Consider the following 72,089-nt stretch of genomic DNA (forward strand, 5'->3'; position numbering starts at 1 on the left):
GATGGCTCTCATCTTGCATTTAGGAGCATTAGGAGCATCCATTTTTTGTCCAATCAAATGCTCTCTACAGTGACAATGTTGGTAGTGATTGTAATTAGCAAGTGACGGTTCCTGGCTGTGATGGAGACAATGGTTGATGAGCTTTTTGATCTCACTCAAACTTCCTGTTTTAATAGGATACGCACCATTTCATTGGGTCTTTAAGCTCTTGGTGAAACTGAAGTAGCAATAGAGCTTTTCTTCTGTATTGCAACAAAAGGTAACAGATAATTGTAAAAGGAAAATTAATGTTGGACATGGTTTTGTCCATCATTTGTTGACTGGATTTTAAGATGTGGTCGTGCACTAAAAACTGAATGCCAACTTGCACCGAATTGTGGAGGAAAGGGGTTTGAATTACTGGAAGGCCAGCATATGTCAGATTTCAAGGTCAGATTTAAAAAAAAAAAGAATATGCATTGATGAATCATTAACAATAACATTTCATCCCACGGCAAAATTCAAAAGAAACGTTCCAATGATGTTTGCCACACTATCAAATTGAATGATAAAAACATTGCGAGCCACCCGACATAAAAGAGCTTGAGCATTTAAAGCGGCAGGTGACAAAACTTTTAGCTCTGAAACTCACAATACAGGAAATGCTTATTTCAGTTCAGAAAGAAATAGATGTATCATGGTATGACCTCCATCAGTAGATATAAACATGTTGCAAAAAGAGAAGCAGCAAACAGCTTGGTCCCCTGCAGGCTCACCCTAAAGTCTATCCCCACTGTGGCAATGAAGTTGCCTCCCAGAAAGGCACCATCTTTAAAGCGCACCAGGATGCAGGTCTTCCCCACTGCCGAGTCTCCCAGCAACATCACCTAAAGGCATCAGGGTCAGAGACAGCTGTTAGGCCTACAACCACTTTATAACACACATCCTGGCTACGTTTAATGAGCTCTAACTGTTCACCAACTCTGTGTTAAAGTCAACATGGAATGACATTCCCAACACTCCTTACTTCATTAATTTGACCTTTTCGAGTGGAACAAGACAAAACTGTGAAACTAAAAATCAGTTCAATCCGTCGAAAACGTGTGTGAAAAGTAAGAAGAGAGAAAGGGTTGGAAAATAAGAGCGAATTAAATGATTGCGAATAACATACAGCAGTAAAATCGTGCACAATAAACCAGGAACATATATTAGAACGTAAGTTTCGCTTCCATGTTGACTTTAACACCAAGACGCAGTTGTTTTTAACTGAAAAAAAAATGCATTGTAATGGAGAGGAAAGTTACATTGTGAAATGCGTGTTTACACAATTGCATTTAACTGGTATTGCATAATATCATTTGCAGGAACAACTGTTGCGCAATTACCACATTGCACATTGTTTAGCACTTTAAATCTATGCATCTTCCACACTACAAATAAGACGGAGGCAAAAATTGCTCCTTGGATTGGACCAAAAAAAAATTAAAAATCACAATTTCTCAAGGGATCATTCTGGAATCCCAGAGACTTGATGTTTTATCTCAACTGTGATTCTCTTTAGAGTATATAGATAAGTATTTAGATGCATAAATATTTATCCACCATTGAGGAAGTGTCAAACTACTATCACTTTACTTAAATATTAGAGGAAATGCATCAAATAAAATAAAAATATATATGTGTGGTATAATGCAGCCTATAAAGCAGTAGATCTGAACTGGTGGCTTGTGACACAAAACAGCTTGTGGGCGGCAGGGGGGTAAACAATGTTAGATAAGATCCATGCAAAAAATAAAATACAACTGACATACACTGTAGAATAAAGGTTTAACTTGAATATACAAAATACTATGTTATTTTAATAATTTTGCTAAGTTGACTGCAAATTTGATCACCAGTTTTGAAGAACCAATGCTATATTGTACTATTAAGATATTAAATTTGCATGTAAAAGGACATGTTTGCAGCCATGTAAAGTGAATTCTGACATTTGCATGACTGTGAGCATGCATTTGCATTCTTAAAAAGTGATTTCCTAGTAGAAGACGCACTCGCGCGCGCCACAGGTGCCAACTAATACTGAGCAAATGTTTCAGACACAACAACAACAACAATACAAATCATGACACCAGCAATAAACTAAACAGTAAAATGTAACTCACACCTTAAAAGCGATATCAAAATACTCATTGACCGAGGCGCATCGCTCCAGCACATTCCTCGATGTTCCGTTTCTAACCTCATTCTCCGACAATGTGGCTTTTCTCATTGACATCGCGGAAACGAATAACGAGGACCTTGCTTTCCGTGTTCTTCTCGAGACTATATCACAGATGCATCACATAGTGCATCTAAAACGAGCCCAAACTTCATCAGATGCTGGAGGAGGATGAGGACAGACCAGTGGACATGAAGAAACACACACACCCACACAAATGTATCTATCCGAAAAGCGTCCTTTTCATCATCAGTACCGCGCAAAGCCGCGAAACATGATCGTTATCGTGCAGTCGCGCGCATAGTCACACACAGCAAAGAAGCGGATCGCTCCACAACACACATGAGCAACAGGCTCCGGGGGGTGTTTCACACACAGGTGCCAGATCACATCTGATCACACACTGATTGAGAGGAGGAGACCGACCAACGACGCGACGCGCGCGCCCCACACAGAATCAGCGAACTCTCGGTACCGCGAGCGCGCTGCTTCGTTCATTATAATGGGAGTGCTGGGGTTTTGTCGCGTCGCATATGTTGAGCGGCAAATGCTTGCCAACATGTTTTTTTTTATTTATTTTTTTTATGTGACATAAAAAAAAACTGTTCTTTATGCAGGGGCCGCTTAGAAAGCCCATCCTCCGTTCAACCCCATTCAAATCTTAGGATGTTTTTTTCAATTAGAGACATTTGTACACCAGAACGTTAATAGTTCAAATCTATTCTGACACCAAAAAAAAAATAAAAAAAATAAAAATAAAAAAAAACCTCGAGCGCCAGCAATTTCTAAATACATGGACAGAGATGGCATCGCAAACGACTGTGATTGGTCCTTTCTTAACAGCGCGGTGAAAAGTAACACATACCACGTGACACGTGTCTTTTTTTTTTGTGGCGCTTCAGAAGCGGAGATTAAAGTCTGGGCATGACATATTTATGACTAAATAATGAGACCAAGGAACTTTAATAATATCTGTGAATTAAAAATACAAATTCAAGCACTAAAAACATAATAAACATTGTTTATTTATAGCCCCGCCCATTTCGTGTTCTGTTTCAGATTGACAGTCATTCTACCTGCTCGTTCAATTTCTGTGAGAGTTTCGCTCAATGTTGGGGCTTGTCGGGGCGCTTATGGCCAATGCAGATGAGGTTTGACAAAATGCAGCCCTTTGTAATGTCAAATCCGTAAAGATTTAGTAGTTTGAAAAGGGCACTTCATTTTTCATAATTTACCTGAAATATGGAAGTCCTCTTAAACACCTCTTCCTGTGTCATCATTGTTCAATGGATTGTCCTGCATGTGTCCGTATGATAACAGGTCTTTAAATCCATCCATCAAGGAAATATAAAATGTCACAATTCTTATGGTATGCTTTAAAACTTTCATAACTTAGCGTTACAAAAGCGTGTGTTTAGTGCGCCCCCTACTGAGCAATGAGTGGAACACACTGTCATCCATTCAGAGGATGTGCATTACATATAATAACATAACATATGAAAAGAACAGCCTTATAACAAACACTCAACATCTGCCTAAATAATCATTTATATTTAACAGCATCTATATTTTTTCTCGTTATGATCTGCAGGAATATTGTGCCTGTATCTTGCAGGATGGCTGAGTATTTCATGTCTTCTTTAGGCTGGCTCTTGGCATGATCTACCTAAATAGGTATTTATTTGTGCACACACACACACACAAAATTCATAATTCCAGAGTGTACTCTGCACATATTCTGCACACATATTAAACACCCTGTTTCACACACAAAAACACTAATTACAAAATATGAAAGGGGGGAAAAAACACTTGGAAAACAACAAACTGATGATCCAACCGAGTCCAGATAGATCCCTCTGTAATTATAATCAGCGCCTGCAGTGAAATGATCATTATCATATTATTGTAATCAGACGCTCTGTGTTGAGAAAGCCCAGGGAGTTATGACAGAAGACAGAGCTGACCTGGACACTAAGAGGAAGATGAGGGGCTCACAAGTGATGTGTTTAATATGAATATTAACGTATTTAGATATAAGGTTGGCATGTAGAGGATGATAGGGTTTGAAATCATCTGAAATCATCAGATTTATTTATTTATTTATTTTTTTTCAGAAAATGTGATACTTAAAAAAAGAAGCTATGTTTTTAAAATCTAAATATTTTGTAATAACAATATACACTACTGGTCAGTAATTTGGGGTCAGTAATTTTTTTCTTCTTTTTAAATAAAATCAATACTTTTATTCAGCAAGGATGTGTTAAATTGATAAAAAGTGATAGTAAAGAAAATATATTATTAGAATATATATTATTAGAATTTTTTATTTTTAATAAATGCAGTTCTTTTTAACCTTTTATTGATCAAATATATTAGACAGCAGAGCTGTTTCAACACTCATAATAAATCAGAATATTATAATGATTTCTAAATGATCATGTGATCGACTGATGTTACATGTGACACTGAAGGCTGGAGGAATGATGCTGAAAATTCAGCTTTGCATCACAGGAATAAATTATGTTTTTTAAGTATATTCAAATAGAAAACTATTATTTTAAGTTGTAATAATATTTCACATTATTACTGTTTTTTCTGTATTTTTGATGAAATAAATGCAGGCTTGATGAGCAGAAGAAACTTCTTTCAGAAACATTAAAAATAGTAATTTTTCCAAACTTTTGGTCTGTACTGTATATATATATATATATAATTTTTTTTTCACTTTTTAATATTTGATATTATTTTTAATTAAAATAATGATATCTAATATTTGTCTCTGCTTTATGTTCGTATGGTCTAAGTGTATTTAACAGTTCTGTTTACTTAAATCACAGACAAAGAGAAAAATCTAAATGTATTACATAAAATACTTACTTTGACATTTACATGTATTTTTCTTACTCCACTCATTAAACCTAAAAAATATAATTATTATTATTTTGAATTTATAAACATAAATGGTTATTTTTATGTATGTATTTATTTTTTATTAATGTTTTATAATAATAATAATTTTTTATTATTATTATTACTATTTTGCAGTGTATTTGGTCCTGTGCGTTGTATTTTCTCCCCAGAGAAAACGACTGTGTGTCCTGAGAAAGCAGTATCTGTGCAGAGACTCACCGTGAAGCCGATGCCCACAGTAGCAGAGAAGGATCCTGTGATGAATTTCCCCTGGTCGAACTGCACTAGCAGAGATGTCTTCCCCACGCCACTGTCTCCAACCAGTATAGTCTGCAACAGACAGAAGGAGGCTCAATGAAGATAGAGCTACTCTGACAGATCTGTGCTTGTCAGACGTTAGTAGATCACTGTGAGCACACCTGTATGAACCTGAGGAGAACTGACTACATACATCCACCAAAACACCAGCTGATTAAAAGACAATGAGCAAAACTGATGTGAATATATATGGAGATAGTGAAGAGAAAAAAAACATCCAGCAGCATTTGATCAAAGATGCCACTTAGTTTGCTGTTATGTCGAAAACACAATTTTAACATAAGACTGCAATCATTTTTCTTTAAAGCATGTGCATGTGCATAACATGAGCAAATGTTCAGACAAGTGACAAACCCAGGGAATAATTACGTGTCTTAATTTCCCTTCGCTGAATTCTCAAATCTACCCAGTGTGATTTCTGTCGCACAGCTGAACTGTGATGAATAAATGAGCCTGAGCTTTAGTACAGGAGAGATGATCAGAGCTAGAGCTGTAAAGACAGATTAGACACTTTCATGTGGACACCTGCTAATGGCGTCAGCAAGAATCAGTTTGGTGGGGACAGAAAGCAGCTCTGCACACTCATATTGGGGTTTTGACTGGTGCTTGTTGGTGTCACTGATGGTGGGATGATAATAAAATGGGTGAAAAAAGTCCCATAGATTTGTAATTAGGACCCTGTCATATTTACAGACCAGAATTTCATGGAGAGACTTTAGCGTGGGCTTTTTTGACTTGGGACTGTTAGCAATCACCATGCAACAACCCAGAATAACATCTAGAGATGCAATAATCTAGAAACAGTCCCTAGACATTATAGAAACTCTGCAGCAACATCCTGGGTATTCCCAGAAAACAACTGCAACCACTTACAGCAGAGAAACACCCCAAACGTGCTAGAAACAAGACACTGTACATCGCAGCAAGTTCATGAAACAGCCACAAAACTGTCCTTATTGTTTGGATTTCTTACAAAGCAATGCTAAAATTAGAAAGCTGAGACTTTGTTTCATACTGAAAGTAACCTGATGTAGCATCGGTAACTTTTAAGGGGAGTGGGTCTTTGTGAAGGGTTAATTGCACCATTACAATGACTTTAAAACCCCTCTGAACAACCTAGCGACCCCGATGTGAATGGAGGCTTATTCTTCAGAGCTCTCCGTGAAATAATCACATGCAATGAGTCACAGAGCAATGTTTTGCACTGCTAAACAAACAGAGAGAGTTTAGGAGCTGAACACAGAGCACACAGGCAATCAGACTCGATTACTATCATCCAGATCTCATCCATCATTGATATTCCTTCAATCCCTCATCACTTATTCAGCTATGAAATGCTTGATTAAGGGAGAACACAACAGAACGAACCGCACAAGGCATGCGTTTCCGCAGCCAAAGCACTGGATTCAGTAATATACAGAAATAAATAACTATATTTCCCTAAATCTTTGTTTTCGAAAACATTTTTTAAGTATAAAGTACTTATTAACTGTAAATATGCAGCTAAAAGGTTGTTGTTTGCAGTGTGTTTGTGAGAGTTGAACTGATGTTTAAATGAATAAATAAGCAAAAACCTTTTCTAAGCAGAACTGTCACGTTTGAATAGACTGTACCTAATTGGGCTTAAAGAGAAAGTTTTGCCGTGCAGCATTTTTAATAATTGAAAACAACACCAGAGAAGCAGAGAGCGCCTTCACTCAGAGGAACTGATGTGCTTCACATCTCATGTTTCTTTAATTAACTCATTTCCTCTCATCCTTCCTCGCCACATCCACTTAGTTTTTGAAAAACACTTAAAAAATGTACATGACAAAGATTGAAATCAGCTTGATTCTGTGTTTTTGCCTATATTTGTCTTGAGATATGGCTTGGATCCCTCCGGTGGTATTTTGTGTCTGTTTTATCAGATGCCTTTTGAAAAGTATGTCTGTTTGTTTACAAAAGTAATAACACATCTCTCATAAACAGTGTGGGATACTTCTGTGAAGTTAAACTCTTAACTATAAAGTATAGATATAATAATTTATCCTTCTGGATAACTAGTTAAGCTAGTGTTTCTAGCTTCACAGCCAGGTCAGGGTGGTCTACTGGCTCTGTTACAAAGGTTTTTTTTTTTTCTTCTTCAAATAATCTACAAATTGCACAGTTGCAGCAAACACTTAGTGCTTACACTGCACTAAGTTCAGAAACAGTAGCCCAGTGAGAGTACGTTATTTGAAAGAAAGGTTCTTAATTAGATGTTTACAGTTCTGTAAGTACAGTAAAGAATCTTTCCTGTAGGCCTGGTTTGTGATCTCATTGTGTACATATAAACAATCCCCCCATCACAAACAAAACCCACACATATCAAGCATGAGTAAACACAATCTCATCTACCTCTGTGAATGAATACAGCACCTCCACCTCCATGGACCAAAGGTGGGTGTGTAACTGATGCAGCCGTGTACAGCATTGTACTAGTGTGTCTGTATCTGTACAGCTCTCAGGCACTGACTGTGAGACTGATGGGGGTGTGACTTCATCTGCAAGAGCCATCATCACCGCTGATGAGCTTTAAGACAACAGAAGAGACAGACAGAGAGACAAATAGATGGACAGATGGACGGACAGATAGATAGAGAGACAGATAGAAGGATGGACGGAGACAGACAGACAGAGAGACACATAGATGGACAGATGGACGGACAGATAGATAGAGAGACAGATAGAAGGATGGACGGAGACAGACAGACAGATAGAGAGACACATAGATGGACGGATGGATGGACAAATAGATAGAGACAGATAGAATGATGGACAGATGGACAGACAGATAGATGGATAGACATGAGGACAGACAGAAGGATGGACAGACAGATAGATGGATGGACAGATGGACATACAGATAGAAGGATGGACAGACAGATAGATGGATAGACATGAGGACAGACAGACAGAAGGATGGACAGACAGATAGACAGATAGAAGAATGGACAGACGGACAGACAGATAGAAGGATGGACAGACGGACAGACTGATAGAAGGATGGACAGACGGACAGACAGATAGAAGGATGGACAGACAGACATAGAGATAGAAGGATGGACAGATGGACAGACAGATAGAAGGATGGACAGACAGATAGATGGATAGACATGAGGACAGATAGATAGAAGGATGGACAGACGGACAGACAGATAGAAGGATGGACAGATGGACAGATAGATAGAAGGATGGACAGACGGACAGACAGATAGAAGAATGGACATACGGACAGACAGATAGAAGGATGGACAGACGGACAGACAGATAGAAGAATGGACATACGGACAGACAGATAGAAGGATGGACAGACGGACAGACAGATAGAAGGATGGACAGATGGACAGATAGATAGAAGGATGGACAGACGGACAGATAGAAGGATGGACAGACAGACAGACATATAGAAGGATGGACAGACAGACAGACATATAGAAGGATGGACAGATGGACAGACAGATAGAAGGATGGACAGACAGACATAGAGATAGAAGGATGGACAGATGGACAGACAGATAGAAGGATGGACAGACAGACAAATAGATAGAAGGATGGACAGACAGACAGACAGACATATAGAAGGATGGACAGATGGACAGACAGATAGAAGGATGGACAGACAGACAAACAGATAGAAGGATGGACAGACAGACAGATAGAAGGATGGACAGACGGACAGACAGATAGAAGGATGGACAGACAGATAGATGGATAGACATGAGGACAGATAGATAGAAGGATGGACAGACGGACAGACAGATAGAAGGATGGACAGACGGACAGACAGATAGAAGGATGCACAGACAGATAGATGGATAGACATGAGGACAGACAGATGGAAGGATGGACAGACGGACAAATAGAAGAATGGACATACGAACAGACAGACAGAAGGATGGACAGACGGACAGACAGATAGAAGGATGCACAGATGGACAGACAGATAGATGGATAGACATGAGGACAGCTGTGGTCACCTTATGCATGAGCTCTTCATTGTATGTGAGGATGAGAGTGCTGCTGGACAGTGTGACTCCGTCCTCTGTGTCCGTGTCCACTGGAGAGGAGCTGTATGCGCTGTCAGGATAAGTGTGCTCTCCCTGCTCCACCAGCTCCAGGTCTGAGGTGTTCTCCATCATCAGCTCCATCTGTGAGCTGCTTCTCAGCAGCAGATCTCTGACAGTCATTGAGACTTTTCCTCTCGCACTCATCTAGAGATGTCACGGCGTCTTTTACCTCGTCTTGTCTCTGATGTGCAACGGTGACTCATGCCAGCGAGTCTTATAACCTGATGAAGTTTATGCTGTTAAATATTTAACAGCACTGCTTCCTGTGGCGTGCAGTTCAGGACATGTTCGTGAAGATTGTGCTGCACACAGCTGTGCTCACTGTGACAAAATGTTTTAGGTCATTCCTGTTCTGTTGAACTTTCTGAACTATAAAGCTTTTAAAAATAAAAACACTTTAGTTATATGTAGGATGCTTATAGACGTACATTCAATATTACCTTACTATTTACATAATGGAAATGCAGGTTAGCCATTACTAAGTGAGGGACTGACAGTAAAACTTTAAGTTCACTGTGGCATTAACAACATATAAGATATAATCATACAGATTTCTATAGTTAAATCAAGCAGGATGGTGGTTTATAGTGACACAAACCAATACAACAAAACAACCTGAACTTTGTTGCTAACATTTGTGCAGCTTTCTTACTAAATCACCTTAGATGCATATACAAAGCTGCCTCATCAGTGGCTGTTTCCATGGGCCACTATATGCAAACCGTCCGCCATATTGGAAATTTGGAATGGTAACTGTCAATCCTGGTCCGTAAACACTCAAGAACAAGATGTCGCATCTTCACCTTTAGTTATTATACGTATGCGTGAATATCTGTATCTGCAATAGATTTAAGCAGATGATCTTACTAAACTCAACACATTTCAACAATATGGCCAAGACATACACGTTGATGTGTCGAGAGCAGTTAAATGTGGATCTATGTATAATATCTATGGCTGTCTCTTTCTATAGGATGTTGTCATTAAGGAAATGGCTTTTAAAAAAAAACAACAAAACAAAACAAAAAAACACAACATTATTTCACATCTTTATTGTGCCATCATGTGTCATCTGTTGCTGTCCGTCGGCTCTACAAAAGGCTCAAACTTTCAGATTAAGACTGGTGGAGACCCGGTGAGACTAAAATTGGAATTTAAATACAAAAATAGCATTCATTCATTCAATTCATCCTAATTTCAGTTTCCTATAAATACCACAAAAGCTTCACCGAAGCAAGTACATGAAGAGAAAAAGGACACTTTAAACCTAAAACACAAAACAGTTGTATTACTGATCAGTAAATCAAAACCTGAAACATCCCCTTTTAAACTCTGGGAACTTAAAATCTACTATAAAAGAAGCATTGTATTTGCCAAATAAAAGCAGCATGTTGCACAAGACATTTGTTGGAACATATGTTTCTTAGCGTTTTCATTGAAAGGCAAGAAAGCAAAACGCCATACATAAATGGACAAATGTGGGTGGTTAAAAACAGTAACAACCTGCTATGACACATTAAAATGGAGACCTTTTCCAATCTGAACTGTACTTTGAATTTAAAGGGACGGTTAAAGAATTTTTTTTTTTTAATTCTGTCATTTACTCAACCTCCAACCCCAAATGGGTTCCTTTTTCAGTTGAACACAAAAATGAAGCAGACTGTATAAGCTGAGGTTAAAATCCCGACACTGTCAGGCTCTAAAAAGCACAAAAACACCCCAAATACCTCAGATCTATATGAATCATGCACTACATTTTCAACCTCTGAAGCTTTGTGAGAGGAACAGAGCTCAATTAAAACTGAAAAATCACTTACATCATCCCACATTTGTATTACTTTCTTTCTTTGAAAGACAAATTAAGATATTTTTTATTAAACCTCCATTGAATTCCATCCAACCAACACTTTCAAGCTTCAAAAAGGTAAAGGCTTCATAAAAGTAATCTACTGTAAGTGACAGCAGTGGTTTTCATTATCGGTTGAACCGAGTTACTGACTGAAAATCTTCCCCTCCATCCTAACTCTGAAATCTTAGATCTGTGCACCAAGAAGCAATGCTTCAATTTTGACAATGGCTGCTGGGTTTCTATCCAACTATTTTGCTAAAAATTTTGCAAACCTCTGTGATAACACATGATAAGTGCATAAACTCAACGCCGATAGGAAGCATGCAATTTTTTTGAATTGTGCATTAAAAAATAAATAACCAAATACCACTAGTTTTTCCTTTTCTCGTAACTTAACATAAAAAATGTAGCTTTCAACACATAATCATAAATGTGATTTTGTAGAAACGGAGGGAGGGGGAGATTTCTCAAGACCTGAAATACACATGAGTCCGTTTCATTCATTCAATGATGTGACCATTACACGTAAGGTCTTTTTTTGTTGTTGTTGTTCCACAGAAGACAAAAGTTAACTTCAACAAAGAGTGTAAAACTTAATTGTAGTTAAAAACAAACTGGTGGAAGACCAGAATTAAGCATGACATACTTTTACGCGGTATATGTATGAGCTACAGATCATGGACTGATCTTCAGTTGGATCACGTACAGGTTTTTTCGTACTTTCCGATTTGTGCGGCTGATAAAACTTTGCAGGAATGGACGAAAGTAGGTCCTCCAGATAAGGTGTTTTTCAACTCACAGGACATTCATCGTGAAAACAAAAAGTCGCAGTATTAAAAAACCCAGATCCCTGTTTCCTGACAAATGGCTTTCATTAGTGTTTTTTTTTTTTTTTTGCCGTGTACGATGATTCCATGCAGCGCTGAAACTCGTAAAGTGAACGAATGTGTCAATCCGCTGGCAGAAATAGTGATGATTCTACAAGCTCCGCCTCCTCTGTGGAGACTCAGCCAATCAGAAGGGAGCTTCGTTTTACAGTAAAGTGCACTTCTTCAATCTGCTTCCTAAGTTTTGATATTAATGCTTCAAAATAAGCATAGCGATACAGCCAGAGGACTCCAGCGACTATCCTCCAACAGCTTCAAATACCAATTTTGGCCACTGTTTTACCGAGGAAAATAATGTGCACAGTTTTTTTTTCTCGTAACAAAGACTAAAAGTGTTAAATCGTTGAGATTTGGGTCTTTGTATCACAGACCCACACCGTAAACTATGTGCTAATAAGACTCTGAACCTCGTAACAAAGTATTTACATGACATCTGAACATTAAATTTATAAAAGCAAGACTTGTATGTCCATGTCTGGCAGTCCTCTTGTGCAAATTGAAACGTTTTCTCTGGTAGATTCACCCTCAACCATTTCCTGTCTTCAAACAGAAGGTGCCTTGATTTAGTAATGGGATGGTCTGAAAGACCACGACGTAAACATCACTCTTGTGGACTGTTCTTCAGAGCTTTCGCTGCTCCATTTGTTTGAGCTTGCAAGGCTACCTAATGCGACCGTCTTTTTTGACTGGCCCCAGTTCTGATTTGGGGTCAGGGGACAAGGAACTCCAAGAGGTCTTGGTGCAGAGTCCTATGATGTGACAGGAGGAGGTCTGCTCTGAGCAAATGTCTCCCGTGACCCAGAAAGCCCCCACAGAGCTGTCCACCCAGGCCTCCAGTGGCTTCCCCACCAGAGAGGTCTTCTTCTGCGCCTCCTGCAGGGCAGGCTCGCTGGGCGGCAGCTTCAACACTTGGGCGAGCTGCTGGAAGCTTTGCTCCAAATACACGTTACCTGGAGGACCTGCGTGCACCCAGCCGTGGTCTTCTGGAGAAGAGAAGAGAAGGGCATACAGTCAGACAGATAAAGGTCAGCAGCCTGTGGATATTTATTTGCATTCAGAATAAAACAGGAAGCAATAATCTTCAATAGTCTTAAATGTGGTTTAAACGCGATACATCTATATCTACAACATTTAGATATTTATTCTAAAATTTCATACAATCAGAGTAACTGATATGTGATGCAAAAATAAATTTGTAAAATAGCAAGTGGATGTTTTGTTATCTTTTTTTTCTACTAAATAAACACGAGGAAGAATATTTAATCATTTATAAGAACCAATATGACAATACATATTGTTTACATCAAAATGTTGATAATTTATGAAATTTTATGAAACATTATCCACTATTAACAATGTTGCTTATAATATTATATTATTTGATATAATTCAATATTTAAATAAAATCTAAATATATAGATAAAATACTGTTCCAAAGTTTGGGGTCTGTACAATTAAATTTTTTATAAATTCCTATTTTTATGTAGCATGGATGCATTAAATTGATCAAAAGTGGCAATAGAGGCATTTACAATGTTGCAAAAGATTTCCATTTCAAATAAATGTTACTTTTTATTCATCAAAGAATCTTGAAAAAATTTATCATGGTTTCCAGAAGAATATTTACCAGGATGTTTTCAACATTGATAATAAGAGATTTTTATTCGAATAGAAAATGGTTATTTTAAATTGTAATGACATTACACGTTGATGTTTCACCTGTGCGCAGGGGCTCACGTCCCTTGAAGGCCAGAGGCATGACCAGAAATCGAGCCTCTGCTACATGCTGCCACAACCGCAGCACACGCACCGTCCAAACTCCAGGCCTGAGGGGGCGCTGAAGGGGTGGCTTGTATTGCGTAAACTCTGCCTCAATGTCTATGCTGATGTCATAGGAGGCTGCTACTATGTGTGCTGGGTCAATCCACACTATGGTGGCTGTCAGGTTGGGTCCACGAGCCCACTTCTGAACTGCCACCGGCTCATCCAGAGGTCCCATCACTCCGCCGAAGTTACGGAAGATTCGCTCCTTTGGGTCCCACTCAGTTCCGACCTAGTACAAAACAGCATGCACAAAATATACAAAGTTAAAGAACTACAGAACATATTCATTCCGTTTTCTAAATGCAGAAATGTATCTTATTGTAATTATAAAAAATAAAAATAAAATATTGACTTTCTACAATTCTACAATTATTTTGGCCACTTAAACCTGGATCTTCTCACCTCAAGGTGTTTGAGGCGCTCAAACTCATGAAGGTTGTGTTCCAGCTGCAGTGTTGCTTGAGGAACAGCCCACACCTCCAGCATCTCACGGGACCTGGTCACCATATTCTGCACCTCCTGCCTGACCAGATAACCCTGGAAACGGTCATCATAAAAATACAGGTGCACCGAGACAGGGAAGCCAATAGGTTCAAACCTGTGGGTATAAAAAAAAAAATCATCAAATTAATCATCTGATGACTGGACTGGAGGAATGGATGCATGGACTGGACGGGTTGGGATGAATGCTGATGGAGGGATGGATTGGGATTGAAAAATTTTGATGGATGGATGAATGGGATGGAAGGTGGATTTTGAAGAAGGGATGGATTGGATAAATGGACGGATGGGTTGGAATGAATGGATGCATGGACTAAATGGGTTGAGATGAATGGATGAATGCTGATGGAGGGATGGATTGGGATAGAAAGATTGGGATGGATGGATGATTGGGATAGAAGGTGGATTTTGATGAAGGGATGGATTGGACAAAATGGACAGATGGGTTGGGATGAATGGACTGGGATGGAAGGATGGATTGGGATAGAAAGATTAGGATGGATTGGATAGATGGATGGGTGGGAATGGAGGGATGGCTTGGCATAGAAAGACTGGGATGGATTGGATACATGGATGAATTGGGATGAAAGGATGGATTTTGATGGGTGATGATTGGGATAGAAAGACTGGGATGGATGGATGATTGGGATGGAAGGTGGCTTTTGATGAAGATATGGACTGGATAAATGGATTGATGGGTTTGGATGAAGGGATGGATGGATTGGGAAGGAAGGATTGGGATAAAGATTAGGATGAATTGAATAGATGGATAGGTTGGAATGGATGGGTGGTTTGGCATAGAAAGACGGATGGATTGGATACATGGATGGATGAAAGGATGGATTTTGAAGGGGGATGGATTAGATAGATGGATGGATGGACTTGGGATGGAAGGAAAGATTTTTGACAGAAAGATTGGGCTGGTTTGAATGGATTGATTGGGAATGGAGGGATCGATTTAAGCAATGACTGTGAGGGATGGATGAAGGGACTGACTGGAGGCTGGATGGATTAAGTGAAATGAATAGGGATGAATGGATTGGACGGATATGTCTGTCACCTGCAGGTCTCAGAACTGCTTTGAGTGGTCTCCTGCTTATGGAGGCCAAGTCTAAAGAAGGAGGAGTACGCCGTGAGGGCCACATCATTGAGGGACGAGACCCCATCAGCCTGCTCGAACAGGCTCTCCCAGTACGCTTTCAGTGCCACTGTGCCCGGAGGGTACTGGCCATACAGATGGTTGTCCAGGATCTCAATAGCCTCCTGGTTCACAGTGGACTCGAACTTACGGGCGAAGAACGTAGGCCGTGTTAGTTGCTATCATGGGAGGAAAGAAGGGTTGAGGTGGTTTCAATGTCTATGATCAGGTGCAGTTTCTATTCAGTTTGCTAAGAAAGACACTGGTTCCCATTCACTTATAATATCATTCACATTGTTTGTATGCACAGTTAGTGAATGAGACTCACTGTGATTGTTTCAATATAGTGTGGCTTCTGACTCAACATATCTGCAGGGATCACTTAACGGTTCACTGACCTGTATTCTGATGAGGTCTGAGGGTTTGAAGTCATTTGGTGAACAGCCGCACCAGTCCACTATGTGCTTATATTGGCACTTGCAGCCCAACTTTCTGTTCCAGTTGGTCACACGCAGATTATTGTCGACCAAAGTATCGCACATGTGACTGTTTCCCAGCACCGTGTGAAAGAAAGACTGAAAACCAGACAGAGAGGAAGGACACATCACTTAATGTTTACAGCTCACTGCTGTCCCAATTAGATCAAATTACCATGGAGTATCACATCAACAGACTTAGCAATTTATGATTCAACCAGATTTAATACCCAACAATAACAGTGATTCATCGTGTTTCTTCAAATAGGTCATTTCAACTTTTATGATTACATTTGATTAGTTAAGTACCTCAGCAGGCAGAAGAGCGTAGGTGTAAAACAGCTTGAGCCCCGTCACTAGCTCGTCTTGTGAGTTTACCACATACTTCACAAACTTGTGCGTGAGGGAGAACCAGTCCGAGCCTCCTGACACCTCCAGCCCCTCAGGGATGGTGCGCTCGCCCAGACGCCACATGTGGTTGTCACATTCGTGGAACAGGCGGTCCAAACCCTGCTTCTTAATGAACCTACGTGACAGGAGAGAGCAGGATGTTGACTGATGCCATGATAAACACTTTCCCCGCTGCATTATTTGAGGCATGTCAACAGAGTCAAGACGGTGTAACTATCCTGAAATCATAATGAATGACAGAAGGAGTCTCATTAAAAGGCTGAAATTCCTGAATCGAAAGAGAAAAACTTTATAAAAGTAGTTTGGAACAGTCTTTTATATTGAGCTCCAATTCCATATCATTGTGGTAGACTGCATGGTACAGATGTTTTTATATTTCATGTTACAAACCTTAAATCTAGGATATTCAATATTCAAGTATTAAATATTTTAAGAATATGTTTGAAAATGTTCTGAAATTGAATATTTTAGGTGCAAGGTAAAGGTTACTTCATTACACCACTTGTCAATAAAACAATTTTTCTGAATGTTAAGAGAAACATGAAAACAACGATTACGTTTCTTATAATTATACAATTGAAAAACATCATTTTCTTTACATTTTCTCTGACATTATTAATTATCATTCATCCGAATATAGAGCTGGTTCGATATATTGAATTCTCACAATAATTGTTTTGGTGATATTCACTACCATTCAGTGAGGTCAATGAGGTTAACCTGATTAACAAGGCTGCATTTAATTGATGAAAATACAGTAAACGCAATTAAAACAAACTTTTGGTAACAATTTCTTTATTGTACGTTTTAATCAATTTAATGTGTCCATGCTGAATAAAAATATTAAATTCTTTAAAAAAATATTTAGCTGTTGTGCATAGTTAGGCACGTTATGAAAAGCACATTGATTTTTAATGCATACAGTTTGGACATTAAGTTTCCTACAGGCCATGCCATTAGACTGGTTTGGGAATCCTTCCTCGTCTCATGATTTAAGGATTAAAGCATCAAGACAGAATTTCTTCAATAGCAAAATAAGTGCTAGAGTTTGACTTATTTTTTTAATCAATTAGAATCATTTAAATGAATGAATTCATAACTCTGATCCAAAAGAAAAACTATCTTCATAATCCCAGCCCACAAACAAAGTAGATAAACTATAGATGAGCTGTCATTTACAGCATCCCAAGATGCAGATAGTATATGGGAACCAGTAACCTGACCTGGAATAACCTCAGAGTTGAAAGGGAAAGGAGTTAACCTTGCGTTCTCTCTGCCGTGAGACTTCAGGAAGTTCTTGTCACGGTTCTGGGACAGAAAAGCCACAAGTTCATTGTTGGTCCTGTTTTAGATGACAGTGAGAGAGGAGAGGAGAGATCATGTCAGAAACCCAGTGCTGACTGCAGGGTGTTGTGGGTGAAGTCTTCATCTGGAAGGAATTAGCTGCTGCAGACAGGATTTGGTCGGAATCAATGTCTACATGTTCATCAGGCAATGTACACCGATTTGGCTTATTCAGCTTGCATTAAAAAAGAAAAAACATCAACGTAGAACATAGACGGGCATTATGCAAATGCATACCTTGCTATGTGTGGCATCACGGAAGTGGGATTCGCACTATTGGCTTTACAACTGCAGATAATTTACATTCACAGACAGCTATTTTACACACTGCGTGAAAGGCAGCATTCGAAATGGCTTAATAGGGGCACTTTAAATCAGTATCATCAACCAATCACAAATTGTTTTCAGAGACCTTACTGCAATGCATTCTGGGATTGCCTGTTCCACGAAGACAGCACTGAAGGCATCATCCGAACAATCTCTTGGAATGGCTTCATCTACTAAATGACTTAGTCCAGTTCGCTGAGGTGTCGTGAGGGAATTGTGAGTTGGTGAAAAGTGAATAATTAATAGAATCGAACGTAAAATTTATGAATTAATTAATTAAAAACGCTAAATCGCAATATACCCAAGAGCAACTCATGATTGGTCTCAGAGTAGCTTGGTTATTATTTTGCTAATCGATTAATCTAGCGATTTTTAGAACGATTAATCGACTAATCATCGATCATTTTGCTGATTAATCAGTAGACATTTATCAAATATTAAGCTTTTGCAATTAGTTAAAATATTTAGTTATACATATTCTAACAAATTAAGGTAATCACTTCAGCTTTTGAAAATCATATTATGTAATTACAGTAATACAATTAATTTATACAAATAAATATATTTGGCACACAAAATGAGATGGCAGAGAAACTCTTTTATTCACCACTTAATTATTTAATAACCTAAAATATATTTTTTGTGAGTCATATGAATAAGAAACAAAATAAAGGTTAAGTAATAAGACATTTTATTTTTTGGGATAAATAATCTCTCTTCAAATACCTTATAGGGTTATGAGAATCAAAACAGTCCTGAGCTGGATCAAGCTTTGATCTCTGCAAACCAATCTATGACTTTAATGAAATGTTTTTTATTTAATAATACTGTAAAGCTTCTTGATTTAAGGCTATCTTATTGAATAAAGCACTAACTAAATAAACATGATGTGACTGTACTCTACTGGAGTACTGAACTACAGAGCTCATCCACATCTCCGTAATCAGATGCGTATTAAACTGCTGCCTTCTCACCGCTGTCAGCTTTTGATGTGTTTATTTTGTTATGAAAGGAAAGCACTACATATTTACATCCAGACGTGCTCAGTGGCCTCCGGTTTGGCTGTGTTTACCCTGAAGCACTGCCGCTGCTTCTTCTTCTCTTGAATTGCATCAGGGAGAGCTGAATTACATTATTGTGCTACAGTGCAACACTAGTCAAACAGTGTTATTGCAAGCTCTTACATTAGGTCATATGATATAAAACGACTACTCGGAAAAAAATTGGTAGAACTGACTAAGATGATGCTGACCTGGTAGGGAAGTCTGTGGCACTGAGGTTGATGAAGAAGTCCCAATTCCAGTCCAACATGGACAGCAGGTCATGCATGCTGCGCAGGTAGGCCTTCAGCAGACTGGCCCCGCCCCAGATGGTGACCATGCGCCAGGGGGTAGCTCTCACGTTGGGGTAGAGCTCCGCTATCTGCAGCACCTCCCGGTGCATGTAGTTTGAACGCTGCAAGGCACAATATAACAGTCTTCATTGAGCACCAGTGGTCTTGAACATGGATATATCATGAAAGAAGGATGATTACTGCAGTTCTAGATGCCATAATGCTTCTGCTGCTGGAAGCAGGAAGATTTCTTGTCAGTAATTCAGTTTCAGTTTGAAACACTAGAATCAGACGAGACCGTCATATTGAGAGAAAGAGACAGAGCAGATGTTGTGCCAAATCGTATCAGGGTGTGAGTGCTCCTCCAGCAGCAGGCCGGCAAACTCTACACACACATCTTTGTTCCCCAGCTGCTCTAACACTCGAGTTCAAATCAAAACTCAGACGTACAGGGCTGTCTTTAAGGGCCCTAAAGGGTTTAGTTCATTTTGGGTCAAAGTGGCTTTGTGAATGCCACTAGAGGCTGCATGATAAGTTTGGCTTGAACTGGTGTGGTGTGCAGTCTAAAAAACTTGACCATAACCAAATATTCTGGACCGACTGAGCCAACAGCTGAAACCAATGCACACACACACAGGCTTCAACAAATGTTAAAATATTGTTTAACTAAACAGTAATTACGCACATGTTAGTATTGAGCAATATTGACTTTAAAGAAACTTAACAAGAAATCCTACTTTTCTTATGAGCATACGTGAATTCAAATATTTATTCTTTTTGAAGTGTTTGAATTGTTCCATTGTGTCTGCATAAACAGGAAAAGCAAATGTAAACTGATTTTGCAGTTGTGTTTGAATTTTGACCTCAACATGCTTCCGAATTCAGTGCGTCAAATGAGTCAATATTTCAGTCAAGATTTTCAAAAGATTTTCGTTCCGCAGCTGTTTTCTTTATATTTCTTATAGTATAATTAATTTCCCATAGTTGTTTGTTTTGTTATCTTCAGAAAGCAGCTCTCATTCTTCACAAAAATCAATCAATCTGAAAGCAGTGTTGGCACTGAAATATTACCGCTTCACACAGAAGCCAATTCAAACCAAACAGCTTTCTGTTGGCCTACACAGCGAATCCACGTGACCAACATAAAGGATTAGTCCACTACCAGAATGAAAATTCTGTCATCATTTACTTACTCCCCACTCGTTCCAAACATGTATGAGTTTCTTTCTTTTGTTGACCACAAAAGAAGATATTTTGAAAAATGTTGGTATCAATGGTGGCCATCAACTGTTTAAAATAAAAAATTTTTGTGCTCAATAGAAGAAAGAAACTCATACAGGTTTGGAACAAGCGGAGGGTGAGTAAATGGTGACAATTTTAACTCTGGAAGTGAACAAATCCTTTAAACGTGGTGAAATCTGTGTGGGAAAATATTTCACCTTTGTTCAAAACTCCTACTGAAATTACCTGATTTTGTGGCAAAATGGCTGAAAAACTGTAAATGTGACAGCAGCTTTACTCATCGAATGGCAAAGCATTACTTACGACTAGTTCCCGACCGATATGGATTTTTTGGGTACCGATATTAGGGAGTAAAAAAAAAAAAAAATTGCAGATACCGATATATCAGCCGATATTCTTTGTGTATATTATAGTACAGTACCAGTCAAAAATTTTGACACTTTCCCATTCGTGTGTCCAAATATTTGACTGGTACTATATATAGAATACAGTATATACATAAACAGAATATATATATATATATATATATATATATATATTAGTGCTGTCAATCGATTAAAAAAAATTAACTAATTAATCGCACAATTTTTTAAAATTAATCGCGATTAATCGCAATTAAAAGACTGAAACTTTTTGGATATGTAAAATGTACAATGTAAAATGTAAAAAATTAATGTAAACTCAAGACAAAGAAACTATTTAAATTCAAAATATGATTGTTTATTGGAATTTTTGTTTAACTTGTAACACAGATTTTCTCATGTAAACAACATACCTGCAATAAACCATCAATATCTTCCAAATTAACTGTTGGCTTGAAAGCCATATTTATTACAGAAATAAAAACACAGGCATGTAAGTACCATTTGAATTTCAAAACAATCAATGCCAATAAAAAACAAAAATGATTTCCATGTTGAATTCTAAGTGGACTGCAAAAAAATTCCAAAGTATAGTCATTGCCAGTGCTTTAAGTGGGCCAGTACACACAGGTACTCAGTACCGCCACTTCCAAATATAGCTCTTGAGCGTACCGCCACCTCTCTGTGCGCCCAGAACGTGCTTGTAGCGTACCGGTACGCTCATTTGGACATCTGTTTTAATAGAGGTTTTAATCTTTTACCTGCACTGCCGATTTTCAGAGCGCCCTTCACAATGCAAGCTTCCTAATTCATCCCACCCAGAGCAGAAACTACATTACCCATTCACCCTTAAGTTACACAAGTGAATAGCGCGTGTGTCGCTTTTCCCACTGTTAAGTGTCAACAACTCAACGTGGCCGGAGAAGGTGTGTGAAACTCGTTGTGAGTTATACTAAAGCAAAATCTTGAGTATTTATTGTCTGATAAACATTAAAAACTGTCTGCGGAGGTTGAGTCGATCCCCCGCTGGCTGTTCATTGGCTGCAGCATCTTTTTTCTAAGTTCTAAACAAATACCGTAGACGGCAAGGCACAAATTTAGATATTCATTTATCTAATTAATCTATAGCCTATGCACAAAGACAATATGATCTTTTTGTTCCCTTTTTGTTTTAAAGCTTGATGAAGAGAGAGAGCGCAAGTTGCTGCAGCTGCGAGGAGGACAGTGATGCACGCGTACAGGAGTGATTGACAGTTCGCGGCACTGTGTACAAAAAATACTCCGCTACACAATTATTTCGTTATTTTCATTTAAGCTTATTAACGTTAGCGTTACAAAAAGGTCTGATTTACGCACTGTTACAGTCATTGTTTTTTTTTTTTTTAAAACAATGACATTTGAGTTCATGATTTTAATGTTGCTGTTTCTTGTGGCAGACTGAAGAGTAATCCGGCAGAGTTTTATACTGAAACTTTCCGTCTAAAAGTCCTTCCTTGGTCTTATCCATATTTCTTTGCACGTTGAACACACACAGGCCACAACTGGAAATAAAAAAAAACTGCAACCGCGTTAATTGCGTTATTTTTTTTTTACGCGTTAAATATTTCAAATTAATCGAATGCGTTAACGCGCTAATTTTGACAGCACTAATATATATATATATATATGAACACATTTTTTGCAATGATCACTCAAATGTGGTAATCAAACACTTATAATGGCATGACAGAGATATGCAATGTAGCCAGGGCATTTAAAAATTTGACAAACTTTACTATCCAAAATGAGTCTGACATCAGTGCACTGAAAATTAAAGTTTAAGTTTATTCAACTTTAAAACCATTCAATACTATAAAATTTATTCGGTTAAAGTGTATTTAACTTTGGAACATTCATTCACAGCTTTGTGCTACTGTCTTAACACACAGACAAAACTTACTAGAAAAGTGTGAAATAATATAGCGGAGCACGAGGCACAAAGTAATTCGGAGTAAGTTGTAACACGTGGTTTTAATATTTATTTTACCATAGTAAAATTTTTATTCTGGCTTAAATTTTTAATCTCAGTAGGGCTGGGCGATATATCGATTATTAGCGATAGTATCGGAATAATTTTGACGACGATGTAAAATTTGAATATATCGGGAATATCGAATATTTCAAATTCAAGCATACTTTCCCAAAAGAACGCGCCGAATGTCCAAAAAAGGAACCTGTAACTGCTGACTGCTCTTCGCCCCTCTACTACGAGAGCTTAATGATAGCGGTTGCCAGATAACAAGAGTTTAAATCTCAGAATCAGAGCTCCACTGTTACAAGGATACATTTTCTGCCCGGTGTTTGCTTATTTTAAGCAATCTGGCAACCATGCGCACGTGCTCACTCCTCATTGCTGAAGAGCTGCCGACGATAATCTGAAAACACTAACAAGCTGGAATTGAGCGATCTAATGAAAGCGTCGTTCAGCTGGTCTGTGTTCTGTCGTGACATCTCAACTGTATTGTTTGCATTTGTGATCGCTAGATAAATGCACTTACTCGACCGCTGATGTTTGAATACAGAAACGTAGGCTATGGCCATTTGGAATTACTATTGGGGAATTTCACTGATATGTTTACCAGTTTCCATAATATAGACCGAGAGAATGCAAAAGTCTTTGGTATTCATTTATATATATATTTATATATAAGAAATAGCTATTTGCTTCAGCAACTAGCTCCCCATCTAAGAGGGTTTTTAGTGTCAGTAGGAACATAGTTTCATGCCAAAGAGCTTCTCTTAAAACCGCAGACAGTTGACAGACTTGTGTTCTTAGCTTAAAAACTTGTTAAAAAAATTAAAATAAAATACTTATCCCAGTTACATAGTATAAATTGTGAATTGCATGGACTAAAAAGTTGACAGAATGCACTTTCTGTACTTAATTTGCACTGCTTCAGTTACATATAGGCCTACATGTATTCATTTAATAAAAAGCAGTAAGTGATCTCTTGGTCTAGATTTTTTTAACTGCTTAAATAAGATGTTTAATCTGAATTTTTTTTTTTATGGGCAAAAGAAAATCATGTTTTTTTTTTATTTAAATGCAAATGCAAACATATCAAGATATATATCCAATATCATAATTTTTTTTTACAATATCGAGATATCATTTTTTTTATATATCGCCCAGCCCTAAATCTCAGTTTTAACTATTCATTTAAAATGAGACAAATCTGCTATTATTTTAATCTCCGATCTGTTATTTATTATTTGTAAAACTGCGTTAAAATGTGCTATAATATGACATTAGTGATGTAATTTACACTATTTACTTTAATTTTATTGAGACACAATGAGAAACAGGTGAATAAAGTCAATGTTAAATAATAATTTCAAGACTTGTAAAGCATTTTTGTTCATTTATGTGTGCCGTCCCAAGCATGGTTGCAATGTGTTCAATGTCAAACTCCAAAATCAGTTTATTAATTTTTTTAATTCGATCAGAGAAGTTACAACATGCCCCTAAAATGTTAAATGTTGTCACATGTAACTTCATTTTTTTTTTTAGGTTAAATAAAGAAAAACGTATACACTATAATTATGAAACAAAGCAACATTTGAACTAGTAAGTGGAAAATTACTGTGTATAAAAATATATATATATATTCAGAGCATCATGTAGATTTACACAAACTGAGAAAGTAAAATAGTGTTACTTTGTGCTCCATTCTCCCCTACTGCTGTAAATAAATACAATATAAGTTCACGTCTCACGCACTTTAATGCCCTTTAAATGCATACGTTCCCTTGGAACTGGAATCATGGCAGAATTTCATGTAAAGTCCACTTTGCAGGGCACTTACAGTAAAATTAGACAATGCTTGAATGCTGCCTGAACAAGAAACCCCAACGGAAAGTGTTGACTGGTAGAACTCCACCAAATTTGGGGATCCCTTCAGCTCGAAGAGCCCTCTCGAACGCCACCCTCCATGCACCGTACCCCCCCGTGTGAAAATATTCAATTCTAAAATACACCATTATAATAAAAAGTTTGCACACTCTGATATAAACAATCCCAACACACAATAAACAGAATGGGGGAACAAGTGATGCTTCATTTCCCTTGTAGCATGCACAAGTTACGATTCTATGTCAATCAATCAATGTTCTGCAGTGAGTCTAGCTCCACCAGACCAGACTATTGTGCTAGGTACACCAATATAGAAGGGTCCCAAAAAAGGTAGGGTGCGGTTAACTTTTTTGGTACCAAATCACAACTTAAGACAACTGAAATGAAAATAACTGCAAACTGTACTGTCCTGGGCTGTCTTTCCCAAAAGCATCGTAAGCTTAAGTTGATTGTAGCTCCATTGGTTTCAATGGGTCAACGATGCTTTTGGGAAATGCAGCCCTGAACTGTACCACTCTGTGGAAATGAGCTATCAGACACTCAAACAAATCCTGCACAAAATTGTGTTTTCTAACTTACCTTGTCCACATGGATGTAATAAAAGTGGTCTTTGTGATAGATGGCTTTGAGGAGACGTTTCAACTGTCGGACTGCTCGCCCATGAACCACCAGCATAAAAACCACCCTTACTGGGTTTTCTACCTTGGAGAGGTCGATGTTGGCAAAGTCTGTATGCTGGATGGCACTGGAGATCACTAAATACAGACAGGGAGAACACAAACAAGCTCTACATGTCTATTAACTTTCAAGCATGACCGGATGATATGATGGCTGAAGGATTGCATTACCATGCTGTGGGCAAAACTGAGGCAGAGACTGAGGCATGAGCTGGCCCTCTTGGTGCTGGCATACGATGTTAGCGATCTCCTGTCTGCACTGCCGCGAACCCGCGCGGTGGAGGGCAGACAAGGCGTCCTTGCCCGAGATCTCACATTTGGGTACAAAGTCACTGCTTGGGACTTGAGGAGCACCCTCAACGCTGCCAGGTTCTCCTGGTGCTACTAGATGGATTTTTGTCATTTCCCCTGCCCGCGACTCGCTGAAGTTACGACTACTTGAGGGATCATAATGGGCGGCTTTTTCAACCCCCACTCCAACTTTTGGCCCACCAAGACTCTTGTCCTTCAAAGAGGGCTTGTTTCTCCATCTAGACCCCCTTCTGATGATGGTGGTGACGGCAGGTTGATCCTGGCGCTGCCTTGCCTGGCCGTGGTTCGCCCCAGACAGGGCGTTTTGCCTCTCAACGGCCACAGGGTCCATCTTCTCCTGTCCATTGTGGTCGGGCAACTTTGACCGCCTGTGTTGCCGCTGAGAAGGAAACAGAGTAAATAAATCAGAGTTGTGATACTGAATCCCTCCACATCAGTGCAAATGAGAAAAAAGGACCAAACTTTATTCTCAAAGGAGGAAGTCTGTTTTAGAACAGACCGATGATTCACACTCCGAGAACAAACTTGCTGACGCTGCTGGGAGCACAGAAGAACAATATGTTTGCTTTGTTTCTCATTTGTGGTTTCCCTGGCTCCAGTTGTGGCTATTTTTAGCATCGTTTAGTTGCAGGAATCAGAGGAAGCAGAGATCCGTAATGAGGATAGTGACTCACAGGAGGAGGTTTGGGTGAGAGCTCGGCCAACACTGAGAAACACTCAATGCCATTATCTTAAAGCACTAACAGTGGCATATTTTAGGAGCATTAAGATTTACTGCATTAAGCAAGAGTTAGGTGTTTCGCTGTGGGAAATCATCTGCTGAGGTGCAAAGCTCCTGTGTGATGAGAGCCTGAACTGAGCGCTGAGACGTCAGTGTTTTAAACAGTCTGCTCCTTGATGTATTACACGATTTCACACATGCTATAAAGGTCCATTAAAATGATCCTAGAATGTACAGTGTAGTATTTACTGGTGGTTATGTGGTGTACTCAACTTATAAACAAATCTCTAATAATTTCAGCACCACTCAAAATGTTCACATTATTTATATCTAATATATTTTACAAAATTATAAATAAAAATGTGCAGGTAAATATTACGGTTGTTACTGGTCTCTGGTATGTATGTGGGTCAGACACGAGACGTCATCAAATTAAATTTACAGAACTGATTTAAAGGTACAATTTGTAAGATATTTGCAGTAAAATATCCAAAAACCACTAGGCTAGTGTTATATATTTTGTCCAGCTGATTACTAACAATTCCCATTCTAAACAGTGACATGGGGCAGTGCAGTCGCCTGTCAATGACATTAGTTGCCCTTTGTTACCGTCTTTACTGACGTAGAAACCACATGACAACAGTGCCATGGACAAACGCGGAAGTAGTGTCTAGCATCCAGCAAACCACTAGCTTGCTTCAAGCAGTTCCTTATTTACTTCTTGCACGTTTTATGGTGGATTGTGTTACTTATAAATGGAACATAATTACTGTTTACTGTCTGCCGCTGGTTCTGTCGACAAGGACAGCTCCAGTAAATGTAAGCGTTCGGGCCAACCAAACGACCCAAAAGAGTTTGGGACAAGAGGAGAAAGAGAGCGAGGATCAATATCGGTGTTTCATTTTCAAGATGGAGAGAGCTTCAACTAGAAAGAGATGCCGATCTCGCTTGTGTTTTACTCGACAGGTGAGTTGTTTTGATTCTTATCTTTACAGAAAATGTATGCTATTATAACGATCAACAAGATTAATATTATGGGGCAAACACGCCAAACGTGGGGCATCGCGTCTCTAGACCCGTGTGAGGACGCGTCTGATCCATAGTCTGATCGCATCTTTGCATTGACTTTGTATGTAATCTACTCGCACAAATTGCTGAACGCAACTGTTATTGTTTTTGTAGTGCGCCCTCTAGTGGCAGATCCTACAACCTGTACCTATAAAATACATAAAAAGCACACTGAATCCAAATGTCTACTTTAATGTTTCAAATAACTTTTGTAAAAAAGTCAAAATGTGTGTATATAAATAATGTTCCATTCCTCATACAGCTTAAAAGACACATTTTTGTAAAAATGAAACCATGTAATTATTCGGACCTGTAGAAGAAAGCTGACACCGTACTGATGTTTAAGGTGTTGATGTACACATACCAGACGCAGTCTGAACAAACAGATTTCATCACGTGCAGAATGACAGTGTGAACAATGAGTCCTAAACACTGGTGTGTGCAGAGCGAACCAAACCTAAGAACCGCATGAGAAAAGCCTTATCAGCACACCTGCCAGTGATATTCCAGTGCTGATCACAAACAAAATGACTTGAGGCATGTGGCCACGTGGCCTTCCATTTTCACACAATCCCAAACAAGTCCATTGCGTTTCCTCAGCAAACCCATGAGCTCATGACTGCACGCACCTCAGTGTAATGATCAACACGAGTCCCATAATAAGGTGAAAATAAGATCATAGCAAGCACAGCTCTTGTTAAGGTCCTTGCACACAAATTCCAAAACTTTTGCACATGAAAAAATAAATATGACCTCACGTTGTGCCAGTCACATTTACACACTACCTCCGAAACTGACATCCATCTTAAAAAAAATTTGAATCGGGGTCAATTTTCTGTGTTTTCCACATCCATAGCATTGACACAATGTGAGGTCATATTTATTTATTAACGTGCGACAATTTCGTATGAGAATTTCGGACTCCATGTGCAAGGACCTTAACAGTAAGAGCTGTGCTTGCTCTGATCTTATTTTCACGTTAGAGAAAATAACGTGAGAAGATAACATGAAACGGCACAAAATTTGTCCAGTGCACACGGTTCCTACGTTGTTTCTAAATGATTTGTTTCTTCTTCGTTTAATGCATACCAAGACATGTAATCGTTTAAGTAATTGTGTGTACCAGAATGGAAAGTCCTGCATTTGTTCCAATGCAAGTAGAGTAAATCACTCACTTATGCTACTAAATTTGGTGCTAGGTGACAAAATAATATCTGTATTTAGCCATTGGCTAATAAGTTATTACTAGGTACTAGGTGTCCGCACATTGAGAAAAAAAAAATCTAACTTTGTTTAAAACCTGCAAATAATGTATAGTCCTACAAGGCTATTATTATCAGAGCATGTGAGCCGAGTATAGCATCACGAGAGGGTAGCGTCATTTTACCAGCATTGTCTAGTACAGCTGTACTACATCGTGTTACAGCACAGTAGCACTTTTGCAAACAGGAGCAAGTATACTACATAGAATTTCCTGTCGGCACGTTCTTTGCTTTTTCCTTTAAGCAGGAGTGATACACGAGTGGAGCGTTAACATGGGCCATGAGCAACTCAACAGCATGCACATTCATAGAGCGGAATATTGAGCAGAGCATCACACCGTGCAGTGACGACGGAGGGAGAGTGAAACCTGTGTGCTGAACACTGCTGGGCAATACAGCACACCAATTATTTTTGGCCATATTTTCTTTCATCTAAAAGTCAATGCATTAACTAATGTGATTTTATTGTAAAGTGTTACCTATTGTTCTTTAGAATTCATTTGCACTTTAATATGCAAAATGTATAGAGTTATTTTTCCTCTTAAAAAAATATATACATGTTATAATAAAAATCTTTAGCAATTTATTTCAATATCATGATAATATTGTGTACCGTGAAATATCGTATACCTTTAAATATTTTATACCATTATAAAAGCTTCAGCGTTAATCGCAACATGAAAATTTAATTGATCGTCATATGCGTAGCCCAGATATTAAGGCTGCACAATAAATCGCGATTAAGACTAAATCACCCCTGTCTAGTGCAATAATGATATTGCAAAGGTTGCGATTATATTTTTAAGCGCAGCTTGTCCATGATCTCTCTTTGATCAGTAGGAAGTGCTGCTCTGTCTGAAATCACTACGAGTTTGACTCGCTTATAATGAGCATTTGTAAAAGCAATACTCGTCAAACATCATCATTAAAAATCTACTTTATTAATATGAAAATACCTGTGAAGGCTTGATGAACAGTGATAGAAAGATGCCCATAGGCATATTTGGAGTTGCTCCGCGAGAGCACCTTCTGGCTTTCAGATGCAGCAGCATTCAACCATACTTTACTGACAAGCTGCGCATACTTTTTTTTTTTTTTAATTGTGTGTGGTTTATTTTTGATTTATCGTGCAGCCCCACCACATATACTTATTTTTCCACTTTCAGCTCTGTCTCACGCACACCCGTGTGTGCTAGCTTTCGATGCTTACTAAACCTGCATGAGCGTGGATTAAGGAGTTTGACACATGCACCTAGTAGACTTGTTCTTTCTCAACTTTCACCTCACACCTGTGCTTGCTGTATATTGGGCTGCACACGGATGGTGCCCGCGGACACATATAATTACAAAAACTGTGTTACATGGACAGTTGCGGGATGTGGGCTAATTATGCTTTAGGGCTATAAAGACAAGCTTCTATCATTGCCAAAAGAAGAATGTATTTGTAAAACAAACAAACAAACTGAAAAAGAGTACAAAAAACACATCCAGTCCTGTGGTAAGACAAAAATAAGCTTACCACAACTTCGCAAGGCATGCAGATGTGGTACTGGAAGTATGTAATGGGAGGAATAAAAAGCAATTCCCAGCACTTTGTGCTATAGCACATTACACAGCAAGTCTGGGTCTATGCCACACGTCTGCTGCTGCCCACACACACAAAAACAATGGACTGTGGGAAGAGGAGGGCCAGCCAGTGACCAGCAGCTCTAGACCAGTGTCCAAACACACAGCACCAGTGGGCCTCATTATCAGGAGCTGTTTGGACTTTCAAGCTCAGTAAACCTACAGCTGTTTTGAAACACAGTGAGTTTCCTATCTAGACAGTATCGACTCGTTCAGAAAGCTGAAGGCTGTTTCACAAGAAAGGCAGTATTGTGGAGAAGACAATCCCAGAATACACTGCAGTGAGCTCAGTAAAATAGATTATTAATGGACAGAGCATAAAATTCTTAAAACTATAATAAATATAGCATTTATTTATAAATACAATTAAATATTTTAGATATTCATAAGTCATTCAATGCTGAAAAGTACTACACAAATAGGCCAATATAACTGTAATTGGTCAATTTAATTTCCCCAATATTTGTGAGTGCTGTGTAGATGTACTGGACTGTTTGTGTGCTGACAACATAGTATTTTATGCCCACAAGATTGCACAAAACTTACAGCATAAAGGGGAGCATTAAACAACATCTCACAGCTGACAATTAGGTGACTGCTGTCTGCACACTGCCTCTCACCAAAGTTTACTTCAGACACTCAAAATAACCAGCAAACAGGGAAGTTTGAGGAAGTTTGTTGTCATAAATGAGTCCACACTGGATACAATTTACACATTAGATATGAAACAAACTAATTAATCTAGGAATATTTTAAGCTAAATGGTTGGCCATACCTAATATCCTATTTAATGCATCCTCTGTGGCGGTGGAGAAACCATGACATAAAATGGGCTAATGTCACAATACAGCTGTGTCCACTGTCCTATTTGCCAAGTTCAAAAATCTACAAAAAGACTGGCATAATTTTCATTTTTGTTTGAACTATCCCTTTAAATTCATTCAGGCATGACTGACAATCACTAAACAGCTGTACACACTTCCTGTATGACAAATTTATTTTCATTAAATTTTTAAATGTTCTATTATAGAAAACTAAATATAAGCATAAGTCTGGAAATGCTAATATTTTTTTCCATACTTTTCCAGACCTGGAAATTACTCGAATCAAATTCCATACTCTTCCAAACTGAGTAGGAACCCTGAAAGTCTTAATAAAATGGTGTTCATTGAGACTGATCTGCTGGTTAGACCAGTTATCAAATCACATTAGACCGGTTTAAGTTTAAGAAAGAAGTTTTAGTGTTGAGGTTTTTTGTTGCGTTTAGGGATGTGCCGATCTGATATTCATATCGGGTATCGGCTCCGATACTGCTATTTTTTGTCGGATCGTGTATCGGTCAGAGAGGGTTTATCCATATCCAAGATTTTGCATATTATTCTGTGTTACTTCTGAAGCCATACAATAGCTTAAAGGGTCAAATTTTGTCATTAATCACTTACCCCCAAGTTGTTCCAAACCCGTAAAACCTTTGTTCCTCTTCAGAACAATATTTGAGATATTTTGGATGAAAACCGGAAAGCTTGTGACTATCCCACTGACTGCCAAGTAAAATACACTGTCAAGGTCCAGTAAGTATGAAAGATATCATCAGAATAGTCCATCTGCCATCAGGGGTTCAACTTTTCTCTGCTGTGGCTGTCAAGTCATTCGTTCAACATTTAAACCCTGGTCACATTGGGTTACGAAAGTCAGTTCGGTAAAGCGTTCTCCAAGATCATTCTGTATTCCCATTAATACTTGATTGGTAAACAAATGTCTATGGTTTTGCAAAAAGGACTTTATATTCTTGCTGGAGTTTAATGCTGTTTTGTTACTTGTTACCCGGTGTCTGTGAGAACAAAACACTGGCATACAAAAGACTATAAATTTGTTTTTAAATGCACTAGTGGTGGGCCGTTATCGCCGTTAACGTGCTGCATTAACGCGAGACTCTCATCGGTTGATAAAAAAAAAAAATCGCCGTTAATCTATTCTCAAAGTTGGGTTGGGAGCTGGGTCTATACTAAGCGAGCTATGATGACTTTCACCTTGATATTTCATATAACTGACTCGCTGTGGCCAGCCTAAAAAGATGCTCAGGACAGTTGATGGGCCACTGCTGCGCATCGTCACGAAAGCTTATCTTTCTCACGTGTTGTTAAGCCTTACCGCTTGTCGATTTAAACATTAAAGCATCCAAAAACTAGACGCGGAAAAGCTGAACAGAGTAGCACGTGCCGTTAAGTGCGCACGAGAGAGAGAGCCGCGTATCACGGACAGCAACACTGAACCAAGCTCTTTTCTGTGAAGTTCACCTCGAAGTTCCTCCTGCACCCGAATGAACAAATGCAAATCGCAGTTTGAACAAACAAAAAGATGTGAAAGAGCCCAATTCAATACCGCGGTGGTCTGGTGTTCAGGGCTCGCGCAGAGGAAGGAGTCTCAAAACACTTGACCATCGAATTTGCTTATTTTTGCTCTTGTGCCAACAAATACATACAAAATGTGTCAAAATATCCACTTTGGAAATTATGCTCGGAAAAACTGTCAGTTATTTCTTAAGTGAAAGTAAACAGTTGAGGGAAAAAATGGGATGTGTATAGAGGGTTTTCACCGATGTCACGTTCTGGGCGGTAACCCGGATGAGCGGCCATTGTGGAGGTACTCGGTGTAAAAAACTGAACGGAGTACAATGGAGTATAGCGCGCTTTGGATACTTTAAGTGAATGTAGCCATGTATAAACAGCCGAAAAGTTCAACAAAACGTGCCCAAGATGCAAAGGCATATAGGGACTTGGACCACAAGAAAAGGCGCGATATTTTGAGAAATTACGATTTATTGGCGGTGCAGATCCCTACGAGTTAGCTCCCTCTTCTTGGATCCGTGACAACCCGGTGATTCTTCCTTCAGTTTCATATCCCGATATAGTCAACTACCTGGTTTTCTCGCCGAGCCCATACACAGCGGAAGACCTTAAATCCTACAAGGGTTTGGAGGCTTATAACCAGATGGTGTGTGGATGGGTGAGGGAGACGCAGTACCAAGTTATCAACGACCGTTGTATTGTAAAGGCCGAAGTAATGCAATAACGTCTTTAATCAACCTATACTTAACTGTATGATATCATTGCGATACTCGAGGTGTAGCCAAGTGACTCTCAATCATGTTTTTTTTTTTTTTTCATTTCAAAGACTCCCAGTTTGCTATCTACACTGTACACTATCTGAGTTAGTTTCATAGTATTTTATTCTATCATATAAATGCACATGTACAATCTGACACCCCAAAAAAACCACACACTATTATTCTCGAGCTGTCTTATTAGTACAACCTGAAACACGGCAATAATTAACCATTTTCCTTGACAACGTTCGGGATATACTTCAGTGCCAGTGCTTTGTTGTGATGCGAAGTGCCTCCAACATGGCCGACTTCCGGTCTGATGACGCGCCATGAAAACCCTCTATTATATTGGATGCGTTCATTGTCTCTTAAAGTGACCGTGCCTAATTTAGCGACTGGCTGCTGTAATGTTAATCCAAGAAAATGAAAGAAAATCACTCACTGCTCTTGAATGAATTACTTTGTAGTTTTAACAGTCAAACCAAAAATTATTCAGAAACCAGATATAATTTTTGATATATATAGCAAAACTGTAATAATGTGAGAAATGTTGAAGGTGTCTGAATAAATGTAGGATTCATTGTATATTTCATTTTTACATTGAAGACTATCCAGTGCTATTATTTGGTTTCTGTACCTTGACACCTACAAACTTGAAAAAAAAAACTTAAACATTGGTGGGAAACAGGAGTAATGTTGTTTGCACCTTGTGCAAAGTGGAATTAGTTTACAGCTTTTTCAAGCACTTTGTGATACATTTTGGAAACAGGAGATGAGCCCCTTTTCTAATGCACCACCTAGCTTGATAAACCCCTTCTCAAAGACTGTTTGTCAGTTTTATTTGGGTAACACACATATTCTGAATGCCTTCGGCAGAATATGAATGAGCCATTTTAATCTAGATTAATTTCAAGATCACAGTGAGATTAATCTAGATTAAAAAAAATAATCTATGCCCACCTCTAAAATGCACACAGTAACTGAAATTTAAAACTGTTAAAAGAAAGACTCAATAACTGTTGAACAGATGTAATACACTACGCACCAATTTCTCTTCCCTTTGGGCTTTGCACTTTTTATTGCAAATAGCTGCGTGCTGTGACTCTGTGTTGCTTCAAGTGCATCATTCTGCACACCGGATGTGCATATTGCAAGTGCTTCGTGCTGCACTGTATTTGTTTTGTCCTATCGAACCTACCATATGCTGTTGCCTTATTTAAAAATATGCTATACATTTATTTTAATGTTATAGTATATACTAATATATAAATACATTCATGAATGGATTTTATAATACAAATAGCAATGTGTAACATTTCCCCACAAAATATTTTTTGTGTTTTTTTCTTCATTCAAATGTTACACAATGCTATTTGTATTATAAAGTTCATTCATGAATGTATTCATATATTAGTATATACTATAACATTAAAATACATTTCTTTTGACCTACAATTGAGAGGAAATCTAAAAAATTTATGTCCATTTGCATTTTCCATCCAGCATTTTTTTTTAAGAGATTGTTTCAATTTTTTTTTTAAAAATGCATGGATGGAAACAGTATTTTCTCCACTATTAATTAGTGGCGTAGCATCTTTACTGAACCTGTAGTGTGAATCATACAGGACTACTGTTTATACTCTGACTCCTTAACAAATGACTCTTATTAGCAGGATCATTTTAATTAACTCAAAAACACTTCATGATTCTAATGAATTCTTATAAATAATACTAAATGAAGCTGTAAAGGCAATTGAACAATTAAAGAGGAATCTGAATCAGAAGCGGAATCATTAAATTTCCTCTTCCGCAGCACTGGTCACTTCAACATCACATGCAGTAACGCATTTTTCCAGTCTCAGAGACCAAAGGCTGCAAAATCAATGGCATTTTTCATCACGCTGAGACATGCTACAGAGGGAGAGAGAGATCAGAGAAGCCTGTAGATGTGCTGTGGTTGTCCTTCGTTATTTCTGAGTGGGTTTTCTGCATGCTGCTTCACACAACATAACCTAACACAAATGGTCAGAAGTCATTCGGTTGTGTGGTAGTTTGTAGGAATTGGCTAAGCAGTGGCTTTTTATACAGCTGGCATTACAGTAGCACTTTATTTTACGGTCTTTTTCCTCATGTACATACTATGTACTTATTATAATTACAATAACTATGTAATATCTAGGTACTAGCCCTGAACCTACCCTTAAACCTAACCCTACCCCATGTAGTTACCTTGTATTACCAGAACTTTCTTAGATAAATACACTGTAAGTACGCTATAAGTACAAGTACACGTAGTGTAAAATAAAGTGCAACCGGCATTACAATAGAGTTCATTTGTTTGACAGAAACTTTCCTTAATAAATCTTCATCTGATCAAAATCTTATGCGATGCAACGCGTAGCGTAAAAAGAAAGTATAAGTCAGCGGTTCTCAATTTCAGTCCTCACGCCCCCCTGCTCTGCACATTTTTCTCAAGTTTCTCTTATCGCTTCAGACGTTTGCTCTATTCAAACATAAATGCCCTGCGAAGTGGACAATGTATATGTTCCATTCAAAGTGCACTGAAGTGTGTGAAATGTGAATTTAAATTGTATTTATTTACAAAGGTATATGATGTCACACTTGTCCGTATATCAAGACATTGCACAGCGTGAATGAATGTTTCAAAGTGAGGTAAACTTCAACAGATTTCCCCTGCTCAGGGAGTAGGGACCAGGTCAATGTGAACACGGTTCATGCACGGAGCACTTCTAATGAGCTGATGATCTGAAGAGCTGTGGGTTACCTGGCAGGGACAAATTTAAGCAGACTAAATGACTGAAAGTCCTATGTACATCACCAGGTTGTGACATGGCAAAGGACTATAGTATTTAGATGATGCACCAGTGTCTCATATTTATTCATGAGACTGAGTTTTTATATCCTATGTGAAGAAACTGTGAGATTGTACAGTAGTTAGGCATTCATGGGTCTCAACTTGGGGTTTGCTTCTGTGTTGTAAAAGTCTGGGTGTGTTTGCAAGGCTTTCCCCACGATACTGCCTGGGATAGGGCGGTTCACTGGCCATCAACTACTGACAAACAGTTTGTTTGCATATTTCTCATGAGAGCAAAGAGAAATGTTGGAATCTGGCCTTGTTCATCAATGCAGTTTGGTGCGTGATCGAAAAGTACAGAACTTTTTTGTGCATAAGTATTTTCAAATATTTATACATTATACACACATAGTAAATGTCTATAGACAAATAATAATAATAATAATAATAATAATAATAACTGTATATGAACAGTTTTTTATGGAATTAAGATTAATCTAATTTATGCAACGTGAGTCTGTATTCAGTTTTCGGTCACGTGACCTGTGCGGTGACCTGGTGGGCATAACAATGGGCCAACATGGCAGCGAACACTAGGCTCTCTGTAGAAACACTGCACAAGCCGGTCAAATTTCTTTCCGTTTCAATTAAGAAGTATTTGAATCACTTGTCAACAGAAGAAAAACTAATCTGAACTCAAACTACAAGTTTTGGCCACTTGCGATCCATATACAGCTCGACTTTGGCGATGTTTAATCTATCTTGTGGAGAATCCCTCACCTTACACTGATGCCAGGATGAAAGTGGGCTGACAGTCATATATACTTTAGATCAGGGTGGTTCGTTAAAGCCTGATTAGACAGAACACGTTTTTCAGGTTTGAAAACGCGAGGCACACCGCACTGCTTTTTTTATTTATTTAAAACAGAGCAGTGCACTGTTTTTTTTTATGTTGCTAAACAGCCACTGAATGGGCTGTCCTGCGCTAAAACTCAAGGCGCCCGGGAGCACATAAGCAACACGCAAAGGGCTCACTGTCAATAGAAAGCAATTAAATGCACCTCTCACTGCAAAAAACACTTTCTGTTCGATCGGGGCCTAATGCGGCCTTTTGGGAGATGAAGAACAAGAAATTCTTCATTATTTAAGCAATGGTGAGTGCTTATTAAACTCTAACTAGCTATCTAACATTAATACATGGGTTGTTAAATTTCGGGGTCATTTAAGTCAACGTTGTAGGGGAGTGGTTTTATAGGTTAACACAATCTAATGATAACTTGTTTTCCAATGTCAGGTCAATCATTCCTACATTTTAAACTACCTCAGAGACAGACTGGGTTGCTGTAGAGGAGGAGGGCCTGGTGTGACTCGGCCATTGCACCTGTATGACAGGTTTAGGAGAGGTGTGTTCACATGTAGGTGCCATGCTGCGAACAAACTGCACTGCATGCACAGATGAAGCTTGAGTCTCGAATGAGCCCAGTTTGGCAGCCATTAGGACTGTAGGGTATGCAGCAGGGAGCCAGAAAGCTTTGACAAAGGCCCAGAGAAAGAGATCGGTTGATGGGTGTGGTGACCTTCCCCTGCCAAGCCTCTACTCCAAACCTCAGCATTCTACAATATATTACATTTATCAAAACACACGGAAAAAGGACCTGTCAAAACTCTTTTCTCTGTTGTCTTTTGACGGCCCGTGCTACTGAACATCCCTGCACCCATAAGCAAGATGTACTTATAAAAACACTTACCTCATTTGTGATATTGGCAATGTACATTGATGTGGTTGTCATTAATCACTATCATTTGATACTTGAGGTTTACAAAAAAAAAAAATGTTCTGTTTCCAGAGGGGCACGGAGCATGACAGTAAAGTAGTCGAGGAGTACACCAAGATGATATGTCCAGAAATGCATTATTTCAGAACTACTTGCAAAAGTGTTTTAAAGCTCTTATTCTAGCAACATCACTCGACCAAACCGTCTGTTACTGTGGGGAGCCTGTCCCACATAAAGACACACACGAGTGTAAATCAGGGATCTGTGAAATACATTCATAAAGTTGTTTAAATCTTGACAACACACATTTAACAATGTCGAGTTGGAAATGCAGCGACTGTAAGCGGGAGAAAGACAGAAAAAAAAAACCTGAACACAGTACAAGTTTGAAGCATTTTATTTAACAGAATAATATATATTTATATTATACGTGGTTCCATTCACAGACTTGAAATCAAATTAGTTTTTAAGATAAAAAATACGAATGAATAGTGATGCAAGACTTCATTTGGACTCCAACTCAACAGGACCCAGTGGCTTTTCCCCTTTAGTAAAAGCTGGGATCTTGAAGACCACCACATCAAACCCTCTATCAGCCAGTATCACATCTCCTGGGTTGAAGTTTCAGTCAAGTATTTGTCTGTTGTTCTGCCATCATATATAAAAGAAACTGTTCCTTCTGGTGTTATGCCAATTGGGTATTAAGAGCAGGCCAGTGTTGTCGCTCTTAGGTCTCAAAAGCAGTCAATAATGCAGGCACATCTGCAAAAGACCAGTCTAAATATCATAGGCACTTCTCGATTTGGCCAAAACACTAACATTTAACACTTAAATCACGGTCCGAAATGTTCTGCTGGCAGATGCAATTGAGATCTTAAATACACAACTCAGCAGTTTGTAGATTTTCAGCCTCGTAAGAGTAAACAGCAGTTGCTGGAAGGAAGAGTTTGTACCAGTCTGCAAAAATGATATGACAAATGACTTGCAGCTTGGAGTGTGTGAAACCAAGGGATTCCAGTCACTGGTTTTACTTTTTTTATTGTCTTTTTCAAAAGCCAGTTCATCGAACATTCCTGATTTAATGTTGTCTTTCATCTTTTGGTTTTCCCTCCCTAAGGGCATTACATTCACTCTGCAATCTTTCAATCTCTTCCTTGCCAGCTCAGCACCTCAGGTTTCTTCTGAACTCTCTTGTTCTTCATTCTGTCATACGTGTCCTTTCGCTCTTTCCTCTCTTCCTCTTCTTTGTGGCTGGTGTGTGAGAGGACCAACGAAACCCTGTAAGGAGACAACGAGTTGACTGCATCAGCCCACAACAACAAACCATGTCAGAAGACGTGATTTATAGCTAAAAATACAATGATTAATATATCCATTGTTTACTCGAGCTCACCTTTGATGAAGATTTCACTGCAAATACAAGTGTACTTTCGGTTAATGGCACAAATCCACAAATCCCTCCTTTCTGGGTTTTCTTTTTTCGGCTAGGATTCTGTAGAAGCATGGCCCAGGTTTGTCTCCTCGTCAGTTAGTTGGTAGTTTTCACGTGACGTCACACACATAGGAACGCCCACCTTGATGGAAAGCTTTTCTCCACTGACCACCAGTTGTTTTTACACGGTTTGCATTGGGTAGTAATGTAGTAAAACGCAGATATTAAAAGGTGAAATTCAGTAAACACTTTATAGATGGTCATGTGACTGAAAACTATCAATTGCAAAACAACCATCAATGGGCCACTGACAGATGACCTCCCCAATCTTTCTCCCCTGCCACACCCATTTAAGTCTTCTTTTTTCTTTTCTTTTTTTAAGAGGCCCCATTGCGCTTCAGGCGTCCCAAGTTCAAGTCCCGGCTTGAAGACTTCTTGAGGGAACCAGATGTGGTTGTTTTAATACGGCAGTGGTTTATAAACTGGCCCAGCACCTCACGTTTTGTTTCTGACACACCCTTCTTTGGTCTTGCAGTCTCTTCTAATGTGCTGATGTGCTGAATCAGGTGTGATGGAGGAAGTGTGCAGTGCTGGAGCTGCTCGGTTTGGAAAACCACTGTACTACAGCATCACTGAGAAAAAACCCTATCTGGAGCTTTTATTTTCAGTTGTGTAGCAGGCATTTTTGTCTCAAAACCCTAGTGAGCGACCTACGAGGCTCAGAAAATGTTGTCTAGGTTGTACAATTCATACTAGCCCTATATACTGTATTTATGTAGTTCAATAGACACAGGTTCAGTAAATTCTCAACACAGTGAAGCCAGAGAATGTATGCATGTAGCTTACCTGAATATAAGACTATGATGCTTAAATACACGGTCTATGTATGTAGCTATCAAGGTTTTAATCCCAAAAGGCCAAAAACGCTACCTTAGTAACGTAGACAGCCACTTAGTTATGACTGTCATGGGTGAAGTCAGTCCAGGTAACGTTAAAAGCCGATGCCGGTCAAAACAAACCGCTCTCGACAACACAACACTTGATCAAAACAACTGCAGTGTGTCTTATAAAAGTTACTATAACCCTCTCTGGAAAAATGCATCACATGCGTTTGTTTACACTCGACGACGCTATTACTTACACTTCAACTAATGTGTCTTACTAACGGCTTTAGCTTAGCCTAGCATGCTATCGTAAACCAACGGATCAAACAGCGTCACTGAAGCCCGGAGAACATGTTCACCCGCGTGAAACAGCACCTACCTCGGCCTCTCCCTCCTCCAGACTCCGCAGGCTCCATACCACCAGCCCCTGGATCACCAAGATCGTTAAACCGGTCGCGATTGCGAGTTTGTATCGTCTGAGGAGCTTCTGCACACGGGTGCTCGCGACCATCTTTCCCCCGTGAATCTTGTATCGCTTATGGCAGCGAGTCGCGTGAGCAGCGAGTGACTCGCTCGGAGGGAGTCGACTCTATGAATCGAACTGTGAACCGACCAGCGCCCTTTCAGAAATTATTGTGGTTTAGAATCTTTTAACCAAGTGATTCAGATTCAATTGAATCAAACTGAGAGTTAGTTTTTTTTATTGAACAGAATGTCAACACATTCAATACAATTACAACCACAACAAATACAACCGTTTTCATATCCTAGGGGGACAGAACAATATTAAAGGGATACATTAAAGGGTGCACAAGCACGCAAAATTGGACTAGCTTTTTGTTTTTACGAGGGCAATTTAGAATATAATGCTTCACTTCATTTTTAAATGCTATAAAACATGGATACCCCCCCCCCTGAAAATCTACATTTGCGAATATGAAATTTAGCAGTTTAATTATTATTATTATTTTTTTACAACTTTTAACTTTAGAGCTAAATATTAGTTACAGTAATGCCTAAAAGAACATATTTTCAATGCAAATTGACATTTTCGTCAACATTGGCATACAAGGGCAGTGCCAAAATAACAGCTGACTCTGCTTCTGCTTGCAAAAGCTACAGCTTACATGTATAGGCCTATCTTCTTTTTTCAAGGTAATTAAATAAAGTTTAGCACCTTATATTCTGTGAAGGAGTTTAAAAGTTACTTCTTGTATGTTAAGAGATAGCGACTCACCCATAAACTGAATCCATTATACAATTACATTTGATTTCAAAGCAACATCCTTCTGGAAAGTGCTTTTATTGATCTGTTATAATTATCATAATGATAGGAAAATCATATTTTACCTAAAGAAGAGTGACTGGTTGTGAGTTTAAACAACATATATAGCCTATTTTAGGAGAGATTGTGCTAAAAACTGTTGTAAATTCCTTTGGTGGTTTTCAAAACAGTTTTCAAAAACAACCAAACAAACAAAAAAAACACTATTGTATATAGGATATAAAATGTCCTTATTATTCCAAATGCAGTAATGGTGTGGTAAAAACTGTGTTTGTACGTCAGATTCCACGCTAGAAAAGCTTGGAGATGAAATTTCGAAAGTTTTCACAGGTATTTTGTTAATATCATAATTGCAAACAAGGAAAACATTTATGCCACCCAGACTACATTAAATATGCAGGGCAATCCTATTCTAAACAGATCTCTAAAGTCAACTGAGTCAGCCTCTCAGTTCATATTCAGACAGGAAATATATTAGAAAGCACACGATTCACAAATGCATGATTGTTTGTTTATAAATAAAAAATGATTTCGAAGAATTAAAGAAGCATTTAATGCACGAATCACTCAAGTGTTCCTTGTGTTAACCTGACCTCCCAATCATCAGATATACTTATCAACAGGTAGTTGGATTATTGGATTATCTGCAAAGAAAGAATTAAAATACTGGTAGGAAAAAAACAGATTAAAGTGCGGATAAATAACTCTCTGTCTGTAGCTGTCCACGTGTAGACGTCGCGTGCAACCGTAGGGCGGCGCTCTTCAGAAGGTAGACAGTTTTTCATTTAATTAATTATATTTATTATTATTTCATTAATATATTTTAAAAAAGATCAAATGTTTATTATTGTATTTCTCTGCTAGCACATAAACAAAGCACAACTTTATTTGAGTCTATTTTCTATGTTCCTGTCACATAAACCAACGAATCCTACTACGACGAATGCGACGGTCATGAATATTAATGAGCCCGTGCCACCGTTGCTTAGAAACCTTTCCGGCGCGTCCAGTCACGACCGTCATTAATATTCATGAGCCACGCCTTCTTCGTAGAAGTGTGTCCAGAGTGAGTCGTGACTGACGCTCAGTTTACTCAACACTAGTTCTGGGGTTAAAGTCACGCTCATCTCTCTGAAATGAAGCTGGGAACAAAGAAAGACTCCTCTTCTGCTGGCTTACTATGAGACCGCTTGGGTCACCTACAATAGCTGTGTAAAGCTGTATTTATCAGAGATGTCCAGCACCACTGTGTCCCCAAAAGTGTCCTCCACGGACCAGCGGACGATCGTCGTGGGTGCGTGTAAGTACACATTTAGGTTTTTATTAAAAATGAATAAAGTATTTTTCAGTTATTAATTTTCGGTGTCTTAAGTGGGCTAATAATATATATATATATATTACAAGCAGTGTTATTTAATTTTAAAATAGTATAGTTACAGTTAATGACTATACAAGGTCTTAAAGTTTTGTATTAATACAGAGATAACTCAGTTATTGTCTCTTCACAACATCTTTAAGCATAATAAAACTATTTAGCAAATGTAGGCTACTTCATATATTCAATTAAATTAAAATTTAATTTATGCATTTAGCAGATGCTTTTATCCAAAGTGACTTACATTGTATTCAAGCTAAAAAATTTCTCCTAACATGTATTCCCTGGGATTATTATTTATAATAATACTTATTTAATTAGTTATTATTTAGTTATTAAATAATAAATAATAACTATTTTATTATTTATTATTTATTGGATTATTTATTCACACACACACACACACACACACACACACACACACACACACACACACATATATATATATATATATATATATATATATATATATATATATATATATATATATATATATATATATATATAATTATGCATAAATTATTTTTGCTAAGATCTAAGTATGCCTGTGAAAGTATGCTTTATTAAATCAAATTTAAATTAAAATTGTGCACTTAGCAGACCTTATCCCAAAGCGACTTACAGTGCACTCAGGCTGAGATTTTTTACCTAACATGAATTGAAGTATAACTAAGTATGCTTTAATATTAGTGTTGTACTGCAGTATACTGTGCTACATGTCTAAACCTGGAGGCTGCAGATCTGACTGATGTGTGTGGTCTGTGGTCTCTGTCAGCCTGTTGTCTGGTGTTTTTCTCCATGATGGCCGTGCTGCTCTTGATCGTGTACCGGAAGGTTCCTCTCTGCTGCAAGACCAGGGTTTATCAGGAGTCTCGCACTGACACGGTAAAAACTAAAAGTTTCATTGCTACACTTTCACTCTTCAGGGACTTCAGTTCTCAGTTCAGCTTCATTAAGCATCAACTCTGCCTCAGATGTGTCTCCTAAAAAGAAGAAAAAACTAAGGAGAAAGACACAAATGAGACAAGTGACTTTCTCTGAGCACAGTTTGAGAGAGCAAGTCTTCCTCATCTCATTAAAGAGATATCATTTGTGAGTTTGTTTTCTAACGGGACATGACATTACATTTTATGCTATTTACCAAGTAATGTTGGCCAGTTAGGCAAATAAATATAGTGTAGTTAAAGTGTTACAACTGACTTTTTAAAACTGTACTTAAGTGCATTGTGAAACATTATCACCAAAGTGTCTCTCTTTAAATGCACTTTTTGTTTCCTTAATATATTATCAAAGTTATTTAAAAACACCACAAGTGCACATTCAAACAATTACATGCACTTCTTTTCCACAAAAGTATCAAAATCAGTTACATGCGACCTAGTTGGATAATTTTGCATATGAAGAGCATCTCCTACCCTTTGAGTTATCAAACCTAGATTAGACATGATCTTCTTCCTAACTGTGCTAAACACTGAAGAACATCATCATCATCATGTGCTGTGATGTTAACGTCAGCTGTGATCGCAAGCTAAATAAAGGATGTACAGCTTTAAGAAGAGTCAGTTCTCTGAAGCATCTGAACACACAGTTCTGTTAGAGAGGAGGAGCAAACAGTGCGAGCGTTTCCCTGATTATTATAACCATCAGCAGTGCACAAGGAAAGTCAGATATTAAACTGAGAGGAGGAGTTACGCTCCAGTGTGAAGGCGTATGTCCATGCACGCTTTAGCAGACCTTTAAAAAGAGAAGCTATGGAAATAATACACATTAAAACAGTAATAAATGTGAATGTAGTTTTCAGACACTTAAGTGCATGTTAATTGCAATTAAATGGAAAGGAATCAGTTTGATTTTAGAGTGCTTTTTGAGTTCATCTTTATATGTTATTTCATAATTTACTAAACATTACTTAATAAAGTAAAACCTTTTATTTGACATGATTAAAAACTTCTTTTAAAAAAAGTGTCCTTGAGAAACTCTGTTTAAATGTTCACTTAAGTGGTCATTAATTTTATTAATATATTATCTGCAAGCATTGTTGGGCAAGTTACTCTATAATAACTATATAATAATTACAAATTCATTATGTAATTCATTATAATAATTACATATTAAATTGCTGTACTAATTAATCTCTCTAAACAGGATTGCATTACTTTAAATATCAACCAGTTAAACAATAGATATGAAACTAAAAATAAACAATATAATAATTTCAAGTGTTTAAAAAGAGAAGGTTACGTTAAAAACATATATTTTAACATTAGATGTTACATTTTTGATATTAAATCCACTGTAATTAAATGACAGAAAAACTAAGAGCGATCCCTTACTTTACTTTTTCATGGGAATAGTCATTAAATGACAGTAATTAATGTCTTAGTCATGCATTACACTCAACACTGTCTGCAAGTACAACACTTTTAAGATTAGATGTACATTGCACGCAGCCATTCAGTTCAACAGATTGTACTTTTTTAAACATGGCTGGAGAAAACATGTTGCTAAAAGCTTGCTATTTTATGACTCAAGGCTTTTTATAGCTCTCTGTTATCTTTATTTTAAATATATCAACCTCAGAAATTAAAATAGAAACCATTCGGACCGACAGTAAATGCAGATAGCACTGAAATGATAAATCACTGCTCCAAATAATGTTAATATATTTCCAAAAACAGCAGAGTGGCTCTACCAGCCGGGTCTTCATTGGGCACGATCTCAGAGCATTTCTCCTTTAATGTGTCCAGTCCAGCAGATGTTAGATTAGATCAGAGTTTATCTGCTCATCCCTCACACTCACCCTGAACTCATGTCTCATCCTCTGCATTTCCTTTTCCTGTTCAATTTCAACCCCAACCTTATCTCAGCAACACAGGGAAACTGTCTCCACATTGTTCCTCCCACAGAGATGAAATGCAAAACATATCTGTGGTGAAAATATACGTGAGCTACTAGTTACAAGAGGCACAGAAGAGGTCACACACACACACACACACACACACACACACACACACACACCAGTACACTTGCAATGATGACCAGTTTATGAAAAAATAAACCAAATTTGTTAGTTTACATAGTCTTGTTTTTTAAAAGTTTGAGGATAGTTTCGTAATAGTTTAAAGACTGTGATTAAAAACACAATAAGCACTGGTTAGTAGATGAGAAAGACAGAAAGCAGTTTAAAGCGCCACACAGATGGGAAATAAAAAATTACCTGTATTACAGTGTATGATGTAGCTGTCCATCAGTGTAAACAATGTGCAAAGTAATTAAACCAAAAAGTACACGATTTATAAAGTTATTGGCTTCTAAAGTAAGGAGTCGACTCTGAATCACTGAAACGAGTCGCTATAGATTTCAAATCTTTTGCCCATCTCTATGTACGTCACTAGGAGCACTTTGCATAATAATCTCCGCCTACCGTCTTGAAAAAAAATAAAAATAAATAAACAGACTCGGTGGGCATTCTGTGACAGTTCCCACACATGAAAGCGACATTGCTTTATCACGTAATTTACCACATACAAAGTTTAAACTTACCACTGGGAAACCTCCTGGTCAATTCGTTGATTTAACTGTGTGGCCGGTTGGACGACTTCATCTGTTTCCTCTTCAGATTCTGGCTCTTATTGATAAGGCAAAATAGATGGCATGGTATTTATGTACTGTAATAATACCCTATCTAAAAACATCCGAAGGTGAGCGTTTTACAACACGTACATGCGAAACAACCAATCAAACCTGACTATGTCAGTTGACCAATCAGAACACAGTATTCTATCGAAAGGTGGGGTTTAAGGAAACTGAATCTTTTGAACAGCTTCATGTGAACCGTTTGGGGATCTCTGAGAATTGAGGTAATTTTAAAATGATATTTTGACAAAATGACAATGTTTTTTAACCCTTGGATGGATTTAAACCTAATGTACAGGACTTATAAACAGTGATAGGAAGCTTACAATTTTCATCTTACTGGCTCTTTAAGATGTTCACATGTCGGGAGAAATCAAGGTAATGTGCAAAAATCGAGCTGTGTGCTAGTGAAGGTTCTTTATCGTCATCTATGGTTCCATGAAGAACCTTTAACATCAGTGGAACCTTTCCAGTCCACAAAAAGGTTCTTTAGAATAGCTCTTCACACTAAATGGTTCTTTTAAGAACTGTGCACTGAAAGGCCAATGGAAGAATAGGCCTAAATCAAGTTTTAACATGCTCAATCTTTAATTTTAACTTAGCTCTTTCATCATCTCTCTCATAAGTCACTCTGAGACATATATGTCCTCCTGAGGTGTCCTCACCATCTGATCGTTAGGTCCTGTGGGGGATCGCAGGAGACAAAGGTTTTACTTTCGGTCAGGCACTGAAAAAGACACACTGCTGATGAGGTCCTCGGCACTGATTTTAACACGCTTCTGCCTGAATCAGAGGAGGTAAACAAAAGAAGTCTCTCTCTTTTGAGGAGACTCTGAGACTGTTGAAAGTGCAAACCAGCGAGGGAAGCTGACCCCCGACCTCTCATTTACTAAACGTGTCTCTCAGAGTCCCGAATAGCAGGGGTGATGGGAAAGGTCAAAATACGTCACCGTGAGTGATGTCAGAGCTGTCAGGAGCCCTGCCTTGTGTCCAAGTCCTCACCGGCGTCACAGATTAGGGTCCACGCTTCACAGAGGGATGAGACTTGCCTACTTCACATGAATGTCAGACGCATTTCTTATCTTTAAGGACACTGTTTTTAAACATTGATGTCCCTTTATTCTATAAGTGGGGTAATAAAAACTACTATGACGTTTGTTATTAAATTAAATATTTATTAAATGTAAAAGTATCTAGTAAATTTACACACCCTTGTGAAAAGAAAGTACAGTTTATTATTTTTGTAAAAAAAAAAAAAGTACACAGTATTCTTTGTATAAATTAAGTGTGAACTGAGTGTAATGTTTTTGCATGTTAATTGCAATTAAATTCAGTTGTATTACAGCTTAAATTAATATTTTATTCACTTAATTTAAGAGTATTTTTTACACTTAAGTAGGATATAAGAAAAATCTATAAATATAACATAATGTATTCAAATCTTATAATTAAAAAAAATAATATAAAATAATTAAGTCTAAGTGAACTGCTGACAAGGAAATATAGTAAATTAAAATATACGTTTCCAACTCTAATTTCAGTTGAAATGTGACTGTCATGTATTTAAATATATTTGTAATTAAACATTTATAACGACGAAGTTGCAATTTAGCACATTTAAAATAATTAAATATTTTATTGAATAACACACTGCCATTAGTCAACACATCAAAATAATTAAAACAAAGATTTAAAATAGACTTTAAAGTGAAACCTTTCATTTTACATTCTTACAAACTGCACTTTTAAAAAGACAAAATATTTTAATCAGATACTAATGCAACATTGGGGAAAACTCAAATAATAATCGTCCAGACATATCAAAGTATAATGCAAGAAAATTAAAAATGACAGAAACAAATGTGTTACCGCAAACAATTGTAAAGAAAAGAATGTCAGAATGATAAAAAAATAAATAAAATAGAATTAGAATTTCTTTTTTTTTTGTCTTTTTTTTTAAAACCATAATACGTTTTTTAATGTGTAATATGTTTTTGACGTTGTCACTTGCCATGGCCTTTTGCCTCGAGCCCTAGTTAACCCTGCTCCGCATGTTGTGTCCACACAGTGCACTATCTGGGTGACATGTGGGCCCATAAAACCAAGTGCAATCATTTACCAGTACCTGCCACAGAAACAAGGGTGCAAAACAGAGGCAGAGCTTTAAAACGCCAGTGTGGGGTTTGTTCCTCAGGACCCTGATGACACAGTAAGACGCTGTATTGTCCCGAGACACAAAGGCTTCTGTTTTAGGTGTGGGGTAATCACAGAGTGCCTGGCTCGTCTGGAGGAGTTCCCCGGCCTCATGCGGGTCCGCCTGCCTAATCTAGTCCTGGATGGGAGGGAGTAGCTTGGTGGTCCTTCTCTTTAGCAACATAATTTATGACCATCTACAAGTCTGGCTCTAACATTGCAGATATAGGAAGAGGAGGAGAGACAGGGCTGTGAGATGTTCATGTTACACTATGATTGGTGATGGTGTGCAATCAATATATTTTAAAATAGCACATGCATACTTTTTGACAAAGATTTATAATCAATTGCATTACATGAAGTTTCTACTTCTAAACAATTTTCACTTACATACATACATACATATATATATATATATATATTCCTGAGCAGCAAATCAGTATTTTGGAGTGATTTCTAAAGGATCATGTGACAGAGACGTCTTATTAACAGAGGTTTATCATGTTTTGATTGAGCAGGAGTCTCCTCAGTACTTCAACAGCAGACAGACTCTAGTAGCTTCGTCTGATGCTGAACAAACACATGGCACGGGTCTGGATCATGTGAATGCAGAGGTAAGGGATATTTTTATTTTGGTAGGAATTTTTTAAGAACATGAATGAATTGTGTCACATCTCATGTACTCATATTTTGTTTCTGCTTGTGCTTGTCAGTCGGGTTCGTTGTTCCTCATTGGCGTGCCGAGCAGCTACTACCTTTCCTCACTGGATCCTCCTCTTCCTCGTCTGCCCTCGTACGAGAGCGTCCGCAAGAAAGACCGACAGCGGCAGATCCACACGATGATAGCCGACCGCTTCGGCCTGAACGCAGCTGTTGTGACAGAGGTGACTCTTCAGCTGCAGGAACGCTGTTCACCTTTTTTGAAAACGGGCTAAAAAATTGAATCCATTCAGCTGGCGCTAGCACTTTTAGCTTAGCTTAGCATAGATCATTGAATCTGATTAGACCGTTAGCATCTCGCGCGAAAAATGACAAAAGAGTTTCTATATTTTTGTAAAACTCGACTCTTCTATAGTTACATCGTGTACTAAGACAGATGGAAAATGAAAAGTTGCAATTTTTCATAGATATGGCTAGGAACTATACTCTGAGTCCGGTGTAATAATCAAGAAACTTTGCTGCCGTACCACCGGTGCAGCAGGAGCAGTGATAGTACACATAATATCCCTGTGTAATATCACTACGCCTTCACAAGGGGTGAGTGAATTAAAAATCTGTTCAAAACTGAGCATTTGGCCAAAAGAAGTGGGATTGTAACAATGCCATGCAACAACAGCTTTGTCTCCCAGCAGCTGCAGTCTGACTGAATTCAATAACAATAGATTTGCAATATGAAAGACACTTTTCTGCTCTGTAACATGATCGTATCTGAGAAATGGATGCCTTTTACTGCCGCACAGACATTCCCGGTGTCCCTGACCTGCTGCGAGTGCTTCAAGCCCTTCGATGTTGACTTAGTGCCAGGAAAACGCTTGAGCACACGCACTAATGCCAATGAATGCATATCAAACATATAAAGGGCGCCCACATTAGAGGAGAATACGGCTCATTGTCCGTCTGTCCTCTCATTATGTACTCCCCCAGGTTTCATTGAGTGGATCGTTGACCCTTCACTCATTAACCACATTATTGAGCTTAATTAGCTTGTTGTCCAGCTGAGGGCCGCAGCTTTGTCTGCCCTAAAGTGGCCCTGTTTTCTTTTAACTCGTTGTCTTCTGTAGTGACGCTCAGCCAGGTCTGGTCCCATTGGTCTGTATAAGTGATATCACAAATGTTGCAGTCCAAACGAGTCGTTCATTGTAGTTTTTGAAGAGGGATTTCTGTTCAATAAAAGATCCTCTTTTGAGCTTTGTAACTTTGCAACATTACAGACTAACTAAAGTTGAAAACATAATAGGACTCCTTTAAGTCAAGCTTTATCTCTGTTTTTCTTGTTTTCCCACAGCTGCCTCCCACGTATGAGGAGAGCATCCGTCAGTCAGTCCAGTCCATCGACGGCCCGTTTGACATCCTGGCACCTGAGGAGGAGCCGTCACATGACCCAGCTACAGATCTACCTGCATATGAAGATCTACCTCAAATCACAGACTCACTAGATCCCAATGACACTCTTAACTGAAGCGTGCTCATGCATGGGAAGAATGCCATCTATCCTCTGAGGAAGAAGAACAGCTGTCGAGCTGTCACTGCCCTGATGAGCGGCTGGTGTGTGTGTGTGTGTGTGTGTGAATCCCCTGTGCTCGCAAAAGACACCAAAATAGAGTAGGACTCGACCTATGCAATAACTTGCACTAGCACACTATTATACGAGAGGAGAAGGATGCTGCATCACTCCTGGGAAAAACAGAGAGACGAACAAGACTTTTGAATTATGATTACTATCTCTGTTATGAACATGAATCTGCTAATATATAGAATTTTACTGACTATAGATATTTCAGGGACTTTTCCAAGCCTAAAGATTTAGAAATTACATTGCGTTCCATGATATTACATTATTTTTCATCTGCAGAAAAACGTATTTCAGGAGAGGGGAGTGTTGATTTCGTTTAGATTATAGAAAGTGATGCCAGATGTCCACAGTAACACAAGTGGCATGTATCACCTATAAATGAAGTCTATTGTGAATTGATGTTTAATTTTGATCTGGTACCTGAGGAGCCGCTGGTGAACTGGACTGAGCTAAAGCACGAAGAGGGATATCTGAAGCCATGATTTGGATAATACAGGGATGAATCCTTTTTTAATTTTTTATTGCGGTTTCATCATTTGTAATGCTTTTGTATGAGAGTATATTCTTTCTGCAAAGCTACTTTCTGTTGGTATAACAGATGTGATCATTATTTTAGGCAGAGAGAAGGGAAATGAGTTCAGGATTTCAGCAAACTGATGGGATTATTATTTTCTTCGGTATATATGTTCCTTGTCAAATCAAATGAGAGTTTTGTTTCTGTCTTGAAGGACCTTTTATGAAAGTGCTCAATGTTTCCACTGTGAATAAAGATGTTATACAGTTGTGTACCAGATGTTGTAGAGTTTGTAAAAGTATTACTAGGCTTGGACTCGTTTCTTCTGATTGTAAGCTCAGGATTGGTTCACACTTCTCCCTTCACTGTAAAAACAGCACATGATTTCAGATGTTTGCATTCACAAACACAATTCAGATGTCTTTGAAGCTGATTTATGTGTTTGAGGTCACAGGTGTCCTCATTTCCCTCGAAACACAGTCTACATGAGAACATTTGTCCTTAGGGCACAAGAATTCATTCATTAATTCATGTTTACACAAAATATGAAGCAGCACAACTGTTGATAACTTTGATAATTCGGCTTTGCATCACAGGAATAAATTACATTTGACAATATGTTCAAATAGATTTTTTTACTGTACAAATAGAAATATATATGGAGTATTATATTATGCATTACTAATATTTTGGTTCATTATGACAGTTTAGCAATTAAGCACAATGTCCTTAGTGTATTGCAAGAAGAATCATCAATAATAACAAAATCTCATAATCATTACTGTGTAATGAAACAAACAAACAAACATGATATTTAATTGATAGTGTTCATACACCATTGTATTGCACACCGGTAGCCTTCTGCTGGATACTGAAGAAATTTAGTGAAACTGTGTCTTCTAGTGGTCATTTCAGGAAGTAGCAACTTTAACAACCCTATCTAAACACAGATGATCCCTCATCGCTGTCTAAAGTGCTCTGAATGCCTGGAAGGGGTTTAAAGTGTAGCCCTTCAGCTCCTGTAGTGTCCTTATTGTCCTCAGTGATGCCCTAATGAGAGACACAACAGAAGCAGCACAGCTGGGGCCTGGATCTCCACACACACACACACACACACACACACACAGAGTGATTGACACCTGTCAGTCAGATGAAGACACGCTCAATGTGTGAGTGGATTAGTCTGCTCACCTTCCTCTTCATTAGGTCTCACAGGTCACCCATCCAGTAAAACTGAAAACGATTTGAACAACACACTTGCTTTCTTTGCCTCAGAGTTACTGTTTAAACACACGCATGGCACACAATGTAAGAGCAATCAAAGGGAGATCAGGAACATCTTTACTCTTCTTGATTCTGACGCCATTATTGCACACTGACCACAAGAACAGATCTGAATTGGTCCTTGATTTCAGGAAGAAACCAATGATTTATCATCAATATAAACAATGGATTCAAATCTTTAAAGTATATTTATTCAAATCATTATACTTGCACTGTACATAATATTACAGGAATAAAAGACCACTTAAGTGAACTTAAAGTACACTTTCCCAAAGCAAACTTTGAAATGATGTTCAATTAAATGTTTTACTTTAAAGTATATTCTTTTCATTACACTCTAAACAGATACTGGGTTATTTAGTTTAACCCAAACGCTGGGTTTGAGCCTATCAGGTCATTTTGGGGTTATTTCTTCAGTGTTGTGTTACTGGCGGCTCAAATGCACCCCTTTCCCACGCCTCGACTATAACATTGTAACAGAAATGAGTCGAACCAGACAAATTAAAGAGCCTATCAAAGCGATGTTTGAAACACGAGAGCCGAATTCTTCAGGAAGTCATAAATCAGTTCCAGTGCCACAAGTCCCAAGCAAGATGAGCAACCAACTTGTTAACACAACAGCTTTCAACATTAACACCACTGGAACAATTATTTACAATTTCAATTCAAAGAAGAGAAATTTGGTGCCAAATGTGTTGTTCGTAATGGAAATGCAACGCTGGACATCACATGAAAACCCAGGAGTTAAAGTTAAATACTTGCATTGACTTCCCCCCACCCAGCAGAACCAGACTGAAATTCCTAAGGGGGGGAAGGGCTTTAAACCTCTGTCTTCACAGAACATCCCTATGTCAGAGAATGACAAAGAAACTGTCTTTTGTACATATATATGGACCAGAATGAACTCAAAAAGACTTATAAATGAATCAGTCCATCGCTTCACTCCATATTCATTTATGTGTAACCCACACATTTGACTATCTTGTATAATCACTTATTGTGTATGTTTTTTTTTTTAATAACTATGGTATAGCTGAAGGATACATAGTCATGTCTGGTATGTGTGTGATTGAATCTTCTTGCTTGATATTGTCCAGACAATAATTTATTTGTCCCATGTTTCATATTCGTGTAATAGGAATCATGTCCAAAATTAAACCCTGCAAGAGCAGGAAAATTCGGACCACATGCTTGGTAAGATAAACATATGATTTAGGATACCCCTGAGCCAAGACAATATCTGATTGGTCAATACAACATTTGAGGTGTGGCCAACAGGCCAGTTTAAATACCTTGGGACACCGTAAAATCTTGCTTTTAGTTCTAGCCTTGCTTGTGCTATCAGTCATGCCTGCTCTTGGCTTTTAGTCTGCTTTTTTAGTCTCTAGCTATGCTGCTGCTATTAGTCATTTTAGCCTGCTCTTAGCTTTAGCTTGTAGCTTCTAGCCATGCTGTGTAGTCATCTCTATATCCTTTGAGCGCGGTTCCAGCGTGCCTGCCTGCTGTTACTTAGCCACGACGAAAAGGAACACAACCTTGTCTCGTCAAACTTTATTTTTTTTTCTTTTCCGTTTGAGAGTTTTGTGTTCTGAGTTAAGTTTTGTAACGTCGACCTCGTCTGCGCGTTCAGCTCCAACCAGCCACACAACTCAGTTTCAGCCAACGTCCAACCACGGGCTCCCCAAGACGTCACTTCAGCGACTGAACTTCCAGACAATCAGCGACACTGGGATACCCCTTTCACCGGGACTCTTTCTCAGGAGACACAAGTAACTTTACCTCCAGACTGTGACCTTTACTGGTGTATCTAATATAATTTTAACCTCATTGAGGAACTCAATGCGAGGGCTAATTACGTGATTGATGGTTGTTCATGTCTATGCAATTTAACGTATTGCTGTAAACTTGGGATTCTTTTCCTAACTTTCGATCTTCCTGCAACTTGTGTGAATGTGTGTGTGCGTGCGTTTATGTGTTAGATTAGTTTATATGTCTTAGATTTATCTAATAAAGCCTTATTCATATTGAAAAGAGAAGTATCTTGTGTTTTGTGCTTACAAGTTAATGTCTTAAACTGCCGATCTTGTTACTGTGCTAATTGATAGTGTTTTCACTATACTTTGGATATTAATATCAAGCGCAGATTTGATGTTAAACGGCTCGTTCACTGAACCACAGGCGCGTCTCCGTGAACAGCCGTGAAACAGTGATTCTGTTCAAATTCCCTTTAAATCTTAAATGATTCCCTTTGAGCTAAATTGACCTGTTTCCCTTACAACATTTACTTCATTTCTGTGCTGAGATACAGGTGTGTGTTTGATTTCTCTGATACCATCAGCTCAGGTGACCACTAACATGTGTTCTGTACTGTATTTACCCAAAACTGGGATGTTTTTAATCCAGTGAATTATGTTTAAATAAACTTTAGTTATTCTTCAAAGAAATACACTTATTTGATGTGTTGACTAACATACTAAAGCATAATGTAAGTACTTGATTATAACTTATCTGTAGTGTGTTGTGTAATATTACATTTAAAGTTCATCTGTTTGAAATGTACCAAATGTATCACTTATATTCAAATACAATACAAAGGTTTCAATAGAAATAACATTAAAGTAGATTTTTGTTTACAATTAATTTGTCAGTACATGAAGCAGCACAATTTTGAGAAGTAAACAGTTTATTCGTCAAAATAATAAATAAAAAAATAAACAATTGTATTCGTTTTTTTTAATCATCACTTCGTTAACATGTTAGTCATTGTATATTATTTATATTGTGCGTTATTTGCTCATTTGAATAAAACCAGATTTGAATAAAATTGAATAAATTTGAATACCCCCCCCCCCAAAAGCTAAATTCTACAGTATATTGCGTTTTTAACTTGAATATAGTTACTTGTAAACATATAAACAGATGCAGTAATAAAGCACATTTTTGATTAATTTAGTTTTTTGTCATCCCTGTATATATCCATTAAGTTAAATTTGAGAATAAATATTTTTTTTCTTTGAAAGAAACTCTCTATATCTTCACTTCTTTTCATGGCTTGGCACTGCTCTCTTCCCTGCCTTCAATAGAAACACTTATGTTTGTCTGTTATTCTCAATCTCAATCTCAAAAAAAATAAAAAAATAAATTCAAATTGTGAATGAAATGCACGGAAGGCATCCATGTGTAAATGACTAAGTTAGGCCTGACAGTTTATCTAACTCACTTACTCTCATGCATTAACAAGTAACGCGTCACCAGACAATTATTATTATGGAACATTCTTTGCATATTGTCTGCAATATAAAATAAACTGATACAAAATATGCAAATCACCATGACTGTTTAGCGCCCGGCGTATTTTATTTTATTGTGTTTTATTAAACGTTGAAATCAACCACGACCAACGCGAGCAGAGCCTGACGGGGTAAAAACATCGATCTGAGAAAACCATACAAACATATTAAACCATACCAAACTGTAATAGTCTCTGTCCATACATAAAGGTTACCTACCAGCTCTTTGTTTGGTGTCTTGTGATTTTTGTCTTTTGAGTTCACCTTTCAGATTAGACTATAGAACTGTAGTGTTACTTGTTTAGGATTCAAAATGTTATTTATCTACACTTTAAGAATAAATAATTGGTAACTTGTTAGAGCATTGCCTTATCAAGCGTAAGGTTGTGGGTTCGATTCCCCGGAAGCGCAAGGTAAAAATTGATAGCCTGAATGCACTGTAAGTCGCTTTGGATAAAAGCGTCTGCTAAATGCATTTTTTTTTTAAATAATCAGATAACATTATTAGCTTAAAGAGATCACGGAAAGGGGTCACAGGCATTTTCCCATTTAATGGTATGGAATTTTGACTCCTTGTAAGTTATTACCCTCTGACAGTCATTAAAGTAGTGAAGATTCTGAGTCTTATCACTACTAGTTTATTATAAACGTTTTGTAGGCATTATTTTCACTTTTGGCCAAGCTTGCGTTATTCCCCCCGAGGATGGCGCTGTAATGTTGTGTGATAGGTTCTTGTGCACAGTGGAACACGCGTAGAATGTAGTATTTATTGCCTATAGATATTGTTTTAAAAAGTTGTGGAGGAGTGTCCGTTGTCAGAACAAAAATAAAGCACAACAGAACAGAGCTGTACAAAGGCTATTCACATAAAACAAGGGATTTATATAGCCTACTTAATTTGATACGCTACTCTATATAGGAAGAACATGCATGACATCTAGTTTCTGACCTGATGCAGACAAATATACACCTAACCGAGGCTGACTGATATCACTTACGTAATACACTTAAGTAAGTTAACATGAAAACATCAGGGTAACCTCGAACCTGCCTTCCCTCTCAAAAGAGCGCGCTGCAGTTCCACTCCTAACCACAGACTAGCGCTGTAGAGTGATGCAGCTTTACTGTTATTTCATTCACAATTGTGTTTTTCAGTGCACAGCACGTCTGCACTACTTTTCTGTCTGCCAGTGATTTATCTACTAATGAGTTATAAGTTGTACATTATTATAAAAAAAAGTGTTTATGTGTTCCTGTCTTTACATAGACTGCAATATTCTGCACAGTACACCTGTTATATTACGCTTTTATGTTAACACTGATTAAATGCTCATTCAGTATTTGTTCTAATATATTAAGGAGGAGACTCTAAAAGGACATATGTGACCCTGGACCACAAAACCAGTCTTGAGTGTCAATTTTTCAAAATTGAGATTTATAGCTACATAAACTGAAAGCTGGATAATTGATGTGTGGTTTGTTAGGAGGACACTATTTGGCTGAGAGACAACTATTTGAAAATCTGTAAACTGAGGGTGCAAAAAATCTTTATATTGAGAAACTCACCTTTAAGGTTGTTCAAATGAAGAAATCACAGAATAACATGAGGCATCACAGGGTTCCTCTCAGGGGTTACTGCAGTGGTCATTATTATCATCTGCTATAAAAAGGCAAGTATGATCTTTGGTGAATTACGCAACACTTCTGTTGGAAATGGAAAGCTGTCTCCTTCTGTGACATCCATCTGCAGTGATTGTTAGACCACTGGCTCTGTGTTCTTCTGCTTTTAATTTTGGGTAATATCCACCTATATCTAGGTCCAGAGTGGGTGCAGCTTCAAACTCCTGATGAGTTTAAGTCTAGTGATGGTTTGCGTTTCTTCCACCTTAACATTCGTAGTCTGGTAAATAAAATGGACTTTATAAGAATATGGGCTGAATCAACAAACTCTGACATTATGGTTCTCTCTGAGCCATGGTTAAATCATTGGATGTTATCGTCCACGTCAGCATCAAGCATCAAGTGAAGCTTTCACTTCACTTAACGATCTTCTTCATAACTGGACTAATTCCGAATTGATTTTACTTGGGGACGTAAACTTTGACTGGTCATCAAAATTGTCCGAACCATTCAAGGATATTTGTGACTCTCTTTGTTTGGAGCAATTGATACTCTTAAGTTTGAACTCTCCAACACGGTTAAATCAAAAAGACCCAATCAAATCTTCATTAATTGATGTTATTTTAACTAATGCTTCTCATAGATTTTCTGCATCTGGAGTTTTCTGTAATGATGTAAGTGACCATTGTGTTGTAGTATGTGTGAGAAACTCTAGGCTTCCAAAAAGTAAACCACGTATTATTTTAAGATGTCGTTTTAAACGTTTTAACGAGCAAGCTTTTTTGCAAGATATTTATGATAGTGATTTACATGTGATTTCATTGATACCTGTTGTTGATTTAGCATTGGAGTATTTTAAATGTACTTCTTTAAGAATATGATAAACATGCTCCTTTAAAAAATGTAGAGTAAGAGGGAGAGACAACCCCTGGTTTACGGAGTTAATTTCCTTGTGCATCAAAGAACGTGATGCTGCATGGGTTAAAGCAAAGAAAACAAATAACCATCTGGACTGAGCACATTACAGGACACTAAGAAATAATAGTACTAAACTGGTAAAACAATCTAAATGTTATTAACTGTGACTAAATTTGAATGATCCCTATAAATTTTGGAAGCTGTTCAAATCAGATTCTGGTCTAAGTTTACCTGATTATTTAAAAGTAAAGGAAAAAATTATAAAAGGGAAAGAAAATATTGTTGAGGTTTTTAACAATTATTTCATTGCTACGGGTTCAGGCTCTGAACCTAGTTATTTAACGAACGGAATAAGAAAAGGGAATGTTGAAACTGAAATATATACCTCTCATCTCAGCTTTTTACATTTAATCCTGTTTTAGTAGCACAAGTTCATAAAGGCCTACTAAATTTAGATTGTAAAAAGGCAACAGGGCCTGATAGAACCTTATTTTTTAAAAATTGCAGCAGATCTTATAGCAGAACCTATAACTTCTGTTTTTAATTTGTTTAAATTCAAATGTATTTCCTTATGCATGGAAATCAGCCATGTGACCCTTAAGATTTTGGCTCTGTAGATCACAAAATTCTATTAAACAGACTCTTAGTATAAATTGGTTTAAATATTGTTTATCTGAAAGAATGCAGTGGGTCTCAGTTGAACATTTCACTTTCACTACAAAAAATTTAAATTAAGAAAGGTGTTCCTCAGGGATCAGTTTTAGCACCGATTTTATTTTCAATCTATATAAATGATTTAGGTCATGGGATAACTACAGCTAAACTGCATTTATACGCTGATGATACAGTTATTTATACCGCTGCACAGTCCATGAAAAAAGCCGTAGAGCTATTACAAGATCCCTTACAGGTATTGCAATCTTCAATGTTATATTTAAAATTGGTTTTAAATATTAAGAAAACGAAATATATGCTGTTTACTTGATCTCGTAACAGATTTTGTGATTCCACCCATTTTAACTTAGGAAGGGGACTGTGTAGAAAGAGTAAATACCCATAAATACCTGGACATATGGCTTGATGAAAGGTTGGGTTTTAATATTCATATGTCGATGTGATTTATATGCTAATATATCTTCACTTAATATAAACCATGCTGCAAGTACCCATCATAGTACTTTGTATGACTTGGTTGGCTGGCCCTCCTTGTATCAGAGGAGAAAAATGCAGATGTTGATGTTTGTCAAATGCAGTTTGGTAAAAACCTTTTCTTGTGATTGGTCAGTTTGAATATCTCACATCAGGTTTTAAGTCACATGGTCAAATCAGGGTTAAAAAAGGACTGTAACTGTTGTGCTGCCTCTTTTTCTTTGCTGGAGCTCTCTTCTCGGGGCTTTGCCATCTCTCCCTCTTTTTCTCCATCTCTCTATCTCTCCCTCTCTCTTTCTCTCTCAGGTAAGATTTTACATACATGTTGGGTACAATTATGTGGGCACTATATGTATTGTTAATTATTGTTAACTATATGTAGGCCTATATATTTTATAACCAATTCAAGTGTAACCATAACAAAATATTGTTATTAAACCATTTCAATGATTAACTATGTGCTAACTGGTCTTGATTTAATTTTAGCTTCATAATACCAACTGTAGGGAAACCATCCTTTACTGTGTTTCGTGTAGGGTGGCCAAACGTCCTCCTTTTTGCAGCTGTGCTGAATAATCCTAGAAAACTCCACTCTAGGATCTTTATTAGGACGCAGCAGAATATCGTCTAATGCCGTTGCGGTGTCAAATAAATATCTGAAATATCATTGGTTAAAACCGTAAACAAGCCTCCACGTGCTGGCTACGTCATATCATCACCTTAACATGCCGAAACGTCATACCTCGTTTAATCGGGAAAGGACAAAAGAGCACAAATTTATAGCAAAAAGCAGTAAATTTGAGACACTTATCATGGATTTTGCACATGGTACATCTTCCCTGAGTTCATTTTTTCAAGAAGCAACATAACCTCAAGATGAGAAAATCTCCGCTGCAGAGCTTCGTAAAGGTCATGATGACCCTAGTGTTGCTGTTTTTGCCTGATAAATCACTGGTAAAACGTTATTTTGTTTTAACTTAAGTTGGGTTCATTTAGGTTTAAATTCTCCACACAAAGCGGTCTCGTTTTCACAAGTCTTTGAATACCATATGGACAACTTTTGGGATCATTTTCATACTTTTATGGTACTTTTCCTTCATGGTAGAGCTTAAAAACACGCTTGTGTGAAATGTTTCCTTTTGTGTTTCACAGAAGAGAGTAAATCAAACTTAATGTTCAAGTGCAATTATTTGATCAGAAATACAGTAAAAACAGTAACAATGTTAAAATATTATTACAGTTTCAAATAACTGATTTCTATTTGAGTATGTTAAACTGTAATTTATTTCTGAGCTTCGCAGCTGTATTTTCAGCATCATTACTCCGGTCTTCAGTGTCACATGATCTTCAGAAATCATGAACATATGCTGATTTGCTGCTCAAGAAACATTTCTGATTATTATCAGTTATAAAAACAGTTTAATATGGTTTTGGAAGTTTGGATGCATTTTATTTTTCATGGTTCTTTAATAAATAGAAATAGAAGGCATACATTTGTCAATCAAAAGAACACAATTAGTTTGAAATAGTAATCTTTATTTATATAACTACAAATGTGTTTACTGTCACTTGTGATCAATTTAATGCATCTCTACTGAAAACATTTGAATGACCCCAAACTTTTACAAACCTGACCGTTTTTTCTTCAAATGATTATTTAGCTGATAAATACAACATGTGCTGATATTTGTGAGAAGAATACAGTGTTATCACATTCTCTTCTGGTCACTGTATGTTTAGTGTCTCATTAAATATGACCGAACACATTCAAAAACAATTTGAATTTAATTTGATTTGATCTGAATGGATTGCTGTATTATCAGAGGGACATGTACATGAGATTGTGTGAAGCATCTGTGAAATATAAAGTGGCCAAACTCATTTCTTATGTGATCCACAGATGAGTGGATCATGTTTATGCTGTTGATCAACACCAAAACCGAGAATAATGAAGTCAAGCTTTTTCTAAGTTTATGAGTCATTGTTGTTTACAGATTCAGAATCAGTGACACTATTGAGCTGAAAAGCCATCTTGTGCTCTGTGTTCATATTAATAACTCATATCTACATCAGATTTGGAAGACATCCTGCTATTTTCTTTAATTTCTGGACCCAGTTAGTTTAATGGCTCAGGTACCAGTGAGCTGTTTAACACAACATAGATTGCTCTTCATCTTTTGAGACAGAAATAATAAACTCATTCTTTTAGTAACATGTTGTTTGCAGATCTTTATTGAAATGAACAGAGTCAACAAGCAAGATCTCAATGTATGCAAGTGTGTGAAAAGCATTATACTGTGGTCAACCTTTACAAGAGACTAGAGTCAGATCTGTTTGGGGAAGTACAGCAGAGCTAAAGTCTGGGGAACATGTTCACTTGTGTGCATCTGACATCCACCATCACATTAGAGCACACACTGAATACAGAATAATCATTAAAATACTTTAATTGCTTACAGTAAACACCATAATAACAGAAAGTTAAAGCCGACAGCCGCAGACACAGAAACACGCAGCTCGACGTCTATTTAGCATTTCCTTTTAATAAGCGATCAATAAAAACGTTAAGACAACTAAACAAATACAAGACACCGAGGATAGGCGTTTTAATTACGACAGAATGGATATATAACCTCGGCCCAAACCTGTACCAAGAGATAAAAAATACAGGCCTGTGAATTAGAGTAACATTAGCTAACATTAGCCTACTTGTGATCTGCCTTGACCTCCTCGTTTGTTCGTCGTGGCTGGGACAAGATCACAGCCGTGATTGAACATTCATTATTAAAAATAAATAAAGAGATTGTTTGTGTTTTTTAAATAAAAAGCTAAGTTTATCAAGTAAATTACGACACAACAGATGTGGTCACTTTGATACCTTAACGTCCGAGACTTAGGACTTAGGACACTTCTAAATGATCCCCCTTACCCAACCCCACCCCTTAACCTAACGTCACTATGAAGTCAACCAATCAGGTATCATGGTGTAAAAACACCCTGATCTGGTAACTCCCATTCCTTTGCTGCAGAGACCGTCCGCTAAAAGCAGTAGCCCCTCACCCAGTCGCCCCTCAATGTAGAACACAAGATTCAGAGGGCAGAGTTGGATCCAGGTCCAGGGGGCTTCACGAACATGTATGCAGCTTCTTCCGGTGGAACACGGTTTATAAAGTGTTTTTGTTTTGATGTTTTAATCTTATTAACATGTCAAATTTACTTTCAAACTTACCTAAGAAAGGTTTAGTTTTAGCTCATTTGAACATTTGTAGTCTCAGAAATAAGGTTCATGAAATTATAAACATCTGTTCCAATGGGATTCATGTATTGGCCTTATCAGAAACACACTTAGACCGCAGTTTTGATAATTCACAGCTAACTGTTGAAGGGTACAGACTATTTAGAAAAGATAGAAATCAAAATGTTGGGGGTGTTGCATTCTATATTAGAGAAAATATTGCAGTCACTCCAAGAGAAGATTTGATGGGCAGCGATATTGAAATGATATGGTTACAGTCAAATATTCAGTTTAACAAACCCATTTCAGTGGGCTGCTGTTTCCGACCACCCAGTTCAAATGTACTTGGAAAAGATATGTGATAACATTGAGAAGGCATCTGCTCAAACCAAAGATATCTTTCTTTTGGGGGATTTCAACATTGATTGATTTTCAAAGAAGTGTTATTTATGTAGAAAGATGATTACTATAACTAATGCTTCTAACCTTAAGCAGATTGTTACACAACCCACAAGGATTTCTTTGAATGGTAAATTTAAATCAACATGCATTGACCACATTTTTACCAATGTGTATGAGTTGTGTTCACAGGTCATCTCAGTTGGAGTAGGATGCAGTGATCATAATTTAATCATCACAACAAAGAAAACTAAATTACCTAAACTTGGTGCAAGGATTGTCTATCGTAGGTCTTATAAAACATTCGATCCTAATGCGTTTTTGGAAGATGTTGAGAGGTCCAGTTGGTCGGCGGTTTGTGACGAGGAGGATGTTAATGCTTCTTTACGTATTTTTATGGATAGGTTTGTGAAAATAGTTGACAAACTATTTAGAAAAAGGTCGATAAAAAGCAATAATGCTCCTTGGTTAGGTGCCGAGCTAAAATCTATAATGAGGGAAAGGGATAATGCCAAAGCTGAAACTCTAAAATCTAGAATTGATACGGATGAAAGGTATTATTGTAAGTTGAGAAATAAAGTGACAAAGTTAAATAGATTAAAAAAGAAAAGATATTTTAGCCAAAAGATTAGTAACTCATCAAATAATAGTAAGCAATTGTGGAAAGTTATAAATGAAATAATGTGTAAAAAACCAAAATGTTATAATATGTATTTGGAAACAGCAGCAGAAATAATCACTAAACCTTTGGATATAGCAAATCATTTGAATGACTTTTTTTATAAAGAAAACTGCAAATTTAAGATCTTGTTATCATACCCTAAGGATTCACCTTGTAGTAATGTGAAGAACATTATGAGGAATAAATCTTGTTCATTGACATTTGGTACAGTTAAAGAGAAAATTGTTGAAAAGATGTTGCTCTCTCTGCCGGGGCTTCAGCCCCCCTAAAAATTATTTGATTAATTAATTAGTGATCGCTTCAGTCCCCTTTAAAAACTCATTTGAGACGGTGGCAAGCTGCATCAAGTTCCGGCTCCTCCCCTGATCTGAGTCTGCACGGATTCAACGCGTTTTTCAATCCACAGGGGCGCCAAGCAGAGCGAACATCAGAGAGTACAAGGTGTGTGTGTGTGTGTGCGTGTGCGCGTGTGCGCGTGTGGTGTGTGTGTTCTCGCATCCAATACCACCAGTACGTCTTCGCTGCGTTCACTTTCAGCCTTTATCACAGTGTGACAGATGTTTTTTCTTCCAACAAAAATGAAGCGATTAACACCCATGAAAACATACTTTAGAAAACAATCATGATTTATTTTAATATATTTTTTGAAATTGAAAACATATTATTGTGTATTTCGGCATTACATTATGCAGCCATGCAAAATAAATTATTAACGACACACATCATTGTCTGAAAGTACTAAATGGCACAGAGAGAGAAACATCATGTGGAGTTATTTTGTTTTCTATTATTAAACATAATTTTGTATTAAGTAATAATTAATCATTAGTGTATCATGATACATATATTAGAGTAAGAGTAAAGGGATCTGTTTTTTTTTTTTTTTTTTTTTTTTAAGTAATTGATTTATAGAAGTGTCAAATTGATAATGATGTTATTTTTGATAAATATAAATAAATATAGAACAGATTAAACATATTGCCAATAGACAATTACATTAATACATGTTTTGTCTATATTCTTAATGAATATTAGCTGGTTAGTTAAATGATTTGAAATGAAATAAATGTTCAGGGGCTGACTTGATGTATAACCAACCGTATTGTTGATTATAAAGGCTAAAAAGCTAACAAATTAATAATAATAATAATAATAATAATAATAATAATAATAATAATAATAATAATAATAAAAATAATTTATATTTCATTGTAGATGGATATACAACATTTTTTTTGTTGTGCGGGAGTAGGTCTGCAAATGAGCAACAGTCAGGTGAGAATAGAACAGACAGCTTCACACACACACACACACAATACCACTGTGTTCCCAAGATTCATTGCAGTCATTGAACCCTTATGTTGTTTTAATTTTCTGCCAATTTCCACGTACATTTCATAAGAAAAAGCAGTGGTATCATCAAAGGATAAACATGAATGTCCTAATACTGAATCAGGAAGTCTTTATTGTAAAAAAAATAAAAATAAATAAAAAAATCTACATTCCCAATTCAAAATTTTCCAGTGACTGGTCACATGTAAAAAACTGTATTAGTTTTTTTTTTTACAGTGTTATATATGGCTCAGTCGGTACTCCTACTCCCATATATGAAATACAGGGAATACAATGGAATAGTGGATTGCAATAAGGTTAGTAGTATACAACCCTACCCTAATAGTCAAATAATATTTTTTAATCATACCCTTATTGGGGGCTGAGCCCCCCTAAAATCAAAATCTTAGAATCGCCCCTGCCTATCAGTCACATTTTAATAGATCTGTGATAAGTGGGGTGTTTCCGGAAATTTCATCCTCGCCCCCTGGAGGCCGCAAGTGGGCTGGACTTCACGGAGACCTCCAAGTGGGAGGATCTTTTGCCGCTAGTGGGCGGGGAATTACAAATGGGCGGGGTTTAGGCGGACTGAGGAATGCATGAAGTAGCGATACTAATGAAAAACAGATTTATTGTTTTTATTGTAGTTTACATTTTATTACCTAGAGGTTGTAATATAATTTTGTGACAACTGCAAACATTCAAGTATATTAAATGATATTAAATTTATAATTATATCAGTATCAAGAAAATGAATGAGTAATTTAGAGCAATAAAATGTTTACTGTATTTTGTTTGTCTTTAATGTAAGTTTGAAATCTGAGGGTGAATTATATATTATATTATATCACCTGGCTCTAGGTGAAGCAACATTATAAAAGGCCACACATGGAAGTACATTTTACAAATAAACATTTAATAAAAAAAAAGAATAAAAATATCAAAATAGTATTAATTTTTAATATTAACAAGAATTAATAATAATAAAAAAACATTCTAAGACTTAAGAAGAAAATATTAATGTTACCAAAGTCCAATTTAATACACTCTTTTGCCCATCTCCTTTTTATTTTCAACTCAATCACAGGTAACACTCCACAGCATTCAAGACTCAAGTTTTATTTGTTATATGACATACAAAAGCAGTGAAATGTAGGTCTGGCATACTCTTTTTAGACTGTGCAAAAAAATAAGAGAAAATTTAATACAAATAATGAAATATACACAATATATTAAACTACTATACAGATGATTGGTAGAGATGCTACACAGAAACTGCTACACAGATGATGAGAGATGTAAACAATGTGCAGAGGATGAGTTGCATAGTTAGGTTGTCAAAAAAGCACTGTGTGCAGAGAGTTAATGGGTAGCCCTAAACAACCAGTCTATAAAGTTCACTGTGTTTAATGCCCATGTTTAGTAGTCTGATAATATGAGGGAAGAAACTCCTCCTGAAGCCTCCCCGTTTTTGCCATTAGACTGCAAAAGCGTCTGCCTATAGCAGATGAAACAGTGGATGGGTGGGGTTTTTGAGGATCTTAACAGCCCTAGATTTACATCTTCTGGTGTGGATGTCCGGAGATGTGCTCAGCTACTCTTTGCAGGGCATTTGAAGGTATTTGAAGCTGCTCACTCTCTCCACTGGGGTCCCATTAATGATGATTGGGATGTAGATCCACTGCTGCCTCCTCCTGAAGTCCACACCCAGCTCCTTGGTTTTCCTGAAATTCAGAAAGAGACAGTTTGTTTGGCACCATGATGTCAAACGAGTCAGTCTATTGTTCGTTATCTGGCTCAGCTCTGTGTTCATCTTCAGTTCTCTCTTCACATCAGTTCAGTCAGTGTACTGTTTGAGTAAATGAATTACTCCGGGATATTGGTTTGTTTGAACTCAGAGGGAGTGTCAGCCACATTAAAAAAGTTAACAGTTTAAGTCATTTGTGGATTAATGCGTATTAAGAGATGCGAACCATTTCAAATGATTCAGTTTGATTTGGTGAACTGGTTCAAGAACATCCGGTTACATCGAATGATGTACCGTATTTTTCAGACTATAAGTCGCACCTGAGTATAAGTCGCATCAGTCCAAAAATACGTCATGTGAGGAAAAAAACATATAAGTTGCACTGGACTATAAGTCGCATTTATTTAGAACCAAGAGAAAACATTACCGTCTCCAGCCACGAGAGGGCGCTCTATGTTTTCAGTGTAGACTACAGGAGAACTGAGCAGCATAGAGCGCCCTCTCTCGGCTGGAGACGGTAATGTTTTCTCTTTGTTCATTTCTCTCGGTTCATGTCAAATTCATTTTGATAAATAAGTCGCACCTTATTATAAGTCGCAGGACCAGCCAAACTATGAAAAAAAGTGTGACTCATACTCCGGAAAATACGGTAGTTCCTGAACCGGATATCACAAACTGCTTTGTTTTGAACTCTCTCTCACACAAACATGGAAGAGAAGACAATGCTGAATAAAGTCATAGTTGTTGCTATTTTTGGACCAAAATGTATTTTCGATGCTTCAACAAATTCTAAATGACCCTCTGATGTCACATGGACTACTTTGATGATGTTTTTCTTTCCTTTCTGGACATGGACAGTATACCGTACACACAGCTTCAATGGAGGGACTGAGAGCTCTCGGACTAAATCTAAAATATCTTAAACTGTGTCCTGAAGATAAACAGAGGTTTTATGGGTTTGGAACAACATGAGGGTGAGTTATTAATTACATAATTTTGCTATTTGGGTGAACTATCCCTTGAACAAATAAATGAAGGCCTGGTGAGCATCAGACTTCAAAACCATTACAAAATCTGTCCAACCCCAAACAGTCCTGTAGAACAGATATTTAAGGAACCTGAGGTTTTAACCAGCTTGATTTTTATCAGCATTGGAACACTTTGCTGCTGCTTTCACTCCAATGCTATGGATTATATTTTTACTGGAATGAAGTGTCATTAGCCACTAAACATTCAGTCCAATGACATCCTAAAATAATTCACTGTTGACAAGTTAACATTAAATAAAGTACAATGCACATTTATGTGAGACATCCACAGAATGTAATGTCATTTACATTCCAACATTTGTCATTTAGGACAGTCTCTGACCATACCCCTGGAGCAATTTTAGGGACAAGCGCTGTTGCAAATGTCCACCTTTAAAGTATGAACATAATTTATCCACACAAGTACCCACACACACACACACACACATTAGTCAAAAATCTTCAGAAAAAATAAAATTACACATCTTGATGCATAGAAAGAACAAAAAAAAGTTTACAGGGAAGTGATCCTTTGGGTTTGCAGAGAGAGGCGGTAACCAGATCACTGAAATTTAACTTTTGGCCACCCAGACTTGAACTTTCTGTAACACAAAGTTTACACATAATGTTTTTGTTTGTTTGTGTTTCCTACAATGACAAAATTAATTCTACACCTGTTGATATGTAATGCATGGAGGTGGACACTGCAGTTATCCTCATATATCCACTGTTATGATTATTAAATTGAAAAATGAATTTGGTAATTAAACCAAATGTTTCAATTGCATTACATTATTTGGATTAACGTTACACGTAAAAATAGATAACATTTAAAAAATATAACAGCAGGTTTTGAAACAATGACCAGCTTTGTTAAAGTCAAGCATTATCAGTTAGGAGTTGTAACGAAGACTCATTCTTATGGAACACTGTATTAAATCTATTAATAGTTATTGATCGCTTAAATATCAGTGCAGTTAATACATAGGCCTGCATATTTTACGTAACGTTAGTAACAATGCCTGCATATGGTCGTCAGTGTCCGTAATCTGCAGCGTAAATCCTAAATATGTATTGCAGAAATATTAAGCACAAAAGGGTAACAGACATAATAAAGATGTGATTTATCTGTGCTGCTAATGCTGTCTTAAAGTGCTTTCGGAATAATTGTAAATATGAGTTTGAAGGTAAAAAGTGCACATGAATGTCCTCCCATTTTCAAACTTGAATGCAATGATCTTGTAACCATGGTTTAACTACGTTAAGACTAAAACATCAACCGCTTAAGATACTGCACATTTTCGCAAATTGTAATACGTTGCACAAGTCTAAACTTACCCCTTCAAACTCCTCTTTCTTGACGCTGAAAAGCCTCAGGAAGTTGACGTCGCACAGAAGCCCCGCCCACTAGTGCTAACTAACACTATGTTTTGACAGTCACATGGTGCTCCGCTCCAGTATGAGATAGAACTGACAGCCGCGAATCAAGATTTGTTTTAATAAATCCAGTGATTAACCGACCAGCGCTCATTAAAATGCAGCCCTTCTTCCAGCTCATCATAGCTATCGCCAGTTTTACCTTAACTGGTAAGTACAGCAATCTTACGTTGGAAAATCATCCGTGTAAAGTAACTTTAAATATATGTTCGTCGCATATAGGCTAATGGGCATTTTAAAAGTGTGAATATGTGTCAGTCAGTTTTTTTAAAGTACAAATATGATTATTTTTTATCAGCTGCTGTGAGTGACAGTGAGAGAGTGGAGGTAAAGAGTGGAGAAACCCTCACCCTACGAGTCCAAACACCGGGGAATGTGAGCCGAGCGACATTAACATTACTAAAAAAGAGTGAAAACAGGACAGAAGAGCCTATTACCCTCTACTGTTCCCCTGAGGAGGAGGAGAGGGGCTGCTCCGTCAAGAAATCCGACAGATTCTCCATCACATCTGACACGGAGAGTTTGTCTTTAATCTTCGGTGATGTCCGAGTCAGTGATGAGGGATGTTACACTGTCTCTTATATCGACAACTTTAACATCTGGACGGAGAAACTCTTCGAAGTCACAGTCAACGGTCAGTATGTTTCAATAAAATCACAGTGTTATAAAAAAGCACTGAGACGATACTGGAACCTAGTTTGGATAATAGCAGTGCTTTAAGTGGGCGGGTACGCCACTTCCAAATATAGCTCTTGAGCGTACCGCCACCTCTCCGTGCGCCCAGAACGTGCTTTGAGCGTACCGGTACGCTCATTTGGACATCTGTTTTAATAAATGTTTTATTAGTTTGCCTGCGCTGCTGCTTTTCAGAGCGCCCTTCACAATGTAAGCTCCACATCATCCCACCGAGAGTAGAGACTGCATTCCCTTAAGATTTACAAGTAGGTACACAGCGCATGCGTTGGTTTTGCCGCTGTCTGGAGTCACCGTGGCCATAAAGAATGTGTGATACGGGCATATCCGGTTTGATAATAAATCAAGTACAGAGGAAACTTAATATGCGTTACTGGTTTCCGACTCTCAATACGTGAACAACATGGTTAGAATCACATGACTTTCTAGCTGAAACCCCACCAGACCTGCATGATATCTTTCCAGGTCAGGCGCAAGCTAATGAAATAATGCAGCAGCTCTTTCAGGCAGGGTGACCAGATATCCCGAAAAATTCGGGACAGTCCCGAAATCTAAACTGTTGTCCCGAATCCCGAATCTGGCCCTAATTGTCCCGAAAATTATACTAAAGCAAAATCTTGAGTAGTTATTGTCTGATAACATTAAAAACTGTCTGCTGAGGAATCGCCCTGCAACCAGCCCCCGCCGACTGCTCATTGGCTGCAGCATTTTTTTCTTCTAAAAAATACCGTAGGCGGCTAAGTTAGAATTTAGATATTCATTTATCGAATTAATCTATATGCACAAAGACAATACGACCATTTTGTCCCCTTTTTTAAAAATCTTGATGAAGAGAGCGCAAGTTGCTGCAGCTGTGAGGAGGACAGTTTCTTGGAGAGTGATGCCCGCGTACAGGAGTGATTGACAGTTGACGGCACTGTGTACAAAAAATAAGTTTAAGCTCATTAACGTAGTGTTACAGAAACGTCTGATTTACGCACTGTTACAACAGTCATCGTTTTTTTTTCTTCTTTTTACAATGACATTTGAGTTCATGATTTTAATGTTGTTGTTTCATGTGGCAGACTAAAGAGTAATGACAGACGGTTGATCTTTGAATAAAAATGTGTTTAGTTAAGGTTTGAAATTCATTATCTTTTATTATAGGCTATGAAGTCTAATATCATAAGCCCCCATCCCGTCACCCAAGACCACAGACA

At 37.7% G+C, this 72,089-nt stretch overlaps 4 protein-coding genes across 6 annotated transcripts in view; 2 read left to right on the plus strand and 2 right to left on the minus strand.

The window, feature by feature from the left end:
* Positions 1-2,628, minus strand: part of LOC113052716 (ras-related protein Rab-37-like) — an 11,571-nt gene extending 8,943 nt beyond the window's left edge. Inside the window, exons 1-2 of the mRNA XM_026217133.1 lie at positions 2,144-2,628; positions 756-866 (exon numbers count right to left, since the gene is read on the minus strand). Coding sequence (XP_026072918.1) covers positions 756-866; positions 2,144-2,254 — 222 coding nt within the window. The 5' untranslated portion in view covers positions 2,255-2,628. The remainder of the gene's footprint in view (positions 1-755; positions 867-2,143) is intronic.
* Positions 2,629-10,556: 7,928 nt separating this feature from the next.
* Positions 10,557-41,346, minus strand: LOC113052725 (xylosyltransferase 2-like). 2 transcript variants are annotated; one of them, XM_026217151.1, is made up of 11 exons: positions 41,160-41,346; positions 25,951-26,470; positions 25,682-25,857; positions 19,526-19,728; positions 17,864-17,944; positions 16,501-16,717; positions 16,114-16,290; positions 15,638-15,894; positions 14,479-14,674; positions 13,972-14,305; positions 10,557-13,232 (listed from the first exon to the last, which is right to left on the minus strand). In XM_026217151.1, the coding sequence occupies exons 1-11, from the start codon at positions 41,289-41,291 to the stop codon at positions 12,913-12,915; spliced, it is 2,613 nt and encodes an 870-aa protein (XP_026072936.1). In that variant the 5' UTR covers positions 41,292-41,346; the 3' UTR covers positions 10,557-12,912. The 2 variants fall into 2 exon arrangements, with proteins under 2 accessions (XP_026072936.1, XP_026072929.1); XM_026217144.1 differs by having other exon boundaries at positions 10,557-13,235; positions 41,160-41,345.
* A 1,794-nt stretch (positions 41,347-43,140) lies between these two features.
* On the plus strand, positions 43,141-52,348 carry LOC113052737 (uncharacterized). 2 transcript variants are annotated; one of them, XM_026217165.1, is made up of 5 exons: positions 43,141-43,365; positions 44,216-44,325; positions 49,788-49,883; positions 49,983-50,153; positions 51,275-52,348. In XM_026217165.1, the coding sequence occupies exons 1-5, from the start codon at positions 43,299-43,301 to the stop codon at positions 51,446-51,448; spliced, it is 618 nt and encodes a 205-aa protein (XP_026072950.1). In that variant the 5' UTR covers positions 43,141-43,298; the 3' UTR covers positions 51,449-52,348. The 2 variants fall into 2 exon arrangements, with proteins under 2 accessions (XP_026072950.1, XP_026072957.1); XM_026217172.1 differs by lacking the exon at positions 49,788-49,883.
* A 17,860-nt stretch (positions 52,349-70,208) lies between these two features.
* The window catches only part of LOC113052750 (uncharacterized), a 5,291-nt gene continuing 3,410 nt past the window's right edge, over positions 70,209-72,089 (plus strand). The window contains exons 1-2 of the mRNA XM_026217182.1: positions 70,209-70,347; positions 70,496-70,831. Of these exons, the coding sequence (XP_026072967.1) occupies positions 70,296-70,347; positions 70,496-70,831 (388 nt within the window). The 5' untranslated portion in view covers positions 70,209-70,295. The remainder of the gene's footprint in view (positions 70,348-70,495; positions 70,832-72,089) is intronic.

This window comes from Carassius auratus, chromosome 3 (genome assembly GCF_003368295.1).
Source record: "Carassius auratus strain Wakin chromosome 3, ASM336829v1, whole genome shotgun sequence".
In the NCBI taxonomy this organism is placed as follows: Eukaryota; Metazoa; Chordata; class Actinopteri; order Cypriniformes; family Cyprinidae; genus Carassius; species Carassius auratus.

Coding starts and splice junctions, on each gene's coding strand:
- LOC113052725 (XM_026217144.1), bottom strand. CDS start 41,291: ATGGTCGCGAGCACCCGTGTGCAGAAGCTCCTCAGACGATACAAACTC. Junction 25,858..25,950: donor TCAGTTTTGCCCACAGCATG/GTAATGCAATCC, acceptor GTCTGTATTTAG/TGATCTCCAGTGCCATCCAG. Junction 13,236..13,971: donor ACGTGAGCCCCTGCGCACAG/GTGAAACATCAA, acceptor TCTCTTCTCCAG/AAGACCACGGCTGGGTGCAC.
- LOC113052737 (XM_026217165.1), top strand. CDS start 43,299: ATGTCCAGCACCACTGTGTCCCCAAAAGTGTCCTCCACGGACCAGCGG. Junction 43,366..44,215: donor GACGATCGTCGTGGGTGCGT/GTAAGTACACAT, acceptor GGTCTCTGTCAG/CCTGTTGTCTGGTGTTTTTC. Junction 44,326..49,787: donor AGGAGTCTCGCACTGACACG/GTAAAAACTAAA, acceptor TTGATTGAGCAG/GAGTCTCCTCAGTACTTCAA.